Raw genomic sequence first — 72,089 nt, 5'->3', positions numbered from 1 at the left:
AAACAAACAAAAAAAAAAACACAGAACATATACTTACACAAAATTCAAAACATAGGGAGCATGGCCCTCCATCACAATCGAGTTGCATGGCACAGATAAACAAAACAACAACAACAACAACCAAAAAAAAAATGTTGCGTCCTGATGGTTTACAGGATTGAAGCAACAGTAAGCAAGGTTCCTCCCTCTCTCTTCCAAGCTTGAGGCAAAGATGGGGAAAAAAAACACCACGCAGAATATTGCCAGTAGCTTCCTAGGGGAGGGGAGGGAAGGGGGAACAAGAACAACAACCCCTCCCGATAGACCTATCCCGCATCCTCTCAAGTCGTCATTGTCGCGGAGATAAGCTGGACGCTGAATATTGCGTTTTCCCCTTCCACTTTGGCCGGCCAAATTGTTATTACCGATTCCATCCCCTGGGTCATGCTGTTGTGGGGTACAGTTATTTGGGGTGTGGCTTTTCGGTCCCTTTCCCAACTTCTTTTGGCCGAATCGTACCCACTCAGGGATTGAGTCCCCATTATATTCCCTCAGCCTGTTCCGGTGGAGGACGCGTGGTCCAACTCGCTGCCCTTGCCGCCCGCGATAAATGACGTCATTTTCTTGCTCACTAGACAGTAGACACGGACCCTGCCAACGATCGGCAAACTTGCGACAGAGCCCTCTCCGCTGCCTCATGTTGCTCACCCACACCAGGTCTCCCTCCTTAAACTGCTTTCCCCGGGCTTGTGTGTCGTACCTAGTTTTCATGCGCTGTCCGGAGCGCTGCAACCTGTCCTGAGCAAACTGATGCTCCTGTTCAATATCACGTTGTAGGCCTTCGACATAGTGGGGCCAGGTCTGGACGTGTTGATCGGGTGGTCCTCCGTAAATCAAATCTGGGGGGAGTCTTAGTTCTCGACCATACATCAGGAGTGCGGGTGTGCAACCGGTGGCTTCGCTCACCGCTGTTCTGCATGACAGTAGAATCAGCGGTAACCCCTCATCCCAGTCGGTGTGAGTATCATTCACATACATTGCCAGCTGGGTACCTAGGGTTCGATTGAAACGTTCTACCATGCCGTCGGATTGAGGATGGTAAGGAGTGGTTCGAGTTTTCTGTATACCTAGAAGATCGTACATTGCTCGAAAAACCTCAGACTCAAAATTGCTTCCCTGATCTGAATGTAGCTCAGAAGGGATGCCGTACCGGGTGAAGAAACCGTCCACAAGTGCCCGCGCAACTGTATTCGCATCTATACTTGACAATGCATAAGCCTCGGGCCACTTCGTAAAGTAATTCATAGGGACGAGGATGTACCGGTTTCCCCGGGCGGTTTCTCGAAAAGGTCCTGTAATATCTACGGCCACTCTCTCCAGGGGTGCGCCCACTTGGTATAATTGCAACAGGGCTAATTCTTTCCTCGAGGGGCCCTTCTTAGCAGAACACTTATCACAGTTGCGACACCAGGCCTCCACGTCTCTTTTGCAATGGATCCAATACAAAAAATTTCCGTATCTTCTTTAGCGTTTTATTTACCCCAAAGTGGCCCATTGCCTTTGGTCCGTGATAGTGCCCCAATATTTCAAACTTCTTCCGCTGTGGTGTTACCAGTAACCACACATACTTGCTGGTGGTGGCCACTGCCCACCTCCGGTAAAGTACTCCATCACCTAAGCCGAGACTGTCCCATCGTCCCAAGTACACTTTCAAGTCTGGCGTAAAAGTTGCTACCTCTTCCCAGTCTGGTTATCTGTTCGCCTCCTTCTAGGTAATGACCATGTTCAAGCCAGAGTCTTCTCGTTGTGCCACACCAAAGTCTGTCAGCAAATCATTATCACTCTCTATGGGTTGCACACTTCCATACATTACACACACATGATCATTCTGGTCGTTCTTCTCCTCCTCCTCCCTCTTGTCCTTTCTTTCAGAATAGCGGAAACCTTGCTCAATGCACGGTCTTCTAGACAAGGCATCGGCGTTGGCATGGAGGCGACCCGGGTGATGCACAATGTTGAAATCAAAAGCCTGTAACTTTTCTAACCAGCAGGCCACCTGATCCTCCGGCGACTTGAAGTTCATTAGCCATCTTAGAGACGCATGGTCTGTGCGAAGCTCAAATTTTTTTCCAAGGACCTACGGTCGGAAGTGATCAACCACGGTCACCAACGCCAGCAACTCTTTTCGCGCCACACAATCATTCCTTTCTGGTTTAGACAAAGCCCTGCTGAAGTAGGAGATTACCCTCTCTGTGCCCCCCTGCTCTTGGGAAAGTACTGCGCCCAGGCCCAAGTGGCTCGCGTCTGTATCCAGGATAAACTCCCTCACTTTCAGGGAATGCAAGAATCGGGCTCTCCATCAATGTATCCTTTAGGGCGCTAAAAGCATCCTCACAGTCATTGGCCCAGACAAACTTGGTGTTTTTCTTTTCTGTCAAACTGTGTAGGGGTCGTGCGATGTCTGCAAAGCCTTTTATAAATCGTCGGTAGTACGAGCATAACCCAAGAAAGGCCCGTACCTGCCGTACATTCGTGGGAGTAGGCCAAACTTGCACTGCTGAGATTTTGTCCGGGTGGGTTGACACACCCTCTCAAATGATGATGTGTCCCAGGTAGGCGACTCTCGCCCGAAATAGCTGGCACTTCCCGGGGTTCAATGTCAATCCCGCCTCCCGAAAGCGTGAAAAAAAAAAAACTTGTTGCAGTTGGGAAATAGCAAGGTCAAATGTTGATGAATGGACTAGAACGTCATCCCGATAGACGAGACAGGATTTCCAATGCCACCCTTCCAAAACTCTGTCCATGAACCTTTCAAATGTGGCGGGAGTATTGCACAGACCAAATGGCATGACCTTGAATTGCCATAGACATGTTCCCACTGAAAATGCGGTCTTTTCACACCTGGCCGGGTCGACTTCAACCTGCCAGTAGCCACTCTTTAGGTCCAAAGTGCTATACCACTTCGATCCAGCTAACGCATCAAATGTCTCATCGATTCGAGGAAGAGGATATGAATCCTTTCTGGTCAAATCGTTCAATTTCCTGTAATCCACGCAAAATCGAACTGTCCCATCCTTCTTCCGCACCAGGACCACTGGTGATGCCCATGCTCCATCAGAGGGTTCAATTACATCCTCGGCATACATTCTGGCAATTTCCTCCTCAGCAGTTTTCCTTATTCCAAATGGTAGCCGTCTTGGCAGTTGCTTAATCGGTCTTGCCGCCCCCGTCTCAATCCGATGGTTTACCATTTTTGTGCGGCCCAGCTTATTACCCGCTATCATGAACAAGTCTCGGTTACGGGCAATTCACCAGTGGACTTGTTTGGCTTGATCCTCACTGAGTCCTGCAATACTGCGTTGTTCCAGATTTGTGAGTTCTTCAGGCCACTCACCATCGTCGTGCCCTGTGGAGTCCTCTACTCCGGACCTCCCATTACACTCTACCACCTCTATCCCGGACGTCCAGGTAGCTAGCTGGGTGCCCGCTCTCACAACCCTTGGCTGATCGGTGGCATTTAGCACCTGTACTGGTACCCGTGTTCCTTTGGACCCTGCTAATGTTCGTGCTACCGCGATTCCGTAAGTCATTGGCTCTTCCATCGGTTCTACTCGTCCCAGCGGGAATGACTCACACCTGACAGCTCGCTGAGCGATGATCAGCATTTCTGAGTTTGGTGGTGCAGTCACAGACACAGGCGCAATTATACTGGCATCCTTTGGATCTTTGTCTCTCTGCTCCTCAAATAGAACCATGTCCTTTCCAATCTTCAAGCACATCCGATCAAAATCCAACTGGCAGCCGTTCTCGGCCAGGAAATCCAGTCCAATCAAGCAAGGGTCACAGAGTTTCACCACCCACACCTTTGTGTTATACTCCATCCCAGCCAACCGCAAGTTGATGACTCCACTCCCGAGTATTGGCACTGTCTCCCCATTGGCCAACTTCAGATGATACCCTACTCCAGGGGCGAGTGGTTTCCATCCCTTTGTTGTGTGTCGCAGCATGTCCGGATGTACAACGGTTGCATTCGCCCCCGTATCCACAATTGCTCGAATCTGTTTCCCCTCTACTGTACAAGAAACTGCGACATTCTGCAGCTGTTCCCCAACTCCACTCAAACCAAGCACCACAACTGAGGCTTCCCCACTCACAGCCGGCTGTCGCCCCACATGACCGGCTACATCCGGTTTCCCGAATGGCTAGCTCCATCTCGTCTTGGGGCCTCTGATCTCCCTTCTGCGATATGGCTTAACGCCCCCCCCTATCGGAGCAACTGCCATGGCTGTTTCATTTACATCCTGTCTCAGTCCCCTTCCTCCTGTGAACTGCTGTTGACATCCGTGCCACATACACTCTGACTGCAAGTGGCCCCGTATTCCGCACACGCAGCATGTGGGGACCCTTCCCCGGGGATTAGAAAACACCCTGTTTCCTGGTGGTCCCCCCCCAAGGTTGCTTCCATAAGGTTTCAAAACCCTGCTGTTTGGTGGCATAATCTGTTTGGTGGCACATCCTGTTTGGTGGCGTAACCTTCTCCCCTTTCAATACCGTCAGCAGGTCCTTCATACCGCTTGGGAGTCTCCACCTCTTCGGTTCCTGGGTGATGTGCTTGACGAATTACTGCCCGTTGTGTATGGGGCGACCGCTGTGTATTAATGATCCGCAATTCAGCAGCAATCTCCGCCACATGATACAGACCCTGAGGCCGTTGTAGACGAACTTGTGATTGCAATTCCCCAACTATGGCTGCTATGAAATACTCACAAGCCAGATTTTCAAATCTCGGTCCCTTCACCTCCGGGTAAACCAGCTTTACTAAGAGTAAGCATTCAATGTCACCCGCCAGATTCTGGAACGTCTCCGGGAGTCACCACTTCCGCTGCGTGAGCTGTACCCATGCCAACTCAACCTAATGTGCTGTCCCGAAACATCTTGTGAGGCATTTTACCATTTCATCATAGCACAGTGGGTCTTCTAGCTGGCCATTTTTTCCACCGATTGAAGCGCTCTTCTTCCTCCTCCCGCTCCTCTTCTTTCTCTCCAAAGGTTCTTTCTCTATTCAATTATGTGGAGCTCCGGTGGGAGGGAGAAGGTCGATAAGGAAGATCTTTGTTTTTCTTTTAACAAAATAATAAAAATAAAGTCAAAAGGGAAGGAAGAAAAAAAAAGAGCAAATCTGGTTTCACAGCCGGCCCGGAATTTCACATGAAGTACACCCCAACGATCACACCTTCTCGTCATTGCAAGCCAAGCATTGCCAGTCCCACAAATGAATTGACCCAATATGCAAATTCTTAATTTCAGGTCAATCTCATGAAAATTTATGATTTTATGTGACGCTGACCTTTAGACAAAATTATTAATTTGCCTTCTCCATATTCTCATAATAAAGCTTTGGTGAAAAGTTTATGACAAAACTGAAATGGGAAACTAGAACGCCACTCAGTAGAGCGCATACTCCCACCATGGGTGAAGTTGCAGCCCGACCTTCCAATGGTAAAAAAATCCTTCAAAAAATTCCTGGATCCGGAATAATATCCTGAGCTTCACCAAAAACGAATCAATTCTTCCTTATCCCAAGGGCAATCATCCCACCAACTTTCATCCAAATCCGTTCAGAACCTTTCCATATATCTTGCGCTTGCGCGCGCACACACACACACACACACACACACACACACACACACACACACACACACACACACACACACACACACACACACACACACACACTACTCCCTGGCGGGAGTAATAATGAATATGACTAGGAAAAATCTTCACCTTGTTGCAGAATATCTGTCTGGAACAATAATCTGAAACTATACAATACTCAAAACTATACTGAGGTTTCTGTACTTCAGACCAGACTCTGGTGCGTTAAACCGGTTTTATGAGCGCTCAAATAAATGTTAGCTCTTTCACGAGCCTCGACTCTGTATACAAAAAAAAAAAAACCCTCTTCCCTCAGAGCATATTTCTGGTGTGGACAGTAATTCTATTTCTCTGAAGGCCTTTGAGCTTCTGCATAAACAGATGACATAGCTCACTCTTAGTGCCGTTTTGGATGCAGTGTCCATAATAATCTTTAAGATGTTTAAGAGTGTGAGGACATGTTTAAGAGTGCGAGGCATGTTTAAGAGTGCGAGGGCATGTTTAAGAGTGCGAGGGCATGCTTAAGAGTGCGAGGGCATGTTTAAGAGTGCGAGGGCATGTTTAAGAGTGCGAGGGCATGTTTAAGAGTGCGAGGGCATGTTTAAGAGTGCGAGGCACGTTTAAGAGTGCGAGGCACGTTTAAGAGTGCGAGGCACGTTTAAGAGTGCGAGGCACGTTTAGGAGTGCGAGGCACGTTTAAGAGGGTGAGGCATGTTTAAGAGTGCGAGGCACGTTTAAGAGTGCAAGGGCATGTTTAAGAGTGCGAGGGCATGTTTAAGAGTGCGAGGGCATGTTTAAGAGTGCGAGGGCATGTTTAAGAGTGTGAGGGCATGTTTAAGAGTGCGAGGGCATGTTTAAGAGTGCGAGGGCATGTTTAAGTGTGTGAGGACATATTTAAGAGGGCGAGGCATGTTTAAGAGTGCGAGGGCATGTTTAAGAGTGTGAGGGCATGTTTAAGAGTGCGAGGGCATGTTTAAGAGTGTGAGGGCATGTTTAAGAGTGCGAGGGCATGTTTAAGAGTGCGAGGGCGTGTTTAAGAGTGCGAGGGCGTGTTTAAGAGTGCGAGGGCATGTTTAAGTGTGCGAGGGCAGGTTTAAGTGTGCGAGGGCAGGTTTGAGTGTGTGAGGACATGTTTTAGAGTGTGAGGGCATGTTTAAGAGTGTGAGGGAATGTTTAAGAGTATGAGGGAATGTTTAAGAGTGTGAGGGCATGTTTAAGAGTGCGAGGGCATGTTTGAGAGTGCGAGGGCATGTTTGAGAGTGCGAGGGCATGTTTAAGAGTGCGAGGGCATGTTTAAGAGTGTGAGGGCATGTTTAAGAGTGTGAGGGCATGTTTAAGTGTGACGGCATGTTTAAGAGTGTGACGGCATGTTTAAGAGTGTGACGACATGTTTAAGAGGGCGAGGCATATTTAAGAGGGCGAGGCATGTTTAAGAGGGCGAGGCATGTTTAAGAGGGCGAGGCATGTTTAAGAGGGCGAGGCATGTTTCGGAGGGCGAGGCATGTTTCTGAGGGCGAGGCATGTTTAAGAGTGCGAGGGCATGTTTAAGAGTGTGAGGGCATGTTTAAGAGTGTGAGGCCATGTTTAAGAGTGCAAGACATGTTTAGGAGGGCGAGACATGTTTAAGAGTGTGAGGCCATGTTTAAGAGTGTGAGGCCATGTTTAAGAGTGTGACACATGTTTAAGAGTGCAAGGGCATGTTTAAGAGTGTGAAGCATGTTTAAGAGTGTGAAGCATGTTTAAGAGTGTGAGGGCATGTTTAAGAGTGTGAAGCATGTTTAAGAGTGTGAGGGCATGTTTAAGAGTGTGAGGGCATGTTTAAGAGTGTGATGGCATGTTCAAGAGTGCCAGGGCATGTTCAAGAGTGCCAGGGCATGTTTAAGAGTACGAGACATGTTGAAGAGAGCGAGCCATGTTTAAGAGTGTGAGGGCATGTTCAAGAGTGCAAGGCATGTATAAGAGTGTGAGGACATGTTTCAGAATGCGAGGACATGTTTCAGAATGCAAGACATGTTTAAGAGTGTGAGGACATATTTAAGAGTGTGAGGGCATGTTCAAGAGTGGGCATGTTTAAGAGTACGAGACATGTTAAAGAGAGCAAGGCATGTTTAAGAGTGTGAGGGCATGTTTAAGAGTGTCAGGGCATGTTTAAGAGTGTGGGGGCATGTTTAAGAGTGCGAAGGCATGTTTAAGAGTGTGAGGGCACGTTTAAGAGTGTGAGGGCATGTTTAAGAGTGTGAGGGCATGTTTAAGAGTGTGAGGGCATGTTTAAGAGTGTGAGGGCATGTTTAAGAGTGTGAGGGCATGTTTAAGAGTGTGAGGGCATGTTTAAGAGTGTGAGGGCATGTTTAAGAGTGTGAGGGCATGTTTAAGAGTGTGAGGGCATGTTTAAGAGTGTGAGGGCACGTTTAAGAGTGTGAGGGCACGTTTAAGAGTGTGAGGGCACGTTTAAGAGTGCAAGGGCACGTTTAAGAGTGTGAGGGCACGTTTAAGAGTTTGAGGGCACGTTTAAGAGTGTGAGGGCACGTTTAAGAGTGCGAAGGCATGTTTAAGAGTGCAAGGGCATGTTTAAGAGTGCGAGGGCATGTTTAAGAGTGTGAGGGCATGTTTAAGAGTGTGAGGGCATGTTTAAGTGTGACGGCATGTTTAAGAGTGTGACGGCATGTTTAAGAGTGTGACGGCATGTTTAAGAGTGCGAGGCATTTTAAGAGGGCGAGGCATATTTAAGAGGGCGAGGCATATTTAAGAGGGCGAGGCATGTTTAAGAGGGCGAGGCATGTTTAAGAGGGCGAGGCATGTTTAAGAGGGCGAGGCATGTTTTGGAGGGCGAGGCATGTTTAAGAGTGCAAGGGCATGTTTAAGAGTGCGAGGATATATTTAAGAGTGCGAGGCATGTCTAAGAGTGTGAGGCCATGTTTAAGAGTGCGAGGGCATGTTTAAGAGTGTGAGGACATGTTTATGAGTGCGAGGGCATGTTTAAGAGTGAGGGCATGTTTAAGAGTGTGAGGGCATGTTTAAGAGTGCGAGGTCATGTTTAAGAGTGCGAGGCATGTCTAAGAGTGTGAGGCCATGTTTAAGAGTGCAAGACATGTTTAAGAGTGCGAGGGCATGTTTAAGAGTGTGAGGCCATGTATAAGAGTGCGAGGGCATGTTTAAGAGTGCGAGGGCATGTTTAAGAGTGCGAGGGCATGTTTAAGAGTGTGAGGCCATGTTTAAGAGTGCAAGACATGTTTAGGAGGGCGAGACATGTTTAAGAGTGTGACGCATGTTTAAGAGTGCAAGGGCATGTTTAAGAGTGTGAAGCATGTTTAAGAGTGTGAAGCATGTTTAAGAGTGTGAAGCATGTTTAAGAGTGTGAAGCATGTTTAAGAGTGTGAGGGCATGTTTAAGAGTGTGAAGCATGTTTAAGAGTGTGAGGGCATGTTTAAGAGTGTGAAGCATGTTTAAGAGTGTGAGGGCATGTTTATGAGTGTGATGGCATGTTCAAGAGTGCCAGGGCATGTTCAAGAGTGCCAGGGCATGTTTAAGAGTACGAGACATGTTGAAGAGAGCGAGCCATGTTTAAGAGTGTGAGGGCATGTTCAAGAGTGCAAGGCATGTTTAAGAGTGTGAGGACATGTTTCAGAATGCAAGACATGTTTAAGAGTGCGAGGGCATGTTCAAGAGTGCCAGGGCATGTTTAAGAGTACGAGACATGTTAAAGAGAGCGAGGCATGTTTAAGAGTGTGAGGGCATGTTTAAGAGTGTCAGGGCATGTTTAAGAGTGTGGGGGCATGTTTAAGAGTGCGAAGGCATGTTTAAGAGTGTGAGGGCACGTTTAAGAGTGTGAGGGCACGTTTAAGAGTGTGAGGGCATGTTTAAGAGTGTGAGGGCATGCTTAAGAGTGCGAGGCATGTTTAAGAGTGCGAGGCATGTTTAAGAGTGCGAGGCATGTTTAAGAGTGCGAGGCATGTTTAAGAGTGCGAGACATGTTGAAGAGTGTGAGGCATGTTTAAGAGTGCAAGACATGTTTAAGAGGGTGAGGCATTTTTGGAGTGCGAGGCATGTTTAAGAGTGCGAGAAATGTTTTAAGAGTGTGAGGGCATGTTTAAGAGTGCGAGGGCATGTTTAAGATTGTGAGACATATTTAAGAGTGCGACGCATGTTTAAGAGTGAGGGCATGTTTAAGAGTGTGAGGCGTGTTTAAGAGTGTGAGGCATGTTTAAGAGTGTGACACATGTTTAAGAGTGTGAGGGCATGTTTAAGAGTGTGAGGGCATGTTTAAGAGTGTGAGGCATGTTTAAGAGTGCGAGGCATGTTTAAGAGTGAGGCATGTTTAAGAGTGTGAGGCATGTTTAAGAGTGCAAGGCATGTTTAAGAGTGTGAGGGCATGTTTAAGAGTGCGAGGCATGTTTAAGAGTGCGAGGCATGTTTAAGAGTGTGAGGCATGTTTAAGAGTGCGAGGGAATGTTTAAGATTGTGAGGGAATGTTTAAGAGTGTGAGTGCATGTTTAAAAGTGTGAGGGCATGTTTAAGAGGGTGAGGGCATGTTTAAGAGGGTGAGGGCATGTTTAAGAGTGTGAGGGCATGTTTAAGAGTGTGAGGGCATGTTTACGAGTGTGAGGGCATGTTTAAGAGTGTGAGGGCATGTTTTATTCAACGTGTGGCACACGTAGTCAACGTGTGGCCCTGAATGGATTTCTCTCATCTCACCTTCCTGTTCAGGCTGGAGTTCCCCAAGACAGTGTTCTGGGCCCTGTGCTTTTTCTGGTCTTCATCAATGATCTCTCCGACTCTCTGGAAAATCCTATCTCTGTGCTGATGACGACACTCTCTGCCGCTCCAAACCTTTTTTTTTTTGTTTTTTTGTATGCAAGATAGAGGCTCGTGAAAGAGCTAACATTAATCACACAAAAAGTCAAACCGACACATAAAACATATAAGGGGAGCGGTAGACAAGATGAGGAGAGAGGGTGAAGGACACAAACACAACATTTGAGAGCAGGGACATCGAGAGATCTGTTCGGAGGGAGAGGGCTTGGAGGGAGGTGGGAGAGGTATAAAACATATGGACACTGCAAGGACTTCCAGGAAAGAAGTTGGAATTTCAAAAAAAGTTGATCTAGGGTGAATTAGCGGGGGTAGAAAAGATCAAGGTTTTGGATGGGGGAAGATAAGATGGTGGTGAACAGCTGTTTTAAAGACCTGGAGAGAGGAGTGGGATTGAAATGAGTGGGGGAGTTTGTTCCAGAGGCGGAAGAAAAGAGGAATGAAAGAGTGAAGGTGAGCGGAGAGCTTAGATTTTGGCAGTTTAACCATAAGAGGGTTGCTGGCAGATCTTGTGCGACCTGTAGGAATATTTGGGGGACAGAGCACAGAGAGAGCTGGGGGAGCAAGGCTGGAGAGGAGTCAGTAGAAGACAGAAAGACCACCAACCTGCCTGCGGTGAGTAAAAGGCCCTCGGAGTTAGCTTCATCGCAGGAGACTCCAATGATTCTGAAAGCTTTGATTTCAATAGCGTGAAGCCGAGGTAGGTGTGAGGCAGGAGCACCGGCCCAGAGGGAGGAACAGTATTCCATTGAGCTGCGAATGAAAACCTTGGATGTGGTGAGGGGCTCAGGTGTGCCAAGGAAGGACTTCGCAGGACGGAGGATGCCCAGTCGGCGACTGGCTTTGGAGGCCAGCTTGGAAATGTGGTTTTCCCAGGAAAGATCATGGCAGATAGTGAGACCCAAAAGCTTGAGTGACCAAACTTCTTCAAGAGGATTGTTCAGAAAGTAGATGGCAGGGTTGTCCAGACAGTCTTTTCGGAGAGACAAAGTGAGAGTGTGAGATTAGTCAGGCTTAAAAGACATGTTCCACTTGTTTGACCAGTTTGTGATTTCGTCCAGGTCTGTGGAGTGAGGGGGCTGCAGACTGCCGATCACCTCTCCAAGAAGTTCTGTCACTCAAGCTTTTGGGTCTCACTATCTGCCATGATCTTTCCTGGGAAAACCACATTTCCCAGCTGGCCTCCAAAACCAGTCGCCGACTGGGCATCCTTCGTCGTGCGAAGTCCTTCCTTGGCACACCTGAGCCCCTCACCACATCCAAGGCTTTCATTCGCAGCTCAATGGAATACTGTTCCCCCCTCTGGACCAGTGCTCCTGCCTCACACCTAGCTCGGCTTCACGCTGTTGAAACGAAAGCTTTCAGAATCGTTGGAATCTTACGCGATGAAGCTAACTCCGAGGGCCTTTCACTCACTCACCGCAGGCAGGTTGGTGGTCTTTCTGTCTTCTACCGACTCCTATCTGGCCTTGCTCCCCCAGCCCTGTCTGTGCTGTCCCCCAAATACTCCAACAGTTCGCACAAGATCTGCCAGCAACCCTCTCCTGGTGAAATTGCCAAAATCAAGACTCTCTGCTCACCTTCACTCTTTCATTCCTCTTTTCTCCCACCTCTGGAACAAACTCCCTCACTCGCTTCAATCCCACTCCTCCCTCCAGGTCTTTAAAACAGCTGTTCACCACCATCTCTTATCTTCCCCCATCCAAAACCTTGATCTTTTCTACCCCTGTTAATTCACCACAGCTCCACTTTTCTGAAATACCAACTTCTTTCCTGGAAGTCCTCGCTGTGTCCATGTGTTTTTTCTTTACCTCATATTTATCAATCCGATCTTATTCAATCCGACCCTTAATGTCATTGGAATAAACCAAATGAAATCGCTTCTTAGACCCACCACAGGTCTTAATTCTCACATGATGAAGATTAAGCTTCTGCCAACTCCTCTTCCATCACGATAACAATGTCGATGTACTGTGGCACCACACTACTATGTTAGCAAGTATGTAATCCAACCACTCTCAATCATTGCCAGGGGATGACTGTATGAAAGTCGTATTTTGCTTACCCGGCAAGCGGGCATGGCCGCAGAGGGCACACTGGCACAATTCATGCTGAATCCTAACCAACAAAACAAAGGTGTTGTAATTATGTTATCGATTTAAGCATAAATTAAGATAAAACCAGGAGGCTACAGAGATCGCTGCACATAAAGACAATCGTGGTTATTACTAAAATATAATCCATCAAATCGTAAATTTATCAACCAGACTCGGTGGTGTCAAAGTTAGAGCATCTGCAGTGTCTGGGAGGTTGGTGGTTCAAATTCCAGCCAAGTCATACCAAAGACTTTTTAAAATGGCACGTACCGATTCCTTGCTCGACGCTCAGCATTTTCAAAAGGATAGAGCATGGACAAACACCCACAGGATGGCAACTTTAGTTTTTATGGGCTGAATGGTCTCCTTTGTTGAAGTTCCCAGTAAAGGAACTCATTACTTCCCATAGGTTTGGAGCACAAATTAGATTTCCAGAGCTGCTACATATTGTTGTGAAAATGACCTCAAGGGGTTAATAAATGTTTAATATAGCATAGTTATTTCCTTGAGTGTTTAGAATGAGCGTAAAAGTAATGAAATGCCATATTAGATATGCGTCGCGCTTATGTAATAGACAGACGTCAAACCCACCCTTTATGTCTATCTAAAAATCCTCATCCCCATGAGCCTATGTTCTTTCCTTTGTGAAGTCTGTCTTGAATGTGTCTTTTTAGCACTTGCGAGGCACCAAATTTAGGGACCAAAACATCTTCGGGACCGCGACGCCTTGCAAAGTCGGGTGAAGGGTCGGGAGGGGAGTTCACCCCCACCTACCGGCATACGGGCCAGTGGTGAGGGAGGTGAGGGGTGCAAATAATCATCGGTGATGTCAGTGGATGAGGTCATAAAAGGCAGAGGAGCAAGAATTGGGCAGATGATTTGCCAGATGCGACACCAGGAGGCAGCAGGGATGTTTAGCTAGTAAAGCGGAAGCCAAGTCCCCATCCGGTTAATGCCACGCCATCTGGCAAATGCCACGCCCCGTCCAGCCCACGCCACACCCACTCCACAGAGTCGTGTGGCTCCCTCCTGTCACCTCAGCTTCAGAAAGTTGCAAGAGCTCCAAGTCAGGCACGGCTACCCTGCTGGGTTTGGCCCAATCTCTCTTCCTGTATTGTCATTCCCTCATTCTCTTTCATGGTAGAAATGTTGGCCCAGTTAAGTTAGAATAATTAAGGAAACTACCCATCGTTCATTGGTTTGTGGATATATCAGGTTGTGGAAAGAGCAATTTTTATTGTTGGTTGAATCATTTATTGTGCTTTGCTTCCTTTTGTTTCCTCACCGTGCCATTGCTTAAATAAACCTGACTTTGTCTCGGGTGAATTCTTCTTGTCCTGGCTGCTTTGTTTGATGGTTCCGGCCTATTTCAGGACCATTAGGGTGCGGTTATAACTGCTTAGATAGCGTCACGTAGCTTCACGCTTTACTCAGTCGAATGAGGCGGCATGGACGTCTATTGGCGTAACACCCAACTGTTTCCACTATTTCATGAACACGGCAACGTGGCAAACAGGCCCGGGAACTTGTTTGGAGCCGTGAACTCAGCTGGCTGTGTCGGTTGCTTTGACGGAATACGTCAGGTTCGTACCGGGCAATCAGAACAGTCTGACGGCTGCAACAACATGAACTGCAGCAAGAGGAATTTGTTACTTTTAATCTAATACTCGTGAAAATTTCACAAGTTATTCAAATGGCTTTCGAAAAAAACCAAAAAAAAAAAACCGGAAAACATGTGCATGGAAGTCATGTTAACAGCCTTATATAAACCTTTTTGGTCCATAACATGAATGACAGATATGTCTTGGTGAAGATGACACTGGACTGGTAACCCCAAGAGTTCAAATCCCACTGAATGTAACAGTATAAAGGATTTAGAATGAAGAACTCGTCTTGCTGGTGATGGCATCATTCTTTCGCTCCGACGGATGGTTAATTCTTGAAAAGTCAGCTTCTCCTTGCTTCCCATGGCGGTTAGCATGCCTCGATCACCTTCCTGTAATTTCCTCCATTGTGCTATGGATTTGGATTTTTAGTTTCTGGAAACAAAAAAGGGGTCGTTTCTGGAACCGTCGCAAATCAGATCGTCGGTAGAAACACAGCTGGCTCCATCAATGACCTTCACCAAGGGATGGTGCGAGTGGACCTGGTCTAATAACATCTGATTCCAGTCCATGTTTTGTGGTTGATACTCAAGTCCATTCAGGCAAACTTAGGATGGGCACCAAAATGGTAGCGCCAGCTAAATAATATTCCAACCAAACATAGAGGAAAACGGAAAGAAAATGAGAACTTTGCCTTTACAAGTCTTCAATGTTTGTGACAACTTTTTCCAGCAGCATATTGTACAAGTCACATTACTTGCAGTGTCACAAAGTTGTTAAACTCTATCCGCAATGACACAAAAAAAAAAATTAAAAGGAATCAAAAATTCATACAAGGTCAGCCAGGAATTTTTATTTTCTTCAGAATGGAAGAAAAGAGCGAAAAAGAAAATCACCCGGCTTTTCCACGATTTGGTCTCTATTTCTCAAAATCCTCCACCTCATTATTCACACTCTCAGAAGCAGCAAGGCACCATCATCAATTAAACTTCATCCCATTCACATGTGGCTCAATCCCTGCCCTTCAGTCCTGAACCCCCGTTTCCCAAAACAAGCTTGCCCTCATTCTCATCCTCAACATAAACTGGATCAATGACTCTTCATTCTGCAAAGATGAACAAGAGTCAAATTGGAAGATGTTCATGCAGAGAGTACAGGCTAAATACATACATCTATTTACTCATGTACATCAGAAACAGGGGCCACGTCTACGGAACAGCAGTCACACACAAGAACTGAAAGTCTTGACGGAAGTAGGGGAGGTAGGGTTGCGAATCATACATTCACTGCAAACGGATACCAAATGCATGTATTGTTTCAGCTCAAGTTGTGCAGCTACAGCCAAGCAAGTGCATCCTACGGCTTTGAAGGTTACAACGTTATCTTGCCACCTCATGCAGTGCAGATGTCCCATTAGGCTTGCATTAGCAAAAATGTGAAGAGCAAGAGTATCCAAACAAACATAGAACTGTTTGGACAAAAATAAATAAATAAATAAATGGCAACAAAGATTTAGCGATGAGGCATTCCCTTGGAGCCATCGATATGAAAGCGACAGGAAAACTGATCCCTCTGTGGAAGCAAGTTTGGGTAAAACCATGCCATTTCAAGCAGATTCTGAAGAATCTCAAAATAAATAAATAAATAGGAAAAGAGAGTGCTCTTAAAATTTGGGGGGGGGGGGGGGGGGGGCGTGAAATATATTCGGTCAATAATTATTTTCGACAGAAGAGATGGATTTTTATTTGGAATGTTGGCTTCACTGAGGAGGGGTGGTGATGGGAGAGAAATCCATCAGGAGTCATGTGGCAACAATTCAAAACACTGGCCAACAAAATCATTCCCCTGCACATCTAGGCCTGGCTTACCAACATCTAAGAAGATGGGGTTTTCATAAATCGCAAACATCACATTTCCTGGAATGACTGGCTTAGTATTTGGTAACAATAACGTGTTTATCCCACTCGGAATATCCAGTGAATCAAACTGTGCAAAGATTAAGCATTTTGTTCAGTATTGTGCCAGAGTAAGATCAATTGAAGACCTGAGTGGAAGATGTACTTAAGTCAAAATAACAAGATGCAAAATTATTTAGACATGGATTGTCACCATTCTGTAGATGGAGTTCCTGGTTCTAACTCACTTTGCCCAATAATTTGACTCCAGTACTTCCTTCCACTCACATCTTCAATTGTGAGCTTTCTCCTCTCCATATCCAACCCCTCCCCCACCCCCCAAGCCCCTCATGAAGTGCATGCCGAAAAAGCTGAGCAAAGGTGCAAGGGAGCATTTAGACACAGGCGCACACCTGGTGCTCACTTGGGCTTCCCTCCAGTCAATGCAGGCTTATGTTTAGGCAGCCAACCACTGTGCTCAGAGCTAATCCTGGTGGTGGGATGGCCAAGGTGCAGGGTAATGAAAGGGAGAGAGGAAAGGTGTGGGATGGGAAAAGGGAGAGCACGTGGCCAGGGTAAAAAAAGAAAAAGGACAAAGAAGTTGCTCTCATTAGCAACCAATGCCCCCAACGTGTCTGGAATAAGCTCTGTAGTAGATATTGTTTACAGGTTGATTTTGCCGTTCAACCAATCACAAGTTCCAATTCCCACCACCCCTGCCCCACCCCCATTACCCCAGCACTTCACCAAAATAAAAAATTCCAAAGACAAAATTGGAACTCCCACTCCACCCACATGACATTAGTTCTACATCTCTGCACTACCTTCAGGTACTATCACAGCACAAGAAAAAGCGAACAAAACGTTTCGCTCTGATTTTCAGCAAATGCCTAAAGCAATGATCATATAATTAAAAACAAATAAATTCCTAGAATGCCATGATCAAAGTAATCCCGATGACTGCTCACATCTATTGTTGGAATTGAAGGTTATTGGGGAAATGCTCAATGCACAGGGAACTACGTGAGTATATATTGATGAAACGATCTAAATTGACCGGCAACATTGACCAATCGAAAATGCACTTTGAACATGGAGGACGAGTAGGGACAACGAGGGCTGGAAAGATGGCCTACAGGTACGCACACTCACCTTTAACCTGTCTAGCCTGGGTTTGAACCCTGACCCAGCTGTAAATGGTCATCCTCCACTCTGTTGCTTAAAGCTCATATAAGTGCTATCTTGTGGATAAATTACTTATCCGGCAGATAAAATTTCCAAAGTTTTTCCATACAGGGTGGCCTAAAACTTCCTACCCTGGTGAAGTCACACAAAATACTTGGTAAAATGGTACTACCTCCTCACTTGATGATAGATGGTCAGTTCGATAGCTTCCCACTGATCGGTCATATCTGCATCCATACCTTAGCCAAATTCTAATCGCTTTGTTCTCGTCACCTACTTAACTCATCCACCAAGTATTGTCATAACCCATCCATAACTTTTTGAGATGTCATGCTATGTATCGTTTTTGGCTCCATCTCTGATTGGTGAAGAATCACTTGCAGACATGCTCTCAGAGCAACTTGGGATGGGCAACAAATATGCTGCCCATAAAAGGTATTGCAAGCCAGCTTCATACTCTCAAACAGCAAAATAAATAAATTAATTAATCAATAAAATAAGCACGTATGAAACACATGGAAGTTTGTAAATAATTATCCAAATATGTTTTACAAAGATGGTTAGTTCCAGATTAAGTGGTACAATGAGAAGAAGAACAAGTCATTTACACCTCTAACACCTACACACTTCCCTCAACTCACCTCTTCGCTGCCATTTGAGAGAGCATACGATTCCCAGCTAGGAAGGTGAATAGTCCCAGAGCCGTCAGATACTTGAGCATGTCAAACATATTTAAGTGGCTCCAGAACATGTAAAGTAGTACCAACATGCCTGAAGACACACAGACACACACAAATTCCTCTTTAAGTCTGGAGGAGAGCCTCTCATCGAGATGAACTCCAGCACAATGCAAGTTGAAGAGTGCCGGATGCTTCCTAGGTTGGGAATGGAATAGATAAGATGGAAAACCACAGCCAAGCATTTCTCTAATTCGGTCTTCATTCCCTTTTAAACCCAGACTTGGGATCATGTTAGATCCGATATTAATTGGCAGAATTCACTTACTTCCGAGACCCAGGTGGAAAAATATCGTGCTGGGCGCAAAGGTAAAGTTCCGCAGGTTGACCCCGAGCTTGAACCACTGTGGGACAAAGGGGGTGGGCAGAGAAAAAGCAAAAAACACTTTTGTACTTCGTGCATTTTATCAAAACGAAATTTGCTATGAGAAGCTCACACACACTCGATACAGTGACTTCCGAAGAAACGAAGAGATACCATAATGAATATCGGCGATTCGATGAACAGATTTGTCCGAACAGAACCGCAAAGAACAGATTGTCATGGGGACCGCAAGGCTAACCCCCGCTCTAGCAGGGAACATGGCCTTAAAATGCATGTTGTTGTTGTTGTTGATGAACAGATTTAACATTTATAAACAAACAAGTATTGTTTCCTGTCATTTACTTTGGCTACCAAAGATTAACCACCTCAAGTGTTAATGACAGCTGGCCTCTATCATCCTAATCAACCTGTTTCCGGTTGCTGCAAACGAAGGCTTGCCTAGGCTCATGTTGGTGATATTGACATACGTGACATGTTTGGTCAGGGTGCCGGCAATAGCTCTCATACTCTCCGCAAAGGACACCATGGGCTCTTTAACGTCCACCAACTAATGCCGGCAGAAGGTACGCTCAGCTTAACATCCATCCGAGGGGCCGCACACACTTTGATGAATCACCCTTCACATACAACAGTTTATAGTTAACTTTTCAAATGCAGAGAGTTCTTATTACAGAGTATCACATAAAGTTCTTTGCAATGTCTCCGAAAACACATGACTTGACCTGTGACACCTAAAGTAGATTTGTCTTGCATTGCACTCACACGTATAGCACATGAGATCTGCAGTCAAGTCCAAATTACCTCCTTTTTTGACTAAAGTAGAAGGCAGTGAAAAGCAGGTCACGTGACTATACTGAAATTGTAACCCTAAACCACCCAGCACCCCCCTCCGCTTTCCCGAAGCAATTTCCTACTGAACTGAAATCGCCTTAAAGCACACAAACACTCTCGAGAGTCCTACCTGGCAGGAATTTTTGACAGTTTGAGACCAATATTAATAATAAATGCACCTGTATTGCTCTTGCAATTCACATAAAAGTACACTGATGTATCCCAATGTCTTTGTCAAACATGTGAAATATGTAACGAGTTCTTCATCAGGCTTTAATCACTCTTAAAAAATAAAAAAATAAAAAAACATCACCTCAAGGTATTAAACATGTCGATTTGAAAATAAATGCCTTGAGGCCTGTCCAAACCGAGACTGCCAGGCCTAAGCAGCATGCTGCACACTGAATCCACACCACACACCCCCTCGGCCAAGACCACTCACTCGCTCACCAGGACAAAAAGCAGCATCAGTGGACAGAGCACCAGGAAGGTAAATGCGTTGGAGACAACACGAGTAGGCCGTTTCTCTGGCTGCCGGAACATGTGCTGTGAGTGGAAGGAGTGAGAAAACGTGGCAGATAAGACAGACAGACCTGATGACAATACCCTCCCTTCTCCAAAACACAATTCTTCTTTTCAATCTTTTAATAATAATAATAATAAATCTTTATTATCCCATATTCAGGGACATTATTCTTTGGTGACACCGTAAGTTGACCATCAAGGTGAAGGCAATGTATCTGATCTCGAAATATATATATTTAAAATTATATATATATATATATATATATATATATATATATATATATAGTTGCGGTTTTCCGTGAAGCCCGTTCCCTTACCAAGGGGAGATTAAGCCCCTTGTTCTCCTTGGGTCTTCGCAACCGCGAGACTGAGTCGCCACTTCCGGTCAGGCGTGGAAAAGGGTTTCAGGACAATTTTCGCACGTACCGAAGTACCCACGCCGCCGCGGAGGCGGGGATCGAGTCTCGCACGAACCACGCGTAATGGAGTACACCCGAGCGGATGGCGTACCACGTGGTCCGTGCTGTTACCTTGCTATTGGAACCCGATCAGAGCGATATAATTTGTACCATGCTAAGTCAATGATGGAGAGACAAAAGCGGTCGAATCAAACGAATAACACGTTTAATTATTATTATTTACACCATGTACACTGGTAGAAGAAGAGGGACACAGGGCAGTCTTAAACAGTCTTACTTATCTTCCCAGACAATGGGCCCACTCACACTCACAGGGGGATGAAGGAAGAATTGTTCACGTGCTGAACGCTCCGGCTTTGGTCGTCCAGGAACAGCTCACCCGGCATGGCCATCTGGCGGTCACCGCACGTTCCCCGGTGAAGACAGGCAGGCGGCAGGCAGGAGAATACTCGCGGCGCGTATCTCAGCAAAGGCAGGCAGGAGGAAATATGTGCGTCTCTGGCCCGGCACGGCTGTCTTTCACAGCCGATTAATACAACTGCGCGCTTTCACTCTCGTAACTGAACTCAGCGCAACTTGCCCTCCAACACCTCGGGGATCTGACTCCAGCTCAACTGAGAACTCAACTTGTAACTCATGCGCGTTTCACCCGAGCTCATAACTTGTAACTCGTCTGCCTCCCTTCTCACAACTTGGCGCTCCGAACCGACTCTCATAACTTGTCACAGCGCGTCCCCCCTCATAACTGAGGTGGGGGCTCCGGGCACAGGGTTATATTGGGCCCGCCCTAGCCCGCATCGAATGTTCCAAACCCCGCCCTTTGCCGCAGTGGTAAGTCACTCCCCTCGAGCCCTGATTGGCGGCTCGTGCTTACCGGTCACTCCCACTCCATCTGCCCCGCCTTCCTTCGGCCTTGATCGACTTGTTCAGGCCGGCCTCGTGGTATTTTGCGCCAAAACCCAAAGCATCGAGGCATCATAAAGGACCTAACTCTCCTTGTCGTACTCAATGCAAAACTAAACACAGGAAAGGTCTACGCTTACATTTACTATGAAATAACTGAGCTTTAACGAAGCTACGTGTTGTAGTGCAACTAAACTATGAGGGGAAATTAACCTTTTATTGTAAAAACACAAAACGGCAACAATATACAACAACAACAACAACAACATGCATTTTAAGGCCATGCATGTTGTTGTTGTATATTGTTGCAGTTTTGTGTTTTTACAATAAAAACTGCAACAATATATATATATATATACACACAAATATATATATATATATATATATATATATATATATAAATATATATATATAAATATATATATATATATATATATATATATATATATATATATATATATATATATATATATATATATATATATATATATATATATAAATATATATATATAAATAAATAAATAAATATACAGTAGTGACCCCTAATTCCGAACGCCCCTCATCTCGAACTACTCTAATTCCGAACCGTAAATTCGAGAAAAATTTGTCCCTAATTCCGAATGTATTTCTATAACCGAACCGCCAACATAGCGTTAGCGTCGTTCATATTTCCCGCCGCGAGCGTCGTTCATATTTCCCGCGCATCTTCGCGCAGCATCACCCACGCCTGCTCCCGCATGCACAACCCGGAAGTCGCTTTGTTCCTTCAGTTCGTCGGTTGTACTAGTTCTGGCAGCATCTCTCGTGTGTTCGTCGCTAGTTTACCTCGTGTTTTCACCTTGATTTGTGCTTTTTTTTCTTTGAAGACAACCCTTACCCATTCACCATGGCACCTAAGAAGAGCAGTGAAGGCAATAAGAATAAGAGGAAGGCGGTGAGAACGACAATTGAGGTGAAGAAACAACTTATCGCTAAGCATGAGGGCGGTATGCGTGTGATGGATCTCGCTGCTATGTTCGAGATGCCGAAATCGACCGTGTGTACAATTTTGAAAAATAAGGAAGTGATTAAAGCAGCTGATGTGGCAAAAGGTGTTACGACTCTGACCCCTAGGAGATCGAAGTTTATGGAGGAGATGGAAAAACTCCTCTTAGTTTGGATAAATGAGAAACAGTTGGTTGGTGCTGCCATCTCTGAGGGCATTATCTGTGAGAAAGCGAAGCTCCTGCACGGTGACCTTATAAAAGACTTGCCTGGAAGTAGTGCTGATGGTGATGAGTTTAAGGCTAGTAGGGGGTGGTTTGAAAAGTTTAAGAGAAGAAGTGGGATCCACAGTGTTGTTATGCATGGAGAGGCTGCTAGTTCGAATAAGGATGGAGCAGCAGACTTTGTGAATAAATTTAGTGCGTTTGTGAACACTGAGGGGTATGTGGCACAACAGGTGTTCAATTGTGATGAGACAGGCCTCTTCTGGAAAAAGATGCCAAGGAGGACCTACATAATGAAGGAAGAGAAGTCTGTACCAGGCCATAAGCCAATGAAAGATAGGCTTACTCTCTTGTTGTGTGCTAATGCTAGTGGAGACTGCAAGATAAAGCCTTTGCTTGTGTACCACTCAGAGAATCCACGTGTGTTCAAAAAGAACAATGTGATTAAGAGCAAGCTTAATGTTATGTGGAGGGCAAACGTGAAAGCATGGGCTACCAGGCAGTTCTTCACTGAGTGGATTCATGAGGAGTTTGCCCCTTCTGTGAAGGCTTATCTTGAGGAGAAGAATCTACCCCTGAAGGCTCTTCTTGTGATGGACAATGCTCCTGCTCATCCTCCAGGCTTGGAAGAAGATTTGGAGGAAGAATACAGCTTCATCAAGGTGAAGTTCTTGCCCCCCAATACCACTCCACTCATCCAGCCCATGGACCAGCAAGTCATCTCAAATTTCAAGAAGTTGTACACCAAGGCTATGTTCCAGAGATGCTTTGAGGTGACAAACGAGACTGAACTGACCCTCAGAGACTTTTGGAAGGATCATTATAATATCCTCCATTGCCTAAGAATCATTGACAAAGCATGGAGGGAAGTGTCTCTGAGGACAATGAACTCTGCCTGGAAGAAACTCTGGCCTGATTGTCTTGCAGGGAGAGATTTTGAAGGCTTTGAAGAACCTATTGTGCCTGCTATTGTAGCATTGGGTCAGTCCATGGGCTTGGAGGTGAGTGAAGAGGATGTGGAGGAGTTAGTGGAGGATCACAACAAGGAACTCACCACAGAAGAACTTCAGCACCTCCACAAGATGCAGCAAGAAGAAATGGCAGTGGAAATTTCTTCAGAGGAGGAAGAGGGAGCTAGTGGTAACATTTCCAGTGCTGAAATTAAAGAACTGTGCTTCTATTGGTCTAAAACACAGGCCATTGTTGAAAAGTGGCACCCTAATAAAGCAGTGGTTAACAGGAGCATTAACTTGTTCAGTGACAATGTGATTGACCACTTCAGAAAAATTAAGAAAAGTCGCCAACACCAGGCAACTTTGGAGAGGTGGTTCTCTAAAGAAAGCAAGCCTAGTGAGCCCCAACCCTCTACAAGTGGTGTTAAGAGACAAAGAGAGCAAACACCAGAACCACAGTCATCTGATGTTAGCTTGGAAGGTGCCTCACCTTCCAAGCAATAAAACCCTCTCCCTCCTTCCTCCTCTCCGGCTTCCACATGCACCATCAGAACTCTCCACTAAGGTAAATGCAGTTATTTTCATGTTAGTACATTTATTTCTTGTTTTTATTATTATTATTATTTGATATTTAGGGCATTTACTCATCTCATTTTACCTTGAATCATGTGTATTTGCAGTTAACAGTGTCTTGATAATGGGTTTTTGGGGTCCAGGAACGGATTAATTCACTTTCCATTATTTCTTATGAGGAAAATAGTTTCTAATTCCGAACTTTTCCCAATCCGAACTGCCGCTGGAACGAATTAAATTCGGATTTAGAGGTTCCACTGTATATATATATATATATATATATATATATATAAATATATATATATATATATATATATATATATATATATATATATATATATATATATATATATATATATATATATATATATATATATATAAATATATATATATATATATATATATATATATATATATATATATATAAATATAAATATATATATAAATATAAATATATATATATTAAAAATCTCAAGATGAGTCACCTGCTCACCCGAACTACGGATGATTCCACCCCATCAAAAGCACAAATTACGAGGTTCTTAGAACAATGCTAAACACAAGCTGCAAAAAAACCTATCACAGCACGACTTTCAACAGCCTGTGTGGAAAATGTTCAAAATGAATTTCATATTAAAAATAGACATGACACAAGCCTGGCACATCAGCAGCCGGAGGCAGCTAGCATTTTCAACTTTGAGTGCGATGCCAGTACAAGCTGGCCATGCTTACTGTTTCAAGCGAGCTCCAAAACGAATAGTTTTTATTGCTGTCAATATATAGCGTCCTAAGTTACCTCAATTAATGGTTTTGAGGTGTACAGCTTCTCGGTCTTGGCAATGGGTGGAGCGTCCTCCTCGGAAAACTTCAGCAGCACGTTCCCCTGGAATGGATCAAGGGAATGAATGGAGGACGGCCAGCTAAGAGGACAGACCCCATGCAAATGGGTTTGTTCAAATTATTTTCCAAATCAAGTAGCACATATTGATACAAAATGTATAACTGAAAACAAGAAAGAAAAATGTTTCATTTTAAACGTTTGTATGGTAGAGGCCATAACAATGACAAGATGTCTGAAGACGTACAGGTGGAGATTAGCCGTTTTAAATTGGAAAGGCCTACAAGTCCATAGGGCTCCAAGTGCAATTGGCACGCCATCAGTGAAGATTCAAAATTTAATTATTTCTCTTTTACGCAACTCAAAATGCACTAATTGGCAAAAGCTTGCTCTGCCATGCACAGGTTTTTATCCCTGATCCTGTTCCACTCCACTCCATTTGTGTTTTTCCAATAACCCACTCCAGTCAAACTCCCAACAGCCAGGCCTTCCGTAAGTCTCAACCTTTGTCTAATTATTCGTTTATATGCAACACAAGGCTGCAGGGTAGCATCATTGGCCGAGGGCGCAGCTGTGTCCCCCCCCCCCCCCCCCCTGTTGGGTAGGGCGGGAATTTGGAATTTGTTCATGGTGCCGGCAACGGCTCGCCTACTCTCTTCGCGAAGGACACGGTTTTCTAATTATTTTCTGTCATTTGTGGAGCTGCTTTCCGGAGAACGTTCAATCGCACTTTTCCTTCCACAGCTTCAAGTTGGTGGTGCACCACCACGTACTATCATCCACTATCCCTACCCATGGTGTTTTCTACCCACAATAACCCGCTTAATTACAAGGTTTCTGTTCCCTCCACTCTCTCCTCTTTTCCTGTTCGTTTGTTCCATTGCTTGTTGAATCCAGCTCGTCCCACTCCACCACTGCCTGTACGTTACCTTTTTGACCTCCGTCACCTCACTCGTCCATACACCAAGGTTTTGGAAACAGACAATTATTGTTAAGTATTAAACCCAAAAATCCAGATGACAGCAAGTGAGACAACAGATGGTGGAAGAATGAACAAACTATGAAATTTCTGGTCAAAGGAAATGTTGAGGCCATTAAAATGTTGAGACAATCTCCTGCACAGTAAGGTGAATGAATGCCTGTTGAGGGCATCCGTTGACGAACATCGAACATCGACGTTGCAAAGAATCATGTCCTGCATTGGCTAAGTAACAAGCAAAGGAGTTGTACACCGATGGCATAAAAGAGCTTCCTCTCCGTCGGACGCGAGTGTCCAATGTTAGAGAATATTTTGTAAAATAATACAAGGATCACTTTTCTAATAAATATACAACCTTACTGGAGATTCCAATAAAAAAAATGCCCAGGTCAGACTTGAAGCATCGTCACATAAGTGCGACATGTTGTGCCTTTCTGTGCTGACCCACCAAGTGCCAGTGGAGTGGGTTATCAATTGTGGCATCGCCGACAACGAGGAACACAGAGTATGTTCCTGACGCAGCACCAAACTGTGCTCGACGTTCCTGGGGGTCCAACTCAAAGTGGTAGAGGAGCTGAGGGTCAGGCTCAGCCACAAATACTACCTCTTGGCCACTGCGCTGGCTCTGAATCCTGACAAAGGCCTGCATGGGAATGGAGGAGAAGAGAGAGGCTTATTGTTGCGGAATCTAATGAGGCAAGTATTTATTTATTTTTTTGCTTTAATGCAAAGGTGTTTATCACATTGCACAAGAGTAGCACCTGCTGGGGAGTCAACATGTCACCCGAATGTTTATCTACTATCTTGAAAGAGAGGGCTAGCTTTTGGTGCCCATCTGCCGTGAATGTGCTGGGAGCTTTGGAAGGATACGGCACCCTGTAGAAACAAAGAGAATAAATAAGTTAATAGTAGCTTTCATCTCACCTGTTAAAATAAGATAAAGGTATGCACTGTACCGAGTGCCGTTCTAATTCATCATGTTAATGGCTTCACGGATACAGCCACAGGCTGTGGCATGTTAGCCCAGTTGGTAACTTTTGTTTACACTGGTAAACTTTTCACGGGAAGCATCTAATTATTTTGATTCACAAACTCCGCCTAATAAAGATATTGCATGTGTGGGAGGTGTGGCTGATTGGCAGGACAACTTGAATAGTGTGGAAAGCTCCAACTAAGGTGTAAGCTTACATTTAGATATACATTACACATCGTCTAATTGCATCTCTCTCCAGCACAGCTCCCCTCCTCCCTTTTCCCTCACTCCTTGACCCCTTTATCCCTCCACCCCAGACATACTGGGTGATCTTGGCAGACATGCTCTGGTCCTTGTCCAAAGTAGAGACCTCCATGTTGGAGACCTCAACATCCGTTGCAAACTTTACTCTCATCTGTAAAGCAGAGAGCCAGGGAGGATGTAATGTGTTAATATAGCAAACTTCAGTAATGACAAAAAAAAAAAAGAAGGTGTTGTATCCTCTTGCACCTCCTCTCCATCTTGCTCGTTTTAAAGTGGTGTCGATGGTGAGAAATATCGTTTGGACTTCACCACGACTTGCCATCAATCAGCTTCAAGCCATCACAGGTGTTAATCAACCATAAGTATTACATTGTGCTTTTTTCAGAACCTAAAATCAATCTTTATGGTTGCAATGGTTAAGGCATGTTAATAAGTGCCCCCAACAGTGTGCTTACCACATGGAGGGTGCACCTCGTCTCTGGTTATTGCAAAACACGTGGATGGGATTAAAGCGGAACCAAAGTAAACACACGCCAGTCATAGCAACAAACATACCTCAACTTCCTTCCCTATAAAACTTGCTTCTCCCTCAACCACAAGGCTGAGGTCAAAGTAACCTCTTTGGGGATTGGCCTGCAGGAAATCAAACTCATGTACGTCCCTGAGGTTTATGTGGTGTTGGGGGCAAAGGGTGGGGGTAGGTAAAGTACAAGTAAGATTATATGCACATGTAGGTAAGCAATCCTGATAAACTTTGATATGGTTTATATAAAATGCTTGCAGAAAGTATGCCTTGTGCAATGGGATTTATGATAAATAACGAGCATGACAAGCTCTACACATCTACCATAGTGCTGGTGTGTTGAGCAATGCACAGCTCGAGATAACCCTTGCATTGTTATTACCCTGAAATGCTGAAGGCCACTTGGCTGAGCACAGTTTTCCTGCTCACGGCCTCCCGAGCCCTCTCGAGGATGAGTTCTGCTTTGGGCAACGGTCGTGACAAAACATCTGTCACTCGCAGCTGGTGGAAACAAAAGGGTACGATGATGGGGAAGGAAGAATAACCAACGTCAAAATGATCCTCTTTTCTAAACAGGTGCAATGATGGCAATGCACGGTAGAAATGGTAAGAAAGGTGGGACGTACACGGAGGCTTGGTCGAGCACGAGACATAGCCGCCGATCCATCAGAGCGCACAACCACAGGTACGTGGAAGCGGTTATTTGAGAGCACTCCTGCCGCACGGGCCACAGCAGAGGCCTCAGATAGCGACGAATGGCTCTTGCGAACCAGAATAGCATTCGCAAATTGTAGCAGTTGATCCTGTCGATGAAGAACAGGGCAGTTAAGACAGAAGTGGAGGGCGAAACATAATAAAGGCAAGTGATTTGACAAAGGTGGACAAATTTTAATGTCTCATCGAATTATTTAACATAATAACCTAATAAAGCAACAATGACAGTACAGTATCTGAATCCTCACAGGAGGGAAAACACAAGAGGACAATCTGTCTCCACTTTACTTTCATAAGAGCACTAACAGCCAATCAACAAAGCCAAATACCAGCGTATGCGCCCTCTTCACGATGGCATTTATGAACCCTCACCCAGCATAGCCGAGATACCTGCTTGATTGGTGGATCTGCTCCGATGTGATTGGCCAACTCGTATGCGGCAACTATGAACAAAGCCGTGGCTTGAACACCCTCCTCAAATTGGAGATAAACCTTGCCGTGGTCATCGGCACGCGCAACCAGGTCCTATCGCCATGTGGATGGGACGAGGAGAAGAAAACAAAAAAGGATAGGATTTCACCGAGAATGACCAGGAAGAAAGCAATTCACAGCGATCGTTTGCATATGGACCTCCTTTGTTTCTCACCTCCACTTCCTGTGCAATGCGAGCTAAGTCTGCTTGTTGAGAAAGAAAACAGGCAGCAAAAAGAGCTTGTGTTGTCCTGAAAGGTCGGAAGGGCGAAATGGTAAAACACGCTCCACTTCAAAGAAAGGGCAGACATAACTGGAAGAGCAAAGTGCCAAGTAAGCAGTTGAGATTATCAAAAAGTGCCCTGAGGCACACTGCAAAATGCCATCTTTAATTGAAGAACCCAATCTGGTCACCTCGGATTAATTGCAAAGTGAAAGTTACATTATGGAAGATAAAACTTTAGCTTAGCTCTTTCACGAGCCTCGATCTTGTATACAAAAAAACCCCCCAAAAAAACAAAAAAAAAACGGTATGTGATGGAGACCAAAACAATTTAACGAGAAAGGAACACAAAAATACATTTAATTCAGTACCAATGGCAACCCATTTTCACATTGCCTTAAGCCAATCGCACAATGAAGGTGCAAGCCACGCTTTCTGAAGACGATGCATCACAACCTATCAGCACTAGATGCTCCGAGCAATGCAAACAACAGCAGGCTTGGGAGGTGTTATGGCAAGAAAAGTAGAGAGGCCATGTTGCACAGGGTTTTGCAAATTGAGAGGAGAGCAGGTGATGGGGAGGGGGAGAGGCACAAATCAAGACGATACAAGCACAAGAACAAAAAAGTGATAGAGTTATCTGCCATAAAGGATCACAAAATCCTGACGTTTTGGGTTTTACTTTTCACCGAAGTAAAGGAGACAGACGGGAAGCAGGAGGTAGGTGATACAGGGTGGGTGACGTCACCAATGATTAATTAAGAAAGAGCATCAGGAAGGGCATCCGGCCATAAAACATTCTCAAACAGGGAACCATGATTGTCATGGGGCCCGCAAGGCCAACCCCCACTCTAGCGGGAAAAATGGCCTTAAAACGATCATTCATTCATAGACAAGAGACAAAATCCTGGATATATATGAGAATTTAACCAACAACTCCTACAGGCATTGAAATAAGGCTACACAGAAAAGGGCATAATTATTTACTTTTTCTTCTCATGACCCAGATCCTAATTCCACGGCAGCTCGACAAATTTAACTATATTTAGTTTGAGCATTTTATGTTTGGAAGCATGGTAGGATGGCTACCTTGATTGCAATTATTTGGAAAACAGACTTGCACCGAAATGTCAAATCAATACTGGGCTTAGGGCTGTCCTCTTCGTTGACCACACACTACAATAACTGATTCAAGCGCATATTGTACTATTTTCCTGACTAGTGAGAAGTGCACGCTTATTCAAGCAACAATTTAGGGTTTATTCGATAGTTGTTGCACACTATTTTACACCGCCTGAGAGGCTTGTTGAATGAGCCTTAGTGAGGCCCATCAGGAATTCTGACATGTTGGTGATTCCGATGACAAACAACCAAGCTAAGCAAGCAAAAGCAAGTCAGCGAAGAGCAAGGAAACAAAACTAACAAGAAAGAGCAATCAGAGATTGCAGACCCTCGCCAGGACGTATTTTTAGCGTTTTTTTAAGGCTTTTGTGTTGAAACAAGTATAGCGGGCGAACCACGTGATCGACGTCATCATCATCATTATCATTTTTCTCCACCAATTTATAATAATAATAATAATTCATTTATTTTGTATAGCGCTTTTCCAGAAGCCCAAAGGCGCTTTGACAGAGTGGCAAACATAATGCATAACAATACATGAAAACAACAATTGCAAAAAGACAAGAATCAATAGGGAAATATTTAAAGCAAAAGGAGGGAGAAGGAGAAGAGATAGTCAGGGGTTAAATGCTGTGGGTTGAATGTTGAATGCAGTGTTGAACAGGTGGGTCTTTAGTGATGTTTTGAATGTGGTGAGTGAGGAGGAGTCTCTGATGGTGTGAGGTAGTGAGTTCCAGAGGGTGGGAGCAGCGATGGAGAAGGCCCTGTCCCCCCAGGATCTGAATTTGGTCCGGATGGAGGGGGTCAGGAGGTTGGTACCAGCAGAGCGGAGGTTGCGGGTGGGAGTGTGTCTGGAGAGGAGGTCAGCCAGGTAGGATGGGGCCAGGTTATGGAGGGCTTTGTATGTCAAGAGGAGGATTTTGTACTGGATTCTCTGGGGGATGGGGAGCCAGTGAAGCTTGTAAAGGACGGGGGTGATGTGGTCACGGGTCCGGGAATGGGTGAGTAGACGGGCAGCGGAGTTCTGAATGTATTGGAGTTTATTGGTGATTTTTGAGGGTGAACCATAGAGGAGGCTATTGCAGTAGTCCAGACGGGAGGTGATGAAGGCGTGGATGAGGGTTTCTGCAGCCGTGGAGGAGAGGGATGAGCGGAGACGGGCAATGTTTTTCAGGTGAAAGAAGGCTGACTTTGTGATCTGTTTAGTGTATTTGTCGAAGGAAAGGGTTTGGTCAAAGATGACGCCAAGATTCCGGATGTGAGGGGAGGTGGATACTGGGATACCGTCGATGTTGAGGGCAAAGTTATGGGTGGATTTTGTGAGCGTTTTTGGGCCAATGATGATTATTTCAGATTTATCACAGTTAAGCTTGAGGAAGTTGATTTGAAGCCAGGATTTTATTTCAGTGATGCAGTTTGTCAGGATAGAGTGGGTGTCGGTGGAGACGGACTTGGTGGAGATGAAAAGCTGGATGTCATCGGCGAAGCAGTGGAATTGGAGACCATGACGGCGGATTAAGTGACCGAGCGGGGACAGGTAAAGGATGAAGAGGAGGGGGCCAAGAACTGAACCTTGGGGGACACCTTGGGGGAGGGGAGCAGTGGGGGATTTGCAGTTATTGATGGAGATGAACTGGCATCTGTCAGAGAGGTATGATTTAATCCAAGAGAGGGCAGTGCCGGTAACGTTAAAGGTGGATTCAAGTCGGGTGAGGAGGATAGTGTGATCGATGGTGTCAAAGGCAGCGCTGAGGTCGAGGAGGACGAGAATGTTGAGGTTGCCAGCGTCAGAGGAGAGGAGAAGGTCGTTGGTGATTTTGAGGAGAGCAGTTTCAGTACTGTGGTTGGAGCGGAATCCGGATTGGAATGTTTCATACAGGTTATTGGCAGAGAGATGATGTTTGAGTTGAGTGGCTACAGCGCGTTCCAAAACTTTTGACAGAAAGGGTAGGTTGGAGATGGGTCTGAAGTTGTTTAGGGTGTCAGGGTTTAGACCAGGTTTTTTTAGAATGGGGGTAACAGCAGCAATTTTGAGGGAAGGTGGGACGATGCCTGTAGACAGGGAGGAGTTTATTGTTGCAATGATAAGTGGAGAGAGAGCAGGGAGGGAGGCTTTGACAAATCTGGAGGGGATGGGGTCAAGAGTGCAGGTGGCAGTTTTCATTCCTATGAGGAGTTCAGAGAGGTCAGTAGGGGAGATTGGGGAGAACCGAGACAGGGGATGGCAGGACAAGGGGGGGCAGGTGGTTGGAGGGGGAGCGGGTGCGGCGGTGGTCAAGCTGTTGTAGATGTTGTCAATTTTGCGTTGGAAGAAAGAGAGGAAGGAGATGCAGTTGTCTACTGTGAATGACTGGGTGGTGGTGTTCAGGGGGCGGAGGAGTTTGTTTATTGTCGAGAAGAGTGCTTTTGGGTTTCCAGAGCCAGAGTGGATAATTTGAGAGTAGTAGGCAGAGCGGGCGCGGGATAGGGCATCTTTGTAGTGTTGTATGTGGTCCTTGTAGGCTTGGGAGTGAACTGTGAGACCCGTTTTATTGCGGAGTCTTTCAAGTTGGCGAGCACGAGTTTTCATTAGGTGGAGTTCAGGGGTAAACCAGGGAGCAGAATGGGTGAAAGAAACTGTTTTGGTTTTTACAGGTGCAAGCTGGTCAAGGCAGGAGGAGAGAGTGTGGTTGTAGTAGTCAGTGAGGTCGGAAGGGGTGTGGAGGTCAATGAAGGGAGAAGTGGACATTTTTTCAGAGAGGGTGGATGAGAATGAGGTAGGTGAAAGAGCGTTTAGCTTACGGAAGTTGATTGTGCGATAATGCCTTGGTGTTGGGGCGGGGATGTTGATGGTCAGAGTGATGGCTAAGTGGTCAGAGAGGGTGAGGTCGGAGCCATAGAGATGGTGCAAATTTAATCCAGTGGAGCAGACAAGGTCCAAAATGTGACCACGGATATGGGTAGGAAAGTCGACATGTTGAGTGAGGTTAAAGCAGGTGAGTAAATCAGTGAAGTCAGTGGTTATTGTGGAGTCAGTGGAGTCCATGTGGATATTGAAATCACCAAGGAGGAGGCTTGAGGGGGAGAGGGAACATAGCTGGGTCAGAAAGTAGGAGAAGTCAGACAGGAATGATGGGTGTGGTTTGGGAGGGCGGTAGACGACAGCCATGACTGACTGCGTGTGACCAGAGAGTTTTAAAGCCAGGTGTTCAAATGATGGAGCAGATGAGATGGAGATGAGGTTGGTCTTGATGTCTTGACGGTGGATAACGGCAATTCCACCACCTCGGCCCTCCGAGCGTGGTTTATTGACGTAGGAATATCCATTGGGTGTGGTGAGGTTAAGTGTGTAGTAGTCCAGAGGTTGTTGCCAGGTTTCGGTGAGACAGAGAAAGTCCAGTTTGTTATCCAGGATGTATTCGTTCAGGATGAGGCATTTGTTGTTGAGGGACCGGGTGTTGAACAGGGTGAGCTTGATGTTGTTTTGAACAGCAGGGATGAATTCAGGTGATTTAGCCAGGGTTCGTAGGCAGGAGGTGCGATCGTGTGGGTTGCTGTGACCAGGTGCGCTGGGACGAAGAGTGAGAGTGCGCTGAGCCGACCAGAGGACGGGGATGGAGTGACCTGATTGCAAATAAACAAACTTACGACCGGAGCCACGGTGAATGTACCTGGGTCGTCGGAGGAGTCCATTTGATTTGATGGCAGAGATGCATGATGGGGTGGAGCGGGTATTGAGCAGAAGAAGCCTTGCGGCGGAGTACTTCAGAGCCATGCCAGGCAGGAGCGAAGGGACGAGTACGAGGCCAAGGTCGAGGAGGCAAAGCGGCAAACGCAGCGGCAAACGACTGCAGCCGCTAATCAAGACCACAGCGGCAAACAGCCACCGCCGCAAACAACGGCCACAAACAACGGGAGCGGGCCTGAGGAAACAGTGGAGGAGCCGGGCAGGCGAAGCCAGGAGCAGAGCCGGGACCGAGCAGAGGGCAGACCCAACGGTCAAAAATCCGCCACGACCACCAGAAAAGCAAACTATGTACAATGGCCCAGTCGGAGAAGCGGCGAACAAGTAACGCCAGCGTCCTCTCCAGACCGGACCGGAAGCGGAAGTCGATTTGTTATCGACCCAAATTTATCCATCGATGATGCTCAATAAATTTCATTTTGATCGGATGAAGTTTTGTACTTGTCGAATTATGACGTCATAATGGAGGCACCTATGACCTATCATTAACATGTTATTCTCCATGGAGAATTCTTTACAATGAGCCATGTCTCAACTTTTTCTATGCAGCGCTTTCGGAGATATAGAGGTGCAAAGTTTTTCGGTTTTTCCAAGATGGCGCCCATACCACATGACCTATGACGTCATAATTATAATTTTTAAAAATTATACAGGAGGAGGTGCGTCTATGGTGAAAATTTCCTGTCAATCGGACCAACAGTTGCAGAGAAAATCATATTTATTCTGTGCGGACAAACAGACTCAAAAGCAATACCCTCTCCTCTGGCGAGGGTAACTAGAACGGTACTCGGAAGAGAGCATACCTCCACTGGTTGAACAGTTTGTGTTTTGTACACCACTGATAGAGTGGGTATGGATTCAGAGCTGAACCAAAATCTAAGCAGCTTATTCTTGTCGCCTAACCAACTCATCCACCTCATCGTCATAAGTCGTCCAAAACGTTTTGAAATATCGTGATATATATTGTTTTTGGCCCCCTCACTCAATGGTGAAAAATCACTTAAAAGTTTAAATAAATCTCGCATCTGTATTGTCACCAAATAAAATTGTATCGTCCTTGTCACACACCCAACCTGTACACCAAGTTTCATCCGAATTCATCCGAACGTCCGAATGCTCTGGACAGATGAGTCAAAGGTAGAGCTATTTGGCCACAGTACCAGAAGACATGTTTGGCGAAAACCAAAGACAGCATTTGACCACAAGAAGCTGATACCAACTGTAAAGCATGGTGGTGGAAAATATTATGGTTTGGGGCAGCTTTGCTGCATCAGGGCCTGGGCAGCTCACCATCATATAATCCAATATGAATTCTTCATTGTACCAGAGGGTGCTTGAGGATAATGTGAGTCTGGCCATCTGTCAGAAAGTTGAAGCTCAACCAAAGGTGGACCTTGTAACATGACAATGACCCTAAACATACCAGTAAATCCACCAAGGAATGGCTGAAAAGAAAGAAATGGAGGGTTCTGGAATTGTCAAGTCAAAGCCCGGATCTAAATCCCACCGGGATGTTGTGGGGGGATTTGAAACGAGCTGTGCATCCAAGAAACCCCTCAAACATCGCACAGTTGAAAGAATTCTGCATGGAGGAGTGGGCAAAAATTTCTCCCAGTCGATGTCAGAGACTGGTAGACAGTTATAAGAAATGCCTACTTGAGGTTGTTTCTGCCAAAGGGGGCAATACCACCTATTCGAGCCAAGGGTGTACTTACTTTTTCCACATGCGGAATTTGTATTTATGTTTATTTAAATTATACAATGGATGACAAAATGTAAATGTTTCATGATATTTGTTATATTATATCACCTTCATCTGTCATTATTGTTGAAATGAAGATCAAATAGCTGTATGTTGAAATATGTTGAAAAAGTCAAAACTTTACATGGGGTGGACTTACTTTTTCACGTGACATTATATATATTGTTACGGATCTCTCCGTCGGCCCCTTTTCCCCTTATCAAGGGGGGATCAATCCCCTTGTCCGCGACTGACCGACGTGAGTCCTGGGGGTCCCAAACGCTCCTCCCGGTCGGGAGCAGCCAGGGTATTTGGTCTACGAAAAGTCCCAAGGACCTGAGTGCCACTCCTGACCACGAGCAGGGGAGGGACTCCCGCTCGAACCCCGGTTTTAGATGTTATAATTGCCGAGCGGTGTTAGCAACACGACGTTCGAGCCATTACCAAAGACTAAACCCGATCCTAAACGTTGGCCAAATCGTGCCACAGGTATTCAATGATGGAAAAGACAAGGACTAACGGATGTGAAGGAAAGAAGGCAAGGTAGGAAGAACAAATATGATTTATTACTACCTGTTATGTACACAATGAAAAGTAACCAAGGAGAAGGAAAGATAAGAAAATAAAGACAGAAAGGATGGAAGGACCAGAAGGACACAGTGCAATATTAACTTATACAAGCTTACTTATACCCAGGGACAAGACACACAAAACAAACTCATGTACACAAAAGGATGGAATGGCAGGAATGGTTTGGGACGGCAGAGGAGGGTCCAGGTAGATGGTGGCGTCGAGGTCCGGCTCCAAGCGCGCGCTCCGATCCACGCTTTGGGGTCGAGGTGAAAACCCGGCAAACACAGCTCCGCTTCGCGTCTCACCGACCGGCAATAGGGCCTAGAGGGTCTCGGCCGATTGCCGCAATACAGGCACCCCCTCACTTCTCTCTCTTTCAGTCTTGCTGGATCACGCCTCTCGTTCGTGCCTTCTCACCGACCTTGTACCTTCTCTGTCCAACTCTCATGAACCTTCAAGCACCTCCCTCCACAGAACTCTCACTTCAGAACTCCCTCTGCAGAACTGCTCGTGGGGCTCCCTCACTCATCTGAGGTGGGGGCTCCCGGCAACGGGTTATATAGGCCACACCCTCTCAAGCCATAACCCTGAGCCTTGGTTGGTCGTTCGGGGCTCCACCCTTCATGATGAGGTGGGGGCCACGCCTTTCTTCTCCGAACCGACCGTGTGTTTAATGGAGGGCGAATGCAGTTGGCAATTGAGGCTTTGCACTAGACAAGGGATTCTACCTTATTTCAATTTGATGCAATGCAGAGTCAACTAATGGGAAACACAGCCTTAAACTAATACACATAATAAGGAAATAACTATTTAGAAGGGTATATGGTGGCCTGCGTGTATGTATATGGAGTAACTAAGAGGACGACCTTTGACCTTTACACACAACACGGAGATATTTACAAGAATTCATTACACTTACAGAGGGTGATATTTACAACAATTACAAATCCGCAAATATGTATGTATGTATGTATGTATGTATGTATGTATGTATGTATGTATGTGTATGTATGTGTGTATATATATATATATATATATATATATATATATATATATATATATATATATATACATATACATATATATATATATATATATATATATATATATATATATATATATATATATATATATATACAGTGAAACCTTGACTTACGAGTTTAATTCGTTCTGTGACCGAGCTCGTAACTCAATTTGCTCGTTTCTCAAATTAAATTTCCCCATTAAAATGCATTGAAATGCTATGAATCCGTTCCAGCCCGCCAAAAACCACACCAATTTTTTTTTAAAGAAACAGTATATATAAAAATATCTCGCGCTTTATATTTCACCTGTATGCAGCATACAAGTTGGCAGGATGGCCTGGACTGGAGGTACGCACACTTGACTCTAAACTGTCCAGCCTGGGTTTGAATCCCGACCCAGCTATAACCTGTCATGTCGGTGTTTCACAGGCAGGGTGATTCATCAATGTGTGTACCGCTAAACTGGGCGCCCCGTTTGCGTCCCATTAGTTGTTGGATGTTAAGGATCTGTGTAGTGTTCTGGGCCCTGTGCTATTTCTGGTCTTCATCAATGACCTCATCGAAATGAGGATCTGTGTAGTGTTCTGGTAGTGTTCTGGGCCCTGTGCTATTTTTGGTCTTCATCAATGACTTCATCGAAATGACCTCATCAATGACCCATCGAAAACCTTGATATTTTCTACCCCCGGTAATTCACCCCAGAGTCCTTGCAGTGTTCATTTGTTTTATTCCTCTCCCACCTCCCCCCAAGTCCTCCCGATGTCCCTGCTCTCAAATGTTGTGTTTGTGTCCTTCCCCCTCTCTCCCCATATTGTCTGCCGCTCACCTTGTTTTTTGTGTTTTGTGTGTCGGTTTGTCTTTTTGTGTGATTAATGTTAGCTCTTTCACGAGCTTTCATATGTTTCCTTGATGATCTTGTATACAAAAAAAAAAATAATAATAAAAAATCACCGTGTGTTCCACAAAGAGAAGGCGAGCTATCGCCGGCACTCTGAACAAGTTGAGGCTTGGCATGCTCTTCTCCTCTGCCGTTATATACGTCCTCCTCGGCATCTTTTTCCAGAAGAGCCCCTGGAACCCACCTGGTGGCGGGTGGCGTAAGCTCCAAAATAACCAAAATGCGAAAACAAAGCAGCAGCGATATACGGCAGAGATGCTTGCACGGCAAGATAACCACGTGACCGGAACCCACCTGGTGGCGGGTGGCGTAAGCTCCAAAATAACCAAAATGCGAAAACAAAGCAGCAGCGATATACGGCAGAGATGCTTGCACGGCAAGATAACCACGTGACCAGAACCCACCTGGTGGCGGGTGGCATAAGCTCGTAACTCAGATCTCGGCTCGCATCTCAAAGCAATAAACTGCCCGAGCGACGGCTCGTATCTCGGAAAACTCGTAAGTTGGTGCACTCGTAAGACAAGGTTTCACTGTGTGTGTATATGTGTATATATATATATATATATATATATATATATATATATATATATATATATATCTATAATTCCAGTAATCTCTGTGTGTATGTATGTATGTATGTATGTATGTATGTATGTCTGTGACCGCTGTTTCTCGACAACCACGGGTCCGATATACTTTAAACTTGCCAGGTATATTGCTGGGGACCCGAGGATGTGCCTTTTCAAGGTTTCATATTAATCGGACAAGTAGTTACCGAGCTATGTCCAAAAAACGATTCAACCAATCAGAGAGCAGCGAGCTATCACGTGTGCCGAACGTGCCGAACAGACTCTGCCTCGGACGGCACATTTGAGAGCGTATTCATTTATTTCACGTTGGCAAACTATGTTGGCGTTCAACTATGTTTTAAAACTAATTAAAACTAATTTGCGATTCTTTCGCTTTCCTGCGCGTTTGTGCATGCTATGGCGATTTCTTTACCAAACTCCGCAAGCCGTTCGCTTTGGACCAAACCATTTCATGTAAATAGAGGGGGGGGATTGTCACCGTACTCGCAAGCCGTTCGCTTTGGACCAAACCATTTCATGTAAATAGAGGGGGGGGGGGATATAATTTTAGATAGAGATATAGTACGGGCATGCCCTAGTATATATAATAATAATAATTCATTTATTTTGTATAGCGCTTTTCATGAAGCCCAAAGGCACTTTGACAGAGTGCAAAACATAATGCATAACAAAACATGAAAACAACAATTGCAAAAAGACAAGAATCAATAGGGAAATATTTAAAGCAAAAGGAGGGAGAAGGAGAAGTGATAGTCAGGGGTTAAATGCTGTGGGTTGAATGTTGAATGCAGTGCTGAACAGGTGGGTCTTTAGTGATGTTTTGAATGTGGTGAGTGAGGAGGAGTCTCTGATGGTGTGAGGTAGTGAGTTCCAGAGGGTGGGAGCAGCGATGGAGAAGGCCCTGTCCCCCCAGGATCTGAATTTGGTCCGGATGGGGGGGGGGGGGGGTCAGGAGGTTGGTACCAGCAGAGCGGAGGTTGCGGGTGGGAGTGTGTCTGGAGAGGAGGTCAGCCAGGTAGGATGGGGCCAGGTTATGGAGGGCTTTGTAGGTCAAGAGGAGGATTTTGTACTGGATTCTCTGGGAGATGGGGAGCCAGTGAAGCTTGTAAAGGACGGGGGTGATGTGGTCACGGGTCCGGGAATGGGTGAGTAGACAGGCAGCGGAGTTCTGAAGGTATTGGAGTTTATTGGTGATTGTTGAGGGTGAACCATAGAGGAGGCTATTGCAGTAGTCCAGATGGGAGGTGATGAAGGCGTGGATGAGGGTTTCTGCAGCCGTGGAGGAGAGGGATGAGCGGAGACGGGCGATGTTTTTCAGGTGAAAGAGGGCTGTCTTTGTGATCTGTTTAGTGTATTTGTCGAAGGAGAGGGTTTGGTCAAAGATGACGCCAAGATTCCGGATGAGAGGGGAGGTGGATACTGGGATACCGTCGATGTTGAGGGCAAAGTTATGGGTGGATTTTGTGAGCGTTTTTGGGCCAATGATGATTATTTCAGATTTATTACAGTTAAGTTTGAGGAAGTTGATTTGAAGCCAGGATTTTATTTCAGAGATGCAGTTTGTCAGGATAGAGTGGGTGTCGGTGGAGACGGACTTGGTGGAGATGAAAAGCTGGATGTCATCGGCGAAGCAGTGGAATTGGAGACCATGACGGCGGATTAAGTGACCGAGGGGGGACAGGTAAAGGATGAAGAGGAGGGGGCCAAGAACTGAACCTTGGGGGACACCTTGGGGGAGGGGAGCAGTGGGGGATTTGCAGTTATTGATGGAGATGAACTGGCGTCTGTCAGAGAGGTACGACTTAATCCAAGAGAGGGCAGTGCCGGTAACGTTAAAGGTGGATTCAAGTCGGGTGAGGAGGATGGTGTGATCGATGGTGTCAAAGGTAGCGCTGAGGTCGAGGAGGACGAGAATGTTGAGGTTGCCAGCGTCAGAGGAGAGGAGAAGGTCGTTGGTGATTTTGAAGAGAGCAGTTTCAGTACTGTGGTTGGAGCGGAATCCGGATTGGAATGTTTCATACAGGTTATTGGCAGAGAGGTGATGTTTGAGTTGAGCGGCTACAGTGCGTTCCAAAACTTTTGACAGAAAGGGTAGGTTGGAGATGGGTCTGAAGTTATTTAGGGTGTCAGGGTTTAGACCAGGTTTTTTTAGAATTGGGGTAACAGCAGCAATTTTGAGGGATGGTGGGACGATGCCTGTAGACAGGGAGGAGTTTATTGTTGCAATGATAAGTGGAGAGAGAGCAGGGAGGGAGGCCTTGACAAAGCTGGAGGGCATGGGGTCAAGAGTGCAGGTGGCAGTTTTCATTCCTATGAGGAGTTCAGAGAGGTCAGTAGGGGAGACCGGGGAGAATTGAGACAGGGGAAGGCAGGATAAGGGGGGGCAGGTGGTTGGAGGGGGAGCGGGTGCGGCGGTGGTCAAGCTGTTGTAGATGTTGTCAATTTTGCGTTGGAAGAAAGAAAGGAAGGACATGCAGTTGTCTACTGTGAATGACTGGGTGGTGGTGTCCAGGGGGCGGAGGAGTTTGTTTATTGTCGAGAAGAGTGCTTTTGGGTTCCCGGAGCCAGAGTGGATAATTTGAGAGTAGTAGGCGGAGCGGGCGTGGGAGAGGGCATCTTTGTAGTGTTGTAGGTGGTCCTTGTCGGCTTGGGAGTGAACTGTGAGACCTGTTTTATTGCGGAGTCTTTCAAGTTGGCGAGCACGAGTTTTCATCAGGCGGAGTTCAGGGGTAAACCAGAGAGCAGAATGGGTGAAAGAAACTGTTTTGGTTTTTACAGGCGCAAGCTGGTCAAGGCAGGAGGAGAGAGTGTGGTTGTAGTAGTCAGTGAGGTCGGAAGGGGTGTGGAGGTCAATGAAGGGAGAAGTGGACATTTTTTCAGAGAGGGTGGATGAGAATGAGGTAGGTGAAAGAGCGTTTAGCTTACGGAAGTTGATAGTGCGATAATGTCTTGGTGTTGGGGTGGGGATGTTGATGGTCATAGTGATGGCTAAGTGGTCAGAGAGGGTGAGGTCGGAGCCAGATAGATGGTGCAAAATTAATCCAGTGGAGCAGACAAGGTCCAAAATGTGACCACGGATATGCGTAGGAAAGTTGACATGTTGAGTGAGGTTAAAGCAGGTGAGTAAATCAGTGAAGTCAGTGGTTATTGTGGAGTCAGTGGAGTCCATGTGGATATTGAAATCACCAAGGAGGAGGATTGAGGGGGAGAGGGAACATAGCTGGGTCAGAAAGTAGGAGAAGTCAGACAGGAATAATGGGTGTGGTTTGTGAGGGCGGTAGACGACAGCCATGACTGACTGCGTGCGACCAGAGAGTTTAAAAGCCAGGTGTTCAAAGGATGAGGATGAGGCGATGGGGATGAGGCTGGTCCTGATGTCTTGACGGTGGATAACGGCAATTCCACCACCTCGGCCCTCCGAGCGTGGTTTATTGACGTAGGAATATCCATTGGGTGTGGTGAGGTTGAGCGTGTAGTAGTCCAGAGGTTGTTGCCAGGTTTCGGTGAGACAGAGAAAGTCCAGTTTGTTATCCAGGATGTAGTCGTTGAGGATGAGGCATTTGTTGTTGAGGGACCGGGTGTTGAACAGGGTGAGCTTGATGTTGTTTTGAACAGCGGGGATGAATTCAGGTGATTTAGCCAGGGTTCGCAGGCAGGGGGTGCGATTTTGTGCGTTGCCGTGACCAGGTGCGCTGGGACGATGAGTGGAAGTGCGCTGAGCCGACCAGAGGACGGGGATGGAGTGACCTGATTGTACATATACAAACTTACGACCGGAGCCACGGTGAATGTACCTGGGTCGTCGGAGGAGTCCATTTGATTTGATGGCAGAGATGCATGATGGGGTGGAGCGGGTATTGAGCAGAAGGAGCCTTGCGGCGGAGTACCGCAGAGCCATGCCAGGCAGGAGCGGAGAGACGAGACGGGGCCAAGGTTGAGGAGGTGAAACAATGGTCCCAACCCACGGGAACAGGCCCAAGGAAACGAAGGAGCCAGGTAGGTGAAGCCAGGAGCAGAGTCGGGACCAAGCAGAGGGCAGACAGGAGCAAAGAGACGATCACGAGGCCAAGGTTGATCACGGCAAAGCGGGAAATGCAGCGGCAATCAACCGCCGCCGCGACAAATCAAGATCACGGCGGGAAAACCGCTGCGAAGGACACAACCCACGAGAGCGTGCCCGAGAAAACAGCGAGCAGACGAAGGAGCCGGGTAGGCGAAGCAGGGAGAAGAGCCGGGACTATGCGGAGGGCAGACTCAATGGCCAAAAAATCTGCACGGCCACCAAAAAAGCAAGCCACAGACAGTGGTCCAGTCGAAGAAGCGGCGAGCATGTGACGCCTGCGTCCTCTTCAGACCGGACCCGGAAGCCGTCTTTTCGTATATATATATACATACATATATACATATATATAATATATATGTATATATATATATACATATATATACATATATATTGTATACAGAGTCAAGGCTCGTGTAAGAGCTAACACATTACAGACGAGAACAAGCACAGACCCATAAAACATTCAATAAAAAAGGGAGTGGAAGACAAGAGGGGGAGAGAGAGGAAAGCAAACAAGCAGAACAGTGGAGAACAGAGACGTCGGTAGATCTGTGGAGGAGAGAGTCGGTAGATCTGTGGAAGAGTGAGCCGGTGGAGGGGGGAGGAAGGGGTACACGGTATAAAACAAATTGACACCACTATGAATTTCAGGAAAGAAGTTGGTGATTGAAAGAGGTGGATTTGGGGTGTTTTAACAGGGTTTTGTTTTGGGTTTACAGGGTCAACAAAAGATCAAGGTTTTGGATGGGGGAAGATAAGAGATGGTGGTGAACAGCTGTTTTGAAGACCTGGAGGGAGGAGTGGGATTGAAGAGAGTGTGGGAGATTGTTGCAGAGGCAGGAGAAAAGAGGAATGAAAGAGTGAAGGTGAGCAGAGAGTCTTGATTTTGGCAGTTTCACCAGAAGAGGGTTGCTGGCAGAACATTTGGTCCTGCAAGAAAATTTGGGGGACAGAGCATGGACAGAACAGGGGGTGCAAGACCGGAGAGGAGTCGGAGGAAGACAGAAAGACTACCAACCTGCCTGCCGTGAGAGAAAGAAAGGCAATCAGAATCAGCTTCATCGCGGGAGATTCCAATGATTCTGAAAGCTTTGGTTTCTGCAGCGTGAAGCCGAGCTAGGTGTGAGGCAGGAGCACCAGCCCAGAGCGGAGAGCAGTGTTCCATTGAGCTGCGGATGAATGCTATATAATGTTTTTCGCCCTATCATTCAATGGTGAAGAATCACCTTAAAAATTATCTGATCCTAATCCAGATCCGGATTCGAATCTTCAGCAAAATTGAACCAATTATTCCTTGTCACACACCCAACTTGTCTGCCAAGTTTCTTCCGAACCCATCCACAACTTGAGATATCCTGCTATTGATCGTTTTTGGCCCTATCTCCCAATAGTGAAGAATCACTTAAAATTTTTACTTGCCAGATCTGAATCCAGATCTTCACCAAAATCTAATCATTTCGTCCTTGTCACATACACTAACTCTCCACCAGGTTTCATATAAATCCATCTCCAACTTTTTTGAGATATCCTATTCACACACAGACCGTCTGTGCTGTGTCCACCATCAGACAAATGGACAGGCAGGCAGGGGTGAAAACATATCCTCCACCCAAATTCGGTAGGAGAGGTAACCAGCATGTCTCAAAAACAATCAAACACAAAATTCAGATGATGAATGGAACAAAGAAAAAGGAACAAAATTGATGCGATTGAAATTAGATGAGTGGATTTTACCCAGATCAAATAAACCCTTGTATGTGCAAGTAATGTAGCATCGATCCAAAATTACCAAGAAGGCCGTGTCGCGTAGAATTGCGCTCGCCAAACTTTCCATTAATTTGCAGCAGTGCCCAACATGTTGTACAAAAAACAAACCTCACTCAAACATCTGGGGATTGTGTGATCAATCACTTCACTTCAAGGCATGGTGCCACTCAAATTAAACTGAAGAGCTTCACACCCAGCATCCTATTGCTGATGATGCCAAGTCTATATGGACCGTTACAAAAAGAAGACATTACTTTGTAGAAAATATGGGAAAATGCAATTTATACAAGTGCTCACAATTTTACGAACTACATGGTATCCACTTACGATATGGGATTGTCCTCCCGAGCCAGACCTGTGGTAAGGGCAATAACGGACTGCTGGGAAGAAAGGGATAGGCCAAGGTTGGATAGAGTGCCGACAGAGTGGTACACCTGAGAGACTGGTGCCGACTCGTGTATACCTGCCAGTAACCGCTGCTCAACGTCTTGACTCAGGGTGACCTTTGTGAAATAATAGCAAAAAAATATATACATTTCACTCCCAAAGTCATCCTGTACATATATTAGACATGAGAGTGGGGATTGAAGCAAAAATACTCATATGTTTTAAAATGATTACGTGTGTGTGTGTGTGTACGTGTGGATGTGCGCACACAATATATGTGCAATATGTCATGCACAAGATGCGTGTATGCAACATGTCATGCATAAAGTGTAACATGTCATGCATAAAGTGTAACATGTCATGCATAAAGTGTAACATGTCATGCATAAAGTGTAACATGTCATGCATAAAGTGTAAAATGTCATACATAACTTGTGTATACAATACAACATGTGTACAATGTGCGGATACAGATGTGACATATTAAAATAATATGTGTGCATATAATACACAGCATATGATGTCATGCAAAACCAAAGCCAAACATGGGTATGAACCACAATCTGTGTGTGTGCATGCGGTATGCATATGTATGCATGAGATCACAGGTCAATGGTGCTCATGCGCACATGGCGTCTAATGCTGTGTTGCTATTAACGATCGGAAAGGCTTTGTTACCTCCGCCACACAAAGTGGACAGAGGTTATGTATTCACCCTACATTTGTCTGTGTTTGTTTGTGAGTAGGATATCTCAAAGTTATGGACAGATTCAGATGAAACCTGGTGGCTAGGTTGGGCATGTGACAAGAACGAATTGATCATAGATTTTGGTCAAGATCCGGATACTAGAATTTCTAATGCGATTCTTCACAATTGAGAGATCGGGACAAAAACGATATTTCAAAAAGTTGTGGACGGGTTATGACAAACCTTGGTGTATGAGTTGAGTTGACTTAACAAGAACAAGCCGAATCGATTGTGCTTCAGGTCCGGGTCCGGATCCAGATCCAACCTATCAGTGGGATACTAAGCGTAAACTGTTCAGCCTGGTGGATATTATACGCTCTACCGAGTGCCGTTCTTGTTTTGGTTTTGGTTTATTGTAACGCCCGACTGCAAACTCATCTCGTGATTTATGTGCGGCAAGGCCGAGACGACGTGCTCGTGTGGCAGATGGTTATTGTTGCCCACATTTCGCGCAGTTTCAGCTGTTATGGGACGTGACATGTTCCTCACTGCTTCATCATGCAAATAAATAAACAAATGAAAACAAAACAAAGGAATAAATGTTTCATCACTCACACCCACCTTGCATTCAGGCAGTGCAGCGCTAACACTTGCTACATAGAAAAGTGATTGGGCATCCTCGGTATCACCAGCAGATTTGATAAAATTGCACAAGGCCTGCACAAAAAAACAGCATGTGCAGCACGTTCATACACAGTTAAGCTTGCTGTGTTTAAACAAACGTCATGCTCAAGGTGCATGATGGGGACGGGTGCGCCAGCCACGAATGACACTCTTGTGATTTTAGACAACCGGGCCATTCACATGCAGAAAAGAAGTCAGAAGCATGAACTATAATTTGAAAATACAATGCGCTTATTATTTGCAATTTGATGTTGCCAAATAACAGAAATGGCCTTGCAATGCTCCGAGACAAGCAAGTTCGATTTGAAGGCAGCCGTACATTGTGGACCCGAGTTCGAAGCAAATGAGAGAGAGCCACCAATGTGAAAAACAACAGCAAATCACTTGTAATTTCGTCTGGATTATTCAATTCAACCACTTTTGATACCTTGGCATCAGAAGGCTTCTTTCCCAGGGCCTTGAGACCAATAGTGGAATGATATGCATCCTCCAGGCTGTGGTGTGGCCTTCGTAAACTGGCCTCGAGTCGCTCGACATCAGCTGGAGAGAAGTAGTGTCGCGGTGTAAGCGCTGTCGCTACCGCCACCACCACAGCAATCAAAAGTATCCCTGAAAAAAGAAAAGTCAATGATGTTGGTGAACAGGGCTTCGGAAAAGGTTTAGAGGATAGAGTTTTACAATACCAGGTGTGGTACTCGCACTGCTTCCTCTCTCAAACATTCACCTTTGCATGCAATCCATCCAGATACCTCCAGAGGCCCATCCCAGAAAATCAATGAAGGGAGGTGAAAAGCACCACTCCCTTTATATGAGACACTTTCTCTGTATGCAGCTTTAACATGGGGACTGAAAACTCGTTTCTCGGCTTCTACTGGACGAAATTACCTGCAAATTTCACAAGTAAGCGCTTTGTACATCGAGGTAATATGTTCCAAATTTCAGCAACACCCGCTTCCGCATTCTTGAGTTTTATTAAGAAAACCCTCGAAATCACGTTGGCGTCTGTGAATTTGTCTGTCCGTCCATCAAAAATGTGTTGGTGCTTATATCTCAAGGACTATACATTGAAACTAGCTGAAACTTGGAATATACATCAGCCAATACATCTAATTAATGGCTTTCAAAACAAATTAGACCTAAGTGCCATATTTTCCTGATTTAAAATTAAATATGTATATATACAAGCGTTACGCCGAGGTCCCCCGTCAGTGAAGTGATGCGAGTTGACAAAGAGGAAGACGCAAGGCGGCCATCTTGGATTTTGACGTGGCGACCCAATTTTCAATAGCGTTCTTCCTTATGCCTAGATACACCCACATACCAGATTAGAAGTTGGTACTTCGCATATTTTTCAAGATATTCCACTCAAGGTTCAGACATACATGGCGGCGGCCATCTTGGATTTTGACGTGGCGACCCAATTTTCAATAACTTTCTTCCTTATGCGTAGATACACCCACACACCAGATTAGAAGTTAGTAGTTCGTTTATTTTTCAAAATATTCCGCTCACAAGGTTCAGACATACATGGCGTCAGACATACATGGCGGCGGCCATCTTGGATTTTGACGAGGGTTGCACCCACACACCAAATTAGAATTCGGTCCTTCGCTTACGCACGCACACATGGACGGAGGGGTAGTCCCCCTTTTGCTCCGCGGTGCGACGGGGGCCAGCCAAACAAACACACAAACACACACACACAAAAAAAATCTTGCTGCCCAAATGCCCTAATAGTCAAGGCATCAGATTCCGGAGCTGGGGATTGTGGTTCGAGTCCCATCTAGGTCCAATACTTGTTTTTTTTTTGTCTCCAGTCGCACCCGGAGCGAAAGGGGGACTATGGTTTTCCCCTCCGTCCGTGTGCGTCCATGCGTGCGTGCGTTGAACCTTGTGAGCGGAATATCTTGAAAAACAAATGAACTACTAATGTCTAATCCGGTGTGTGGGTGTATCTATGCATAAGGAAGAACACTATTGAAAATTGGGTCACAACGTCAAAATCCAAGATGGCCACCGCCATATATGTCTGAACCTTGTGAGCGGAATATCCTGAAAAATAAGCTAAGTACCAACTTCTAATCTGGTGTGTGGGTGTATCTAGGCATAAGGAAGAACGCTATTGAAAATTGGGTCGCCACGTCAAAATCCAAGATGGCCGCCACCATATATGTCTGAACCTTGTGAGCAGAATATCTTGAAAAATAAACGAACTACTAACTTCTAATCTGGTGTGTGGGTGTGTCTCCAACCCACTCGCAAATATTATCGACTCTTCCATGTTTCCTGCGTCTTCCACTTTGTCAACTCACATCACTTCACCGACGGGGGACCTAGGCATAACGCTTGTTCCCCTTACTTTTTCGTCTTTTTTATCATTTGGAGTAAAGTCTTGTATGATGAACAAATGCATATTAGTCGTATTTAAAACGTAATTATTCTTCAACCTGATTTTTAGCATCAATATGAGAATTGCACCACATCAAATTGTTTATTAACGCACAGGTTGTAAACCTGGTGCGTTATAGCGTTTGCCTGGGAATTTCGGGCGCTCAAAAGTGAAGCTAGTTTCTGTCACCCATTTCTGTCGCTCATTTCTGTCGCTCATTTCTGTCGCTCAGATGTGTAAACATGACGTCATCAAATCTATATTTATAGGATAGGTTATAGGAGATATATATGTTATAGGATAGGAATATAGGACCCAAATGACCCAGAGGACCCAAATGACCCAGAGGACCCAAATGACCCAGAGGACCCAAATGACCCAGAGGACCCAAATGACCCAGAGGACCAAAATGACCCAGAGGACCCAAATGACCCAGAGGACCCAAATGACCCAGAGGACCCAAATGACCCAGAGGACCCAAATGACCCAGAGGACCCAAATGACCCAGAGGACCCAAATGACCCAGAGGACCCAAATGACCCAGAGGACCCAAATGACCCAGAGGACCCAGAGGACCCAAATGACCCAGAGGACCCAAATGACCCAGAGGACCCAAATGACCCAGAGGACCCAAATGACCCAGAGGACCCAAATGACCCAGAGGACCCAAATGACCCAGAGGACCCAAATGACCCAGAGGACCCAGAGGACCCAAATGACCCAGAGGACCCAGAGGACCCAAATGACCCAGAGGACCCAGAGGACCCAGAGGACCCAAATGACCCAGAGGACCCAAATGACCCAGAGGACCCAAATGACCCAGAGGACCCAAATGACCCAAATGACCCAGAGGACCCAAATGACCCAGAGGACCCAAATGACCCAAATGACCCAGAGGACCCAAATGACCCAGAGGACCCAAATGACCCAGAGGACCCAAATGACCCAGAGGACCCAAATGACCCAGAGGACCCAAATGACCCAGAGGACCCAAATGACCCAGAGGACCCAAATGACCCAGAGGACCCAAATGACCCAGAGGACCCAAATGACCCAGAGGACCCAAATGACCCAGAGGACCCAAATGACCCAGAGGACCCAAATGACCCAGAGGACCCAAATGACCCAGAGGACCCAAATGACCCAGAGGACCCAAATGACCCAGAGGACCCAAATGACCCAGAGGACCCAAATGACCCAAATGACCCAGAGGACCCAGAGGACCCAAATGACCCAGAGGACCCAGAGGACCCAGAGGACCCAAATGACCCAGAGGACCCAGAGGACCCAAATGACCCAAATGACCCAGAGGACCCAAATGACCCAAATGACCCAAATGACCCAGAGGACCCAAATGACCCAGAGGACCCAAATGACCCAGAGGACCCAAATGACCCAGAGGACCCAAATGACCCAGAGGACCCAAATGACCCAAATGACCCAGAGGACCCAAATGACCCAGAGGACCCAAATGACCCAGAGGACCCAAATGACCCAGAGGACCCAAATGACCCAGAGGACCCAAATGACCCAGAGGACCCAAATGACCCAGAGGACCCAAATTCTATGTATGTTTCTATGATGATGTATGTTTTGGTGAAAGTACATAATGTGAATACTAGTAGCAATTTTACAAAAACCATGGCATAATTTCAAATCTTGACCCGAGATGATAATTATGCTACATCTTAATTTCCATGTGCCAACCTGGGCGGAATCCAAGTGGATTCACTTGACTTGTTGTATACAGTGCATTCAGAAAGTATTCAGACCCCTTCACTTTTTCACATTTTGTTATGTTCAGCCTTATGCTGAAATCGTTTAAATTCATTTTTTCCCTCATCAATCTACACTCAATACCCCATAATGACAAAGAGAAAACAGGATTTTAGAAAGTTTTGCAAATTTATCAAAAAGAAAAAACTTAAATATCACATTGGCAAAAGTATTCAGACCCTCTGTTATGACACTTGAAATTTAGCTCAAGTGCCTCCCATTTCTCTTGATCATCTTTGAGATGTTTCTACACCTTTATTGGAGTCCACCTGTGGTAAATTAAATTGATTGGACATGATTTGGAAAGGCACACACCTGTCTATATAAGATCTCACAGCTGACAATGCATATCAGAGCAAAAACCAAGCCATGAGGTCGAAGGACCTGCCTGCGGAGCTGAGACAGGATTGTGCGAGGCACAGATCTGGGGAAGCAGACAAAAAATTTCTGCTGCATTGAAGGTTTCCAAGAGCACAGTGGCCTCCATAATTCTTAAATGGAAGAAGTTTGGAACAACCAGGACTCTTCCTCGAGCTGGCCGCCCGGCCAAACTGAGCAATCGGGGGAGAAGGGCCTTGGTAAGAGAGGTGACCAAGAACCCGATGGTCACTCTGGCTGAGCTCCAGAGATCCTGTGTAGAGATGGGAGAAACTTCCAGAAGGACAACCATCAGTGCAACACTCCACCAATCTGGGCTTTATGGCAGAGTGGCCAGACAGAAGCCTCTCCTCAGTGAAAGACACATGAAAGCCCACAGAATCTTGTTTCTCACAGTCTGAGAGTCCTTTAGGTGCTTTTTTGCAAACTCCAAGCGGGTTTTCATGTGTCTTTCACTGAGGAGAGGCTTCAGTCTGGCCACTCTGCCAAAAAGCCCAGATCGGTGGAGTGTTGCAGTGATGGTTGTCCTTCTGGAAGTTTCTCCCATCTCCACACAGGATCTCTGGAGCTCAGCCAGAGTGACCATCGGGCTCTTGGTCACCTCTCTTACCAAGGCCTTTCTCCCCAGATAGCTCAGCTTGGCCAGGCAGCCAGCTCTAGGAAGAGTCCTGGTTGTTCCAAACTTCTTCAATTTAAGAATTATGGATGCCACTGTGTTCTTGGGAACCTTCAATAAAAAAAACCACCGTTTAGAGGCCATTTTTCCCCGCAAAGCGGGGATTGGCCTTTTTCGGGGACCGTGGTTGTTGTTGTTTTTTGGTCCCCTTTTTGGAGCAATGTTTTACGGCCGGATGCCCTTCCTGCCGCCAACCCTGTTTGTCGCCTTTTTACGACACACAGGGAATTACCAGTGAACTGGTACTCAATTCCCTTCAACCTTCAATGTCGCAGAATTTTGTTTTGTAGGCTTCCCCAGATCTGTGCCTCGACACAATCCTGTCTCTGAGCTCTCCAGGCAGTTCTCCGACCTCATGGCTTGGTTTTTGCTCTGATATGCATTGTCAGCTGTGAGACTCTTATATAGACAGGTGTGTGCCTTTCCAAATCATGTCCAATCAATTGAATTTACCACAGGTGGACTCCAATCAAGGTGTAGAAACATCTCAAAGATAATCAAGAGAAATGGGAGGCACCTGAGCTAAATTTCAAGTGTCATAGCAAAGGGTCTGAATACTTATGTAAATGTGATATTTCAGTTTTTTCTTTTTAATAAATTTGCAAAACTTTCTAAAATCCTGTTTTCTCTTTGTCATTATGGGATATTGAGTGTAGATTGATGAGGGAAAAAATGAATTTAAACAATTTCAGCATAAGGCTGCAACATAACAAAATGTGAAAACGTGAAGGGGTCTGAATACTTTCTGAATGCACTGTATGAACAAAAGGTGGGAGCGGAGAGGAAGCCTTAGCCAGAGGTACTCCTGGGGGTGGGGTGGAGAGAGGGCAGTGCAAGGAGTGGGGAAGAGGTTTTTTTTCATAAAGATAGCAACCCCACCACCAGGATGAGGCTCAGGTCTATCATACCAGAGGAGGGAGTAACCAGGAAGAGATATTAAGGAATCAGAGACATCTTGAAGGAGGAAAGTTTCTGTTAAACAGATTACGTCTGGTTTGTCAGAAGCAACCTGTATGGAGAGATCAATAATGTTTGAGCGAAGGCCCCAGATGTTTGAGGTCCATACCGTTAAGGAAGAGGGAGGGGAAGCATCGGGTACAGGACAGGGGAGGCGAGGGGTAGGGTAAAATGAGGGGTGAGAAGGGGAGGTAGGGAAAGCTGTTGACAGTGTGTCAGAGATTGCAGAAGAGCTACGAGAAAGGGAAGGATGAGGAGGAGAAAGGGAAGGATGAGGAGGACAAAAGGTGTGATGGTGATGGGATGAGGCACAGTGAGGTGTTGTTTGAGGGGGGGGGGGGCAGAGCAAAGTGGAAGGTTGGAAGAGGTGGAGGTATGAGATGGAAGGGAGAGGAAGTGGGGAGGAGGCAGCTTTGAGGAGGAGGAGGGAGGGGGAGAATTGGAAAAGATGGTAGGGTGGGAGTTTTGATGGGAAGGGGTGAAGGAGGAGATTTGAAGGGGAGGGGGAGGGGGGGATTTGGATGGGAGGGGCAAGGAGGGAGTTTAGAGGGGTGAAGCGAGGGGAGAGAATTGAAAGGGAGGGGTGAGAAGGGAGTTTAGGAGGGGAGGAGGGAGGGGGGAGGAGGAGTTTATTAAGTGGACGATTGATGACAAATGAACATTTATTACAAACTGGGTTTATTGTGATTTTCAAGTCAGAGATCCGTTTGAAAACAATAGAGGAGGGGTGGAATGAAGGTGAGTTTAGAGAATGTAGAAAGGAAGAACTGTGAGAGATTTTTTTTTTTAAATTGAAATGGAATGATTTGAAGAGGAAATTGAAAAAAGCCTTTTAAGTGGGAAGAAAAACAGCGTGCTGTAATAAACCACCGAATAAAACACAGCAGGGAAAAGTTTAAACATATTTGAATAATATTTAAACAAAACGGTGAAAAACAATCTGGGAAAGTCCCTGATGTGAGGGCGTGGATCTGAGAAATAAGGAGAAAGGGTTGAATGAGTATGGTGGAAATTAGAATTAAAAAGGTATCGGCTGGAGAGGTGAGGAGAGAAGGAAACAATCATTTTTTTTGGGAGGGTGGGGGGGGTTGTATTTAAACGTTAGACAAAGGGCGATTAATCGATTAATTATTCGATTTATGACTTTTTTTTTTTTTTTTAAGTTACAGATTCGGATGAAACGGTGGTGGCTTTGGTATTCTATTAGCCAATAATTGATAAATAATTTAATTATTTTGCCATTATTATTACTAGGGCATGCCCGTACTATATATATATCTAAAATTATATCCCCCCCCCCCCCCCTCTATTTACATGAAATGGTTTGGTCCATTCGCAAAGCCAAAGCGAACGGCTTGCGAGTACGGTAGAACCCCCCCCTCTATTTACATGAAATGGTTTGGTCCATTCGCAAAGCCAAAGCGAACGGCGAACGGCTAAATCGCCATAGCTCGGTAGCTCGCTGCTCTCTGATTGGTCGAATCGTTTTTTGGACATAGCTCGGTAACTACTTGTCCGATTAATATGAAACCTTGAAAAGGCACATCCTCGGGTCCCCAGCAATATACCTGGCAAGTTTCACGTATATCGGACCGGTAGTTGTCGAGAAACAGCGGTCGCATACACACAGAGATTACTGGAATTATAGATAGATTTTCATTATTATTGCGTGTTGTAATATTCTTTTTCACTTCACCGATTTATTTTCTTTCGCATCTGGGCAATATCTGGCACCTTTTGAGCTAGGAAGCTGATATTTGTACACGACAGTGACCGAGTGATGTGGCAACAAAGGATATTTTTGATTTATGGATTAATCAGTTCATCGATTTATTATTTATTGTTTAATCAATTAATTATTTTTTTTCCCCTGATTAATGACTTATTTAATTTTCAAAAAGTTACAGCTTCGGACGAAACACTGGTGTTTGATGTATGCTATTAGCCAATTGATTAAGAAATTATTTTATGATTATTATTTATTTGTTTTCCTTACGCAATTAATCAATCAATTATTGTGCACCCCTCCCTCCCAATAACGTCTCCATGTGCTGTACAGCGGAATTGCCGGGCGATTAAGGCACCCCGGCAATGCCGCGCTGGAGGATATTTATTTATTTGGCATGGGGGCGGTGTACTTTTAATGTATCTGTACTTGTTCTACTTATTATTTGTTTGGATCTTGTTTAAAACATTGGAAATTCAACTTATATTTACTACAATAAATTCCAAAATATGTAAAGTCACAGGAAGCTGTAAATTGGAAGAGCCCCAATCAGTCCTGTGTACAGGCTGGCAGGGTGGCCTAAAGGTACGCACACTAGTCTTTGAATCGTCCAGCCTGGGTTCGAATCCTGACCCAGCTATTAACTGCAATCCTGGTGTTTTACAGGCAGGGCGATTCATCAGTCTGTGTGCTGTCCCTCAGATGGACGTTAAACGGGCGTCTCGTCTCCGGTGGACGTTAGATCTCCAAAAATCACGTCACTCTATAATGGGAATGGGAAAAATGCTAGGGGCATAGAAAAGGCCCCTTCATATGGTATGTGCCATGTGGTAAATTATAGAAAAGGGGCATTCCATGGCTTTTAGAAAATGCCAAACAATACAAAATAAGGGGCATTAAAAAAATCTCGTGTGCATGCTGGACTACCCTTGTGTTCCGAGGAGGAACCAAGTAATGCTCTAGAAAAGTTCATATAAAGGGGCACCCTACATCTGGCAAATAAAATACATTTCCTTCTTCATGCAGCTTCATGCGACCTATTGCACTGCGACCGGTTCGGATTACGACTTGTTCAGGCACAATTAGTCCCACCTTCCTGTGGAGTCGGCCCGAGTCTCTCACGAACCGGATGGCCAGGCGACAATTGACTGGAGTCGATATGGGCAGGAATTTGCAATTTGGTGAGAGTGCTTGCGATAAGTCGCCGACTCTTCACGAGGGGCACCATTGGGTATTTACCTTCCACCGGGTAATGGCAGCAGACAGGACACCCGGCTTAACGTCCATTCGAGTTTACGGCGCACTTTGTGATACGACACCCTGCCTGCGAAAGCATCCTGACAGTTTACTTTACAGTCGGGTTGGGAATCGAACCCTAAACTAGACAAATGTAAATACGGTTCGTCTGCATTATCCTGTCTCCACTATCCTGTCCAACTTCACTTGTAATTAAAAGTTGCGGGATAATGAAGACATCTTCCCAACGCGAAGAACACAGGGGACTAATGGTAATCCAAATCATTTTACACGTCTTATTAGAGGGTTAAAAACGCGATTGGGTAGTTGGAACCTCACGGGTTAAATTAAAGGTAACCCAGAGGCAGAGCGGCCCACGTGGCACTCGCACTCGGGATTTTCAAGTAATTCTGACCCTCACATGGGCGCGTGGATTCAAACCACGTTTCATCAGATCGGTCCGAGCCTGTAAATCAGCAACACTAATTAACACTAATCAGTCCATGGTTAAACCATCAATTACTCACGCACATCCACCGCAACTCCCAAAGCATCATGTCGAGAGCGGTTCCATTACAAGCGGCCGTCATCGCAAGTAAATGTTCACCCACTACCGTCGCCACGAGTTTAAGGTGAAGGAAAAGGTAAGACAGCGTTCGTTCGCTCGGTCCGTGCACTCCGTGTTCATTCGGCCATTTGCGCAGCCAATAGGGAAGCTCCACGGTGGATTCGGGCCTAGCGCGCCTTGCCAGGCCCGAGGTAGGCAAACGGTGCGCGAACCGTGTGAACGGGGGACGACGCGGTCACGATCGCACACGGAACACCCGACCCGACACGGACGTCCGCCTGGGTTGGACACAAAGCCCATCGGGAACACTTCCCGGCACAGACGCCTCCAAACCTGAATGAATCATTGCCGCCGAGATTGAAGCACCAGCTGCCAAGATCGTGCAGATTATACACCGCCCAATGATTAAATTTACTTTTAAAAGAATCATTTTCGTATTTCATGCACACTGAATACTACATGTATTTTCACTTATTATACGTCATACCTTATTTCTATTTTTTATCAATAAACGAAGTGCGATGACCATATGTCATTTTGTGATTTCCTTCCTCGTTCCGGTTTTGGGATCCGTCATCTACAACGTGGGTGCTTCTTCTTCTACTGTAACTGTCAAAATTAGTTGAATGTCTCACGACTAAACAATCATCATCAAATAGTTATTTAAGATAAAAACCAAAACGGCAAGATAAGTATTTAGTGACAAGTTTCTGACCAACTTACCCACGTAACTTATTTCGCTAAATCGATCCTTTCAACTTCGACCAGGTACGGCATTTCCGGTCTCAACACGTCACCTAAGTGTTTACCTTATCACTTATGCCTCCTTTACCTTTTTCGTCTCTGGAGGTTTCGATGAAATATATTGAACGAATGTTAATATAATTCCATGCTTGGTATGTCCAACCATCATTATTATTATTATTACTAGCCTGACGGCGCGCTCCGCGCGCCTCACCACACGTCGTTTCAGAGCGATAGGCATTTTTGACCATTTCGGTGTCTTTTGGGTATTTTGTGTCTTCATGGTGTTTTGGGTCGTCAGGGCCATTTGGGTCTTCAGGGTGTTTTGGATCCTCTGGGCCTTTAAGGGTATTTTGGGTCTTTGGGGTGTTTTGAGTCTTCGGAGGCTTTTGTGTCTTAAGGGTCTTTTGTTTCCTCTGGGTCTTTAAGAGTCTTTGGGGTATTTTGGTTATTCGTGGTATTTAAGGGTATTTTGGGTCTAAATGGTCTTTAAGGGTCTTCAGGGTGTGTCTGGGTCTTTTCGGTCTTCGGGATCTTGTGGGTCTTTTGGGTTTTCGGGGTGTTTTGGGTCTTCAGGGTATTTTTGGGTCTTCAGGGTGTTTTGGGTCTTTGGGGTGTTTTGGGTCTTTGTGCTATTTTGGGTCTTTGGTGTCTTCAGGGGATTTTGGGTCTTAAGGGTATTTTGGTTCCTCTGGGTCTTTGGGTCTTTGAGGTCTTTTTGGTCTTTGGAGTATTTTGGGTCTTCTAGGTCTTCGGCGCCATTTGGGTCTTCGGGGTCTTTTGGATCCTCTGGGCCTTTAAGGGTATTTTGGGTCTTTGGGGTATTTTGGGTCTTCGGGGTGTTTTGGGGCTTTGGGGTATTTTGGGTCTTCGGGGTGTTTTGGGTCTTCGGGGTCTTTTGGGTCTTCGGGGTCTTTTGGGTCTTCGGGGTGTTTTGGGTTTTCGGGGTGTGTTGGGTCTTCGGGGTGTTTTGGGTCTTCGGGGTGTTTTGGGTCTTCGGGGTGTTTTGGGTCTTCGGGGTGTTTTGGGTCTTCGGGGTGTTTTGGGTCTTCGGGGCATTTTGGGTCTTCGGGGCGTTTTGGGTCTTTGGGGTGTTTTGGGTCTTCCGGGTGTTTTGGGTCTTCGGGGTTTTTTGGATCTTCCGGGTGTTTTGGGTCTTCCGGGTGTTTTGGGTCTTTTAAGTGTTATGGGTCTTCGGGGTGTTTTGGGTCTTCGGGGTGTTTTGGGTCTTTGGGGTTTTTTGGGGTCTTTTAGGTGTTTTGGGTCTTCGGGGTGTTTTGGGTCTTCGGGGCGTTTTGGGTCTTTGGGGCGTTTTGGGTCTTCGGGGCGTTTTGGGTCTTCGGGGCGTTTTGGGGTCTTCGGGGCATTTTAGGGGCTTTTGGGTTTTTGGTTAATCAGGGTCTTTTTGATTCTCAGGGCCTCGAAGGGTATTTGGGGTCTTCAGGGTATTTTGAGTCTTTAGGGGTCTTGGTGTTCTGAAGGGTCTTGGGGGAATTAAAGGGTCGTCAAAGGTCTGAGGGTCTCAGCAATCTTAACGTAATTAAGAGGGTGTTAATTTTATTTGCAGAAGAAGAAGAAGACTTTTTCGTCGCATATAAACATAACGACATAACGACATAACCATATACGTTTGCTCTATTATAATAAAGAACAAATGACAAATTCCGGGTGTTACAACTATCCTCCAAGAGGCTTCACGTGGCTGCAATTTGCAGATGCTGAGATGACCCATCGCCTCCACCTTAGGTAGGTACTTAAACACCTGGCTCGTGGTGCACAACTCCGGGTCTTTTGGGTCTTCGGGGTATTCGGGATGTTTTGGGTCTTGGGGGAATTAAAGGGTCGTCAAAAGTCAGAGGGGTTTCAGCAGTGTAAACGTAATTAAGAGGGTGTTAATTTTTTTGAAGAAGAAGAAGAAGCCGTTTTCGTCGCATATAAATATAAACATAGCGACATAACCATATTATACGTTTGCTCTATTATTATAAGATTTGAAGTATATCACGCGAAGATCGTTCCAGTAAAGGCAAAACGTTTAATCGTCTTACAACACTCGCGTTACAAGCCAATCACCATCGCGCCCGATGTTCCACTCGCCCCGCCCCTTCCCGGAAGACCAACCTTGCTCCTGATCAGGGATGTCTGCCCGGTTACCGAATAGTAACAAGTCAAGTGAATCCACTTGGATTCCGCCCAGGTTGGCACATGGAAATTATGATGTAGCATAATTATCATCTCGGGTCAAGATTTGAAATTATGCCATGGTTTTTGTAAAATTGCTACTAGTATTCACATTATGTACTTTCACCAAAACATACATCATCATAGAAACATACATAGAATTTGGGTCCTCTGGGTCATTTGGGTCCTCTGGGTCATTTGGGTCCTCTGGGTCATTTGGGTCCTCTGGGTCATTTGGGTCCTCTGGGTCATTTGGGTCCTCTGGGTCATTTGGGTCATTTGGGTCCTCTGGGTCATTTGGGTCCTCTGGGTCATTTGGGTCCTCTGGGTCATTTGGGTCATTTGGGTCATTTGGGTCCTCTGGGTCCTCTGGGTCATTTGGGTCCTCTGGGTCATTTGGGTCCTCTGGGTCATTTGGGTCCTCTGGGTCCTCTGGGTCCTCTGGGTCCTCTGGGTCATTTGGGTCCTCTGGGTCATTTGGGTCCTCTGGGTCATTTGGGTCCTCTGGGTCCTCTGGGTCATTTGGGTCCTCTGGGTCATTTGGGTCCTCTGGGTCATTTGGGTCCTCTGGGTCATTTGGGTCCTCTGGGTCATTTGGGTCCTCTGGGTCATTTGGGTCATTTGGGTCCTCTGGGTCCTCTGGGTCATTTGGGTCCTCTGGGTCATTTGGGTCCTCTGGGTCATTTGGGTCCTCTGGGTCATTTGGGTCCTCTGGGTCATTTGGGTCCTCTGGGTCATTTGGGTCATTTGGGTCCTCTGGGTCATTTGGGTCATTTGGGTCATTTGGGTCCTCTGGGTCATTTGGGTCCTCTGGGTCATTTGGGTCATTTGGGTCCTCTGGGTCATTTGGGTCCTCTGGGTCCTCTGGGTCATTTGGGTCCTCTGGGTCATTTGGGTCCTCTGGGTCATTTGGGTCCTCTGGGTCCTCTGGGTCATTTGGGTCCTCTGGGTCATTTGGGTCATTTGGGTCCTCTGGGTCATTTGGGTCCTCTGGGTCATTTGGGTCCTCTGGGTCATTTGGGTCCTCTGGGTCCTCTGGGTCATTTGGGTCCTCTGGGTCATTTGGGTCCTCTGGGTCATTTGGGTCATTTGGGTCCTCTGGGTCATTTGGGTCCTCTGGGTCATTTGGGTCCTCTGGGTCATTTGGGTCCTCTGGGTCATTTGGGTCCTCTGGGTCATTTGGGTCCTCTGGGTCATTTGGGTCCTCTGGGTCATTTGGGTCCTCTGGGTCATTTGGGTCCTCTGGGTCATTTGGGTCCTCTGGGTCATTTTGGTCCTCTGGGTCATTTGGGTCCTCTGGGTCATTTGGGTCCTCTGGGTCATTTGGGTCCTCTGGGTCATTTGGGTCCTCTGGGTCATTTGGGTCCTATATTCCTATCCTATAACATATATATCTCCTATAACCTATCCTATAAATATAGATTTGATGACGTCATGTTTACACATCTGAGCGACAGAAATGGGTGACAGAAACTAGCTTCACTTTTGAGCGCCCGAAATTCCCAGGCAAACGCTATAACGCACCAGGTTTACAACCTGTGCGTTAATAACTAGCCGAAACCCGTGGAACATCCACGGAAGGGAGGATGTGGTGTATGGATAGAGTGTACCATTATGGATGGCATAGGGTATTTGCTTGTCCGAGTAAGAGTTGTTTTTTTTTTTTTGTTTTTTTTTGTATACAAGATCGAGGCTCGTGAAAGAGCGAACATTAATCACACAGAAAGACAAACAGACACACAAAACAAATAACATCAGGAGCGGTAGACAAGATGGGGAGAGAGGGGGAAGGACACAAACACAACATTTGAGAGCAGGGACCGAGAGACATGGAGACATCGAGAGAACTGTGGGAGGGAGAGGGCTTTGGGGGGGAGGCATGGGAAGGGGGTGGGGGGGTGGGAGAGGTATAAAACATATGGACACTGCCAAGACTTCCAGGAAAGAAGTTGGAATTTCAAACAAGGTGGATCTGGGGTGAATTAGTGGGGGTAGAAAAGATCAAGGTTTTGGATGGGGGAAGATAAGAGATGGTGGTGAACAGCTGTTTTGAAGACCTGGAGGGAGGAGTGTGATTGAAGTGAGTGTGGGAGTTTGTTCCAGAGGCGGGAGAAAAGAGGAATGAAAGAGTGAAGGTGAGCAGAGAGCCGAGATTTCGGCAGTTTAACCATCAGAGGGTGGCTGGCAGATCTTGTGCGACCTGTAGGAATATTTGGGGGACAGAGCACAGAGAGAGCTGGAGGAGCAAGGCTAGAGAGGAGTCGGTAGAAGACAGAAAGACCACCTACCTGCCTGCGGTGAGTGAGTGAAAGGCCCTCAGAGATAGCTTCATCGCGGGAGATTCCAATGATTCTGAAAGCTTTGGATTCAACAGCGTGAAGCCGAGCCAGGTGTGAGGCAGGAGCACCAGCCCATAGGGGAGAACAGTATTCCATTGAGCTGCGGATGAAAGCCTTGTATGTGGTGAGGAGCTCAGGTGTGCCTAGGAAGGACTTCGCACGACGGAGGATGCCCAGTCGGCGACTGGCTTTGGAGGCCAGCTTGGAAATGTGGTTTTCCCAAGAAAGATCATGGCAGATGGTGAGACCCAAAAGCTTGAGCGACAGAACTTCTTGGAGAGGATTGTTGAGAAAGTAGATGGGAGGGTTGTCCAGTCGATCTTTTCGGAGAGACGTAGTAAGAGTGTGAGATTTGTCAGGATTGAAAGACATGTTCCACATGTTTGACCAGTCTGTGATTTTGTCCAGGTCTTCAGAGAGTGAGGAGGCTGCAGACTGCCGATCTGAGGGAAGAGGAATGGAGCGGCAGAGAGTGGAGTCATCAGCAAAGAGATACAGAGGATTTTCCAGAGAGTCGGAGAGATCATTGATAAAGACCAGAAAAAGCACAGGGCCCAGCACACTGCCTTGGGGAACTCCAGCCTGAATGGGAAGGGGAGATGAGAGAAATCCATTCAGGGCCACACGTTGACTACGACCAGAGAGGAAGTCCGCAAGCCATGCATGGAGATTTCCATGGATACCATAGGAGGAGAGTTTGGTGAGCAGAGCTGGGTGCCAGACCGTATCGAAGGCACGTGATATGTCAAGGGAGACAGCTCTGATTTCCTGTTTGGCATTGAGGACCTCCATCCATTGTTGAGACAGCAGAAGCAGCATGTCCAGAGTAGAGTGACCTGGTCTGAAACCAAATTGATGATCAGAGATCAAGCCATTGGAGAAGAGGAAAGATTTCATATCCGAAGCAATGATGGATTCCATGACTTTGCTGATAATTTGGAGCAGGCTGATTGGTCTGTAGTTGCAAGGATCTGTTTTTGCACCTTTTTTGTGTAAAGCGGTAATGTTTGCTGATTTCCAGGATGCTGGCAGATGACCTTGAGCAAAGGATAGGGTGAAAAGAACAGAGAGAGGGTGAGATAGAGCGGCAGAGCAGGATTTTAGGACCCGTGGGCTGATGCCATCTGGTCCAGTTGCAGAATCAGAGTCGAGGTTTGACAAAAACTCCTCCACCTTGTCAGGAGAGAAGGTCACAGAGTCCAGGAGCAGTTTGGTTCGACTGGGAAAGGTGGGAACAGAGAGAGATGGGTTTGGGACTAAGGATTTTGAGGCAAACACAGAGTTGAGGCATTCGGCTTTGTCACGTGCGATGTCAACTGTGTGGCCATTTGAGGTAAGGGAGGGGGTGGAGGGGGAACAAACACCAGAAACGGATTTGACCAGACGCCACCAGGATTTGGAGGAAGGAGACAGGTTTGAGAGTTCATTCTTGAGTGAGGAGAGATAGTGCTTCCTGGCACTCCTGAGGGTAGACACACACTTGTTCCGAGTTAGGAAGAAAGATGAGAATGAAGAGTGCGTATATGAACAACGATCGCCGACACCGGCACAAATGCATGCTCTGGATTGTCCACTCAGTGGACGGCTTGCTTTCGCCTTCGCCTGTCCAATCAGCGGACGGCTTGCTTCGCCTTCGCCCAGCAGACGCCAATAAGATGGCGTCGTAAGATGGCGTCGTATCGGCAGTTAATCGGATGCTTTTGGGCCCCAACGTCGGCTAATTCAGATTTTTCGAGTATGGCCGTACGTGATAAACAAAGAGCGCGGTTCGTAGATCGTAAATCCATTAGTGCCGTGGGCATCGGGTCACTGGGTGCGGTGTAAAAGGGATAACAAAGTCGAGTCCTTGCGCTATTATTATATAGACTAGCCAAAACCCGTGGAACATCCACGGAAGGGAGGATGTGGTGTATGGATAGAGTGTACCATTATGGATGTCATAGGGGATTTGCTTGTCCGAGTAAGACTTAGGAAGAAAGATGAGAATGAAGAGTGCGTATATGAACAATGTATTTATTGCAATCTACTTAAATGACAACGCTACAATATACTTTTGAAAAATGAATGGATTCGTAATCGGAATCGGCATAGCACCACTCTGGGATTGTCCACTCAGTGGACGGCTTGCTGTCGCCTTCGACTGTCCAATCAGCGGACGGCTTGCTTCGCCTTCGCCCAGCGGACGCCAATACGATGGCGTCGTAAGATGGCGTCGTATCGGCAGTTAATCGGATGCTTTTGGGCCCCAACGTCGGCAAATTCAGATTTTTCGAGTATGCCTGTACGTGATAAACAAAGAGCGCGGTTCGTAGATCGTAAATCCATTAGTGCCGTGGGCATCGGGTCACTGGGTGCGGCGTAAAAGGAATAACAAAGTCGAGTCCTTACGCTATTATTATATAGATTACTACTACTACTACTACTACTACTACTACTACTACTACTACTACTGTTACTACTACTACTGTTACTACTACTACTGTTACTACTACTACTGTTTTCTCTTCCTGCCCCCCCCCCCCCCCCATCTAATGCTGACCCCTCTCTCCCCTCTGCCTGTACCCCATCTCATGCTGACTGACCCCTCTCTTTCTCCTCTTCCCCCCCCCCCCCCCCCATCTCATGCTGACCACCTTCTCCCCCTCTTCCTGCTCCCCCCCCCCATCTCATGCTGACTGACCCCTCTCTTTCTCCTCTTCCTGCCCCCCCCCCCCCATCTCATGCTGACCACCTTCTCCCCCTCTTCCTGCTCCCCCTCACCCCCCATCTCATGCTGACCCCTCTCTCTCTCCTCCTCCTGTTACCATCTCATGCTGACCCTTCTCTCTCCCCTCTCCCTCTACTCTCTCCACACCCCTCGCCCTCCTCCTCCCTCTCCCCCTCCTCCTGCCCCCATCTCATGCTGACCCCCCTCACCCCCTCTTCCTGCTCCCCATCTTATGCTGACCCCTCTCTCTCCCCTTTCCCTATACTCTCTCCACACCCCTCGTCCTCCTCCTTCCTCTCCTCTCCCCGCCTCCTGCCCTCATCTCATGCTGATCCCCTCGCCCTGTCCTCCTCCCCTCTACTCTCTCCACTCCCTTTTCTCTCCTCCTCCATCTCCTCTCCTTCCCCTCCTCTCCCTCTCCAATGCTATCCTCCTCCTCTCCCTCCTCCTCTCCTCCTCTCTTTTATCTCTCCCACATATCTCCTGCAGTTTATGATCACCCTGTATTGGTGATCTGTCCATATTGTCAAATTTCAACATCAAACAAATTAATGACAGAAAAAAACAGTCAAAATGCTAACAAACACATAAAATGCAAACAGATTTGTGGTTACTGGATGTGTGACGCAATTCGCATGGGCCAGAAGCTCCAAATTGAAATTATGATTTAACTTTTAAAATTGGGATAGAGATTTAACAGGACACGTAAGAACTCCAGAACAAAGAACGTATGACAACTCAGGTGTCATCATAAATTACAAAAACGCTCAGATCAACGTCCAACGTTTGAGGTGCAGATCAGTGGCCTTCATCAGGGAAGCCTATAAGCCTAGGCCTTGTGTAGTCTGGTCTAAACTAATGCCATTCTAATCATTATTCAGTCATAATTGTTAACGAATCTTCCCTCTAGCATGGCCATCATATCTGTCTTTGTTTTGTAGAACTTGCGGATCAATAAAAAAAACCCAGTCTGCAGCAAGTGTCGGTTAACGACCATGAATCTTGACTTCATGTCTGCACTCTCCACAACTTCCCTCACAACCCCTTGTCCATCCACCTCCGCCAGCAACCAGTTATACGGCATTACACCTAATTAGGCCTTTTGCTACTCTTGATGTCATCCAATATGTAAACTTCCCAATCCTGCATATTTCTACAACCCATCCAATCTCTCTTGGTCCTCCATTGCCGGCCATCTTGACTCGTCTGACCCCATTGCATCAAAGCCCATGTATCTCTGGCTATTGTTATGGAGCATCCTCAAAGATGGAGAATAAGGCTGTTTCAACAGATCTTCTCAACCGTGGACCCGGAAGCCTACTCTCTAATACAAGAAAAGTCACTCTTTCAATGTCTGAAGTCTTTCCTCTTTTTCATCTGACCATAAGTGTCATTTCTGGCCCAGTCATCCAGGTAACTCAATGATCAGATGCTCTATATTTCAAACAAGAAGTATTGACTGTTTCCCTAGACATATCTCAAACATTTGGACATATCTCAGGTCTGGCGTCCCTCTCTGCATATCAAGCTCACTACCTGTAGCATACAAGGCCAACCTTATCCCTGGCTTTCTAACTTCCCCAACTTGCATAGCCAATGCCTTGCTACCAATGGAACCTTCTCCTCCATTCTCTCAGGGAAGGCTCATGCAGTGCCTCAAGGCAGTATCTTGGGCAGTCTAGTTCCTCAATATACATAAACGACTCCTCCAGTGCTCTGGGAAACCCTCTTCGCTTTTACAATATGACTCCATATTATGCTGTGCAGAGCCCAATCCCACCGTATGCCGGTGTGATAAATGGAACATCTATTTCATTATTGGCAAATCTCATAGTCTCACCCTGTTGCTCCTTAAACATCGTTATACTTACTCTAACCTGCTCCATGTGTCTTTCGGCATCCCCTAAAGCCCCATCCATACCCACAATCGTTTGCACCCCTACTACGTTTATGGCATCCCCTAAAGCCCCACCCACACCCACGATCCATTGCACCCCTATGTTTATGGCATATGACAACAGTCGGACAGAATTCTTGAGACTTGAGAGTTTATGGCAACAGTCGGACATGTGTGGTGAAGCGAAAACAGGAAAAACAAAAGAACATGAGGATGGATGGATGCTCCTTACCTCGAGGAGAGGAGTTTCAGGTATAAAGGACACAGTCTATAGGGGTATGTATAAGGCTCAAAAGGTAGAGGCGGAGAGACCATTGGATGATGGTGAGCAGCGTGATTGAAAAAAGAAGACCAGGTCTTGGTTGTCATCGGTTCATCTGTTTACTACGTACAAACTGAAGAAGTCGGTGTTGGTCGGACTGTGCGGACAGGTGGTGAGAGGTGAGTATCAAAGGACATATCAAAAGTATCAAAAAGTAAAAGTATCAAAAAGATGAGTATCAAAAGGTGAGAGGTGAGGGCAGGTGGTGAGTATCAAATTTCCGCAATACCTAATAATTAATAAATATATGTTAGCGAACCAAACAGACATTCCCTAGTCAATTGGCTAGACCGCAGTATGAAGGAAAGACACATGCAGCAGGTTAGAGGTTAGCATATTCCCCAAATTTTTCATGCTCCACAAAATGTTATTTGATCCATTATAACTACAGATTCCCCTTTTTGCTTTATTGGTGAGAGACATCATTCTTTATAGTATCGGTGTTGGAAAAATGAGAGGTGGTCTCATGTGCATTTAGTTTCTACATTTGCGATCCAGCTGCTGGGTGGAAAGTAATATCAGTACACCACTGCAGATCCATCGTGGTATTCCTATATTCCGAGATGTTGGAGTACTATTTATTATAGGAGGTGAAGCCAAGGAAATGATCGACCATGAAGGTCCTCTGACGCTACAATGTTGGTATCGCAAATTCGAAAATTCAGACGCATCTTTCGAGGCAGGGATTTGAAATTCGAGATGGTATACTGGTCCAAAGGTCTCCTCCTGCGATGCATACTTTTGAATCTTGGATTTCCTAAGTGGAGCCAGTTTAATGTCCCCAAAGGCGAAACCGACGAATTATGCATCACCAGATGGAACATTTTCACCTGGTTTCAATCCGTTTGACCACTTGGTAACAGACTTGCTCAGGTATACGAATAGACCCATCAGGAGTTGGTCGTCACGGGGAGTGGAGTTGGTTCCTTGGTTATCAAGTTGCGATTTCATGAATCTTGGTCGGTTTTATATTCTCATGGAAGTTTAGGTTGCACGGTGTGAATTCGTGCGGAACTTGCTTAGGGTCTTCAACTCTTCTTTATAATGCTGATGACCTCAATATATCACTTTAGTTGAGTGTTCTTATATGGACAAGAATTTTTTTTAAATCCCTATAAATGTCATGTTTACTGGAATAGTAAAAGCATTTTTTTCTGTGTGTCGAAGTCGAGGCTCATTAAAGAAAGTGGTTATTTTTTAAAAAGATACTTATAAAACAAGTGCAACAAGTCTTTATCACACTCCAGTGCTAATGTCTCATCTTCTATCTCCCTGATGCCTCCAAGAACGCCAAGTCAGGGGAATTGGTCTCTGCCTGCTCACTTCCACCCTAACCTGTGTTTACAATGCGCCTTCCTCTCTAACCTGCGGTCACAGCGAGCCGGGCCACGTTCATTTCCTGCAAGTGTTCTTTAGGTCATGGCTGACAGCCCCTTCCTGCTCGGCGGAGCAATTGCTTCCAAGTTCTCCACACCTGATCCATACCAGGAGAAGGTCAACAGCTCTCCCTGGACTTTCACCGTATTTACCTTCCCATGTCACTAAGTATCTGGTAGACAAGAGGTAACAGACTTGTTTTACTGCTATAGATGTGAATGGTTAATCGAGTTTTTGAGATGTTCATTATAATGAATCAAAGTATATTTGACTCCACTCTACTGGTTGACCAGCAGACAATTAGCGATGCAGTTGTAACGTCTACCACTAGATGGCACTACGTTCCTCTCTGCTCACTCCAACTCACAACTGCAAGCCAATTCCTTCACCTTTCAGAATTATCAAATTGATAAAGCTTTTTCTCACCACCCTGACTCATTCAAATAAATGTTTTGTACTTTCTAGGTGGGCTAGAAAGTTTCAATTTGGCATAATGATGCAACTCAAAGCCAGGATTCCAGGAAAAAAGTCATAAAATTGTCCGTAAATGAAAATATCTGTAAACAAAAGTCGTGCCTCCTTCAATCATCACACCTTCAACCGGGATAGGAGTGGAGCTTGGACTGCACATCAATGAAGAGCTCATCCTGTTCACTCATTCATTCGATTTATTTATCTGTTTGCAGAGTGTAAGCACAATCCATTGGTATTATTCTAAGCTCTTTAGTTTGTAAGAATTAAAAGTAATTCTTACCATGTTTGGCCACACTGTTTTCAAATAAATTACAGTCCTTTTAGGCAACGTATATTTATTATGTATTCACTGAAGCTCTTTACAGCTCCACCAATAATACAGCACTTTCAAAATGGCATAATCCGCCCCCAAAATGCTAGGTGCGCATGCGCAGAAACCCCGGGAAGCCGACGAGTTTCGGGTGAAATAAAATGTATTATGTGTCTGGGATGCGGATCATTACTTGGAATGGCTCACCAAGCTTCTGAAAAAAGCCAAAAATACTTGGAAAAGTAACTGAGAGAAAGAGTTATGTCTCTGTACAATGAAAGACTTAGACCTTTCTGAGCTCGGAGAACAGGCATCTGCTCGTACTACAAACTCCTGACCATATGGGTTAGTGCAAGGCCAGAGTGGAGGGACGTTTGTAGCACAACACCCCGACGGATCGCTACCAGTGAATGAACTGTGTTTCTGGATGAGGTGCTTTTGAACAGCAATGGGAAGGACATATCTGGGGTTTGTGCATGTACATGGTAAGATTAAAATGATGATATATACTATTAATCATATTGGGAGGGGTGAGGGGAGCTATGGGAGATGTAAGGGTTGTTATAAATACACCAGTGAAAGCCCGTCAAAAATGATGGGGGCCAAGAACATCCCCTCCATCCCCCATCACATCACAGCTGTGAAATAATATAACTCAAAGTATTGTGTATTTACTTTTGTTTCATAAATAAAAGTACCTGGATGATTATTTCAGAAATATTGTTTATTATTAAAGTGATAAAATTTCATATGACTGATTAAAATTACTCACCCATATATATTTTTTACTGATACATTTTTTTAAAAATAGCCCTGTGGGGGGCTGACGGCTATTTCATCACAGTTTATGAGAAGATTTTTAAACGAATTACCTGAATTTGAGGTGAAATCCCCCTTTTCAACCTCTTATGGGGAGCAGATCCAGATGGGGAGCACAAACCCATGAGACCTTAATGTTCTGATGTATCGTACCAAATTTGATCCATATCGGTCAGGTAGTTCGTGAGGAAAACATGTTTCAGTGAATACAAGGGATTAAAAGAAGGAGATGTGGCCGTGGGGAGTACAACCTAAGGTTAGGGCATGGTCCCGATGCCTCGTGGTGAGTTTGATCTGGATCTGTCTGGTGGTTTCTGAGAACATGTTTGAATGAATTCCTAATATTTGGGGCAAAACGCCTCTTTCACCCCTTTATAGGGGATCATCCGGATGGGGAGCACATCCCCATGAGACCTTACTGTCCTGATGCATCATACCAAATTTGGTCCATATCGATCAGATAGCTTGTGAGGAGATGTTTTTGTCAAATGTTAACGAATGTACAGTGCATTCAGAAAGTATTCAGACCCCTTCACTTTTTTCACGTTTTGTTATGTTGCAGCCTTATACTGAAATCATTTAAATTCATTTTTTCCCTCCTCAATCTACACTCAATACCCCATAATGACAAAGAAAACAGGATTTTAGAAAATTTTGCAAATTTATTAAAAAGAAAAAACTGAAATATCACATTTACATAAGTATTCATACCCTTTGCTGTGACACTTGAAATTTCAGGATTGTGTCGAGGCACAGATCCGGGGAAGCCTACAAAAGAATTATGCTGCATTGAAGGTTCCCAATAGCACAGTGGCCTCCACAATTCTTAAATGGAAGAAGTTTGGAACAACCAGGACTCTTCCTAGAGCTGGATGCCCGGCCAAACTGAGCAATCGGGGGAGAAGGGCCTTGGTAAGAGAGGTGACCAAGAACCCGATGGTCACTCTGGCTGAGCTCCAGAGATCCTGTGTTGAGATGGGAGAAACTTCCAGAAGGACAACCATCACTGCAACACTCCACCGATCTGGGCTTTATGGCAGAGTGTCCAGACCGAAGCCTCTCCTCAGTGAAAGACACATGAAAGCCTGCTTGGAGTTTGCAAAAAAACACCTAAAGGACTCAGACTGTGAGAAACAAGATTCTGTGGGCTTTCATGTGTCTTTCACTGAGGAGAGGCTTCGGTCTTGCCACTCTGCCATAAAGCCACAGATTGGGATGAAACGGTGGTGGTTTAGGTATTCTATTAGCCAATTGATTAATAATTTAATTATTTTACGATTATTATTTATTTGTTTTCGTTATTAATCACTGATTTATTTTCTTTCTCATCTGGGCAATATCTCAGGCACCTTTTGAGCTAGGAAGCTGATATTTGGACATGATAGTGACCGAGTGATGTGGCTATAAAGGATATTTTGGATTTATTAATTAATCGATTTGTTATGTATTGATTGATCAATTAATTATTTCTTTTTGATTAATGACTTATTTAATTAATTTTCAAAAAGTTACGGCTTCAGATGAAACACTGGTGGTCGCGGTATGCTATTAGCCAATTGATTAATTATTTTATGATTATCATTTATTGATTGTAATTACGCAATTAATCAATCAATTATTGTACCAATACTGTCTCCATGTGCTGCACGGCGGTATTGCCGGGTGCTGAAAGCACTGGAGGATATTAGTTTTTTGGCATGGGGTGGTGTATTTTGAATGTATCTAGACTTGTTTGAATCTTTTTCTGGTCCAAACTTCAAAATGGACATGAGGGCGACAAATTACAAGCTTCCAAAAGGGAAGAAGCCAAACAACAGTCTTAGACAAGCTTAGATTGGTAACAGTTCGTTGAGCAGTGAGCACATCCTCTTGACGGAACATATCGGAGCGTTCACATATCAGTGTCTAAGAGTCATTCGTGGTTAGGTTGCCACCCCATCACAGATAGCAGAAATTTATGTTGAACAACTATAGATGGGGATCGAACCCATCACCACTGAAGACAATGCAACAACATTTTATACTCACATCACCACCAAGCCACCATAAGCACATTCACAGCAGTGATAATGTCGAGTGTCAAGGTCATTTATTCCTGATATATGAAACACCTGCAGATGAACACCACCTGAAACACCACCTGAAACTCCTGATATATGAAACACCTGCAACCTATGCCTGCAGAAAACTGATTTTTTTTTTTGGAACGCTTGTCACAGTTTCCATCTAATCATCACGTCATCATGTGGCTTTGTTAAATAAATTCTCCATGGGTAGGTGCTCCTACCTTGAAAGTTTCGAGTCAATCGCTGTGGAGAAAACGAAGTTAAAAGTTAATGAAGGTGAAAAAGTGAGGGTGGAAGAAAATAAAAGTGAGGACCTCGTCCGACGTTCCACATCATGGTCAAGGATGGTTATGGATCGTATTTTGGTGCAACCTATTTTGGTCCATAATTTTGGTGCAACTACCGATCACAACTTTTATACAAGTATCGACGGGTATTGGTTCATATACAGTCAGGTGAAAAAGTAAGTAAACCCTATGTAAAGATTTGACTTTTTCAACATATTTCAACACACAGCTATTTGATCTTCATTTCAACAATATTGAGAGATAAAGGTGATATAATATAACAAATATCATGAAACATTTACATTTTGTCATCCATTGTATAATTTAAATAAACATAAATGCAAATTTCGCATGTGGAAAAAGTAAGTACACCCTTGGCTATAATAGGTGGTATTTCCCCCTTTGGCAGAAACAACCTCATGTAAGCGTTTCTTATAACTGTCTACCAGTCTCTGACATCGACTGGGAGAAATTTTTGTCCACTCGTCCATGCAGAATTCTTTCAGCTGTGCTATTTTTGAGGGGTTTCTTGCATGCACAGCTCGTTTCAAATCGCCCCACAACATCTCGATGGGATTTAAATCCGGGCTTGGACTTGGCCATTCCAGAACCCTCCATTTCTTTCTTTTCAGCCATTCCTTGGTGGATTTACTGGTATGTTTAGGGTCATTGTCATGTTGCAAGGTCCACCTTCAGTTGAGCTTCAACTTTCCGACAGATGGCCTCACATTATCCTCAAGCACCCTCTGGTACAATGAAGAATTCATAGTGGATTCTATGATGGTGAGCTGCCCAGGCCCTGATGCAGCAAAGCTGCCCCAAACCATAATATTTCCACCACCATGCTTTACAGTTGGTATCAGGTTCTTGTGGTCAGATGCTGTCTTTGGTTTTCGCCAAACATATCTTCTGGTGC

At 45.6% G+C, this 72,089-nt stretch overlaps 1 protein-coding gene across 3 annotated transcripts; it reads right to left on the bottom strand.

Annotated features, from left to right (window-relative positions):
• Window positions 1-14,976: 14,976 nt before the first annotated feature.
• Window positions 14,977-56,063, bottom strand: RPN2 (ribophorin II). Of its 3 annotated transcripts, none has more exons than XM_068108266.2 (18): window positions 55,984-56,051; window positions 46,372-46,553; window positions 45,882-45,977; window positions 44,513-44,688; window positions 28,635-28,710; window positions 28,379-28,513; window positions 27,901-28,077; window positions 27,657-27,775; window positions 27,307-27,412; window positions 26,811-26,902; window positions 26,276-26,390; window positions 25,963-26,157; window positions 24,494-24,580; window positions 19,567-19,662; window positions 18,229-18,304; window positions 17,865-17,994; window positions 16,452-16,528; window positions 14,977-15,248 (listed from the first exon to the last, which is right to left on the bottom strand). In XM_068108266.2, the coding sequence occupies exons 1-17, from the start codon at window positions 55,994-55,996 to the stop codon at window positions 16,459-16,461; spliced, it is 1,941 nt and encodes a 646-aa protein (XP_067964367.2). In that variant the 5' UTR covers window positions 55,997-56,051; the 3' UTR covers window positions 14,977-15,248; window positions 16,452-16,458. The 3 variants fall into 3 exon arrangements, with proteins under 3 accessions (XP_067964367.2, XP_067964366.2, XP_067964369.2); XM_068108265.2 differs by having other exon boundaries at window positions 16,463-16,528; XM_068108268.2 differs by lacking the exon at window positions 16,452-16,528 and having other exon boundaries at window positions 55,984-56,063.
• Between the last annotated feature and the right edge of the window lie 16,026 nt (window positions 56,064-72,089).

This window comes from Myxine glutinosa, chromosome 2, assembly GCF_964187855.1.
Source record: "Myxine glutinosa chromosome 2, kmMyxGlut1.1, whole genome shotgun sequence".
NCBI classification, from domain to species: Eukaryota; Metazoa; Chordata; class Myxini; order Myxiniformes; family Myxinidae; genus Myxine; species Myxine glutinosa.
The sequence above is the reverse complement of the archived record's forward strand: the minus strand, read 5'-3'. Positions and strand labels throughout refer to the sequence as shown.

Excerpts from the sequence above, each read along its gene's own strand:
- RPN2 (XM_068108265.2), bottom strand. Across the intron at positions 28,078-28,378 it reads CAGATCCACCAATCAAGCAG|GATCAACTGCTACAATTTGC; the intron begins GTATCTCGGCTA and ends CTTCATCGACAG. Across the intron at positions 26,158-26,275 it reads ACATGTTGACTCCCCAGCAG|GCCTTTGTCAGGATTCAGAG; the intron begins GTGCTACTCTTG and ends ATTCCCATGCAG.